This window comes from Primulina huaijiensis, chromosome 4, assembly GCF_012295235.1.
Source record: "Primulina huaijiensis isolate GDHJ02 chromosome 4, ASM1229523v2, whole genome shotgun sequence".
Lineage (NCBI taxonomy): Eukaryota > Viridiplantae > Streptophyta > Magnoliopsida > Lamiales > Gesneriaceae > Primulina > Primulina huaijiensis.
This window is the reverse complement of record NC_133309.1, coordinates 3,867,312-3,939,400: the sequence shown is the minus strand read 5'-3', so window position 1 is coordinate 3,939,400 and position 72,089 is coordinate 3,867,312. Positions and strand designations below refer to the sequence as shown.

Sequence of the window (72,089 nt, the reverse complement as noted above, 5' to 3'; positions counted from 1 at the left end):
ATAGCTCGGAGAGAAAACGTCCCCGGCGTTCAACTGCTAGGTCTCTGGTGACCCTTATCGTAGATTCTCCCCAACTAGAGCTATCCATCCAGTGTCCTGGGTCGTCCGTGACCCAGGCACAATCCATACCCCTGACCCGGGCTATCCCAGGGGTATCATACGGCTTTCCCTGTGACCTGCAGACAAGGAGATGAACTCGTGAATGGTCGCCGGAGGGGTGTCCGGCGTGGCACTCCGGTGCTTAAGTCAGTGAATGACTCAACAAAAAACCAAAGTAACCAAGTGATGGTTGTGATATAGGTGTAAGAGTGTAGGCAATAAAATGAATCTCAAATGCCAAGAGATAGTCTGGTATTTATAGTAGGAGAAATAATGATGACCTCGTTCTTCGTGCTACCTACTAATTATAGTAGGGCGGCTGATTGTACCCTATATTCTGACATGTCAAATCTCATACTAGTCACATCCAGCCTACCTGATTTTGTCAACCACTTGGATTGGTGTCAGAGATAGGTCGGCCGCCTACACCATACCCTACTGGCGTACTTGAGTGTGGTGCTCATATCGAGGTGGCCCAGGTAGAAAGCTTTCCGAGAGCTTGCATGAGATCTCGGACGCCCAATAGCCCGGAGAGAAAACGTCCTGGGCGTTCAACTGCTCGGCCTCTGGTGACCCTTCTCGTAGATTCTCCCCAACTTGAGCTATCCATCCAGTGTCCCGGGTCGTCCGTGACCCAGGCACAATCCATACCCCTGACCCGGGCACAACCCATGACCCGGTCTATCCCAGGGGTATCATCACTCCCTCCTTAAATAGTCGGGCTAGAGTCATACTAGCTGTCCCGATTAGTCTTGTGTGCACGGTCAGGGAAAATACTTTGATAGAAAGATAATCAATTCCAGATTATAAAAGCATCGGGGGCTTCAAATATCCCAGAGATGGGATGAAGTGTCGGGAACTCATATCTTTCGACCTCGATATAATGTTTGAGGTGCGGAGCCCCGAGCAAGGGTACGGATCCTTGGACTTAATGAGCAACCAGGGTACGGATCCCTTGGTCTTGGAATGGTCGAAGTGCGGAGCCCCGAGCCAAGGTGCGGAGCCCTGGACTTAATGAGCAACCAGGGTACGGAGCCCTGGGTCTTGAAGTGGTCGAGGTGTGGAGCCCCGAGCCAGGGTACGGAGCCCTGGACTTAATAGATGACCGAGGTACGGATCCCCGGGCCAGGGTACGGGTCCCGGGACTTAATAGCAACCAGGGTACGGAGCCCTGGGTCTTGAAATAGTCGAGGTGCGGAGCCCCGAGCCAGGGTGCGGAGCCTTGGACTTAATGAGTAATCAGGGTACGGAGCCCTGGGTCTTGAAATGGTCGAGGTGCGGAGCCTCGAGCCAGGGTGCGGAGCCTTGGACTTAATGAGAAACCAGGGTACGGAGCCCTGGGTCTTGAAATGGTCGAGGTGCGGAGTCCCGAGCCAGGGTGCGGAGCCCTGGACTTAATGAGCAACCAGGGTACGGAGTCCTGGGTCTTGAAATGGTCGAGGTGCGGAGCCCCGAGCCAGGGTACGGAGCTCTGGACTTAATAGATGACCGGGGTACGGGTCCGCGGGCCAGGGTACGGGTCCCTGGACTTAATGAGCAACCAGGGTACGGAGCCCTGAGTCTCGTATCTCCCGAACTTAAGATAATGTGCCGGGCCTCGTATCTCCCGGATTTAAGATAATGTGCCGGGGCCTCGTATCTCCCGGACTTAAGATAATGTGCCGAGGCCTCATGTCACCCGGACTTTAGATAAGGTGTCGGGGCCTCATGTCTCCCGGACTTAAGAGATTTTTGTTACTCCTGCTATATTAGTTTTATTAAAAACCAAATCACTAACCTGGAAATACCGAATCTGAATTCATTTTCGGTAGAGAGAAACTTCTCTGTTTGAACTAAATTAGGTGATGAATATAGTTGTATGCTACTGAGTGCATAGCAAATGCTCTTCCACGCCAATCCGGGATAGCTGCTGAGCTTTGAGCCCGTATAAAATCCACATATAAGATTTGAGTGGCGAGCTGGTCGGACTTGTATATTTGAATGGAAACCATATCTACGCCTTAAGCTCAATTTCCCACAGACGGCGCCAATGATGCGATCCGGGTGAAATAAATGAGCCGGGTTGGGTGCTCCACCGGATCTGCTATCAAGATAATGAAGGGAATAAGAGCAGTGTGAGATACGGCTTTTCCTGTGACCTGCAGACAAGGAGATGAACTCGTGAATGGGCGTCGGAGGGGTGTCCGGCGTGGCCACTCCGATGCTTAAGTCAGTGAATGACTCAACAAAAAACCAATGTAACTAAGTGATGGTTGTGATATAGGTGTAAGAGTGTATGCAATAAAATGAATCTCAAATGCCAAGAGATAACCTGGTATTTATAGTAGGAGAAATAATGATGACCTCGTTCTTCGTGCTACCTACTAATTATAGTAGGGCGGCTGATTGTACCCTATATTCTGACATGTCAAATCTCATACTAGTCACATCCAGCCTACCTGATTTTGTCAACCACTTGGATTGGTGTCAGAGATAGGTCGGCCGCCTACACCATACCCTACTGGCGTACTTGAGTGTGGTGCTCATATCGAGGTGGCCCAGGTAGAAAGCTTTCCGAGAGCTTGCATGAGATCTCGTACGCCCAATAGCCCGGAGAGAAAACGTCCAGGGCGTGCAACTGCTCGGCCTCTGGTGACCCTTCTCGTAGAATCTCCCCAACTTGAGCTATCCATCCCCTGTCCCGGGTCGTCCGTGACCCAGGCACAAGCCCTACCCCTGACCCGGGCACAACCCATGACCCGGGCTATCCCGGGGGTATCAGCAGGTGATACTAGTTCGAGCGCAGACCTCAAATTTAATCTAAATCTGAAATCACAAAGAAGACCGTTAGAAAGGGACCAGTAGGGTATCTCGGCGTAGCCTCTCCAATGCTCAAGTCAGAGACTGAGTATATAAATGAGAGAGCAGCTAAGGTTGCTGCTAAAAATCAATATAGTGAATGATCTCTGAATTGGTCGCTCAAACCTGGTATTTATAGGAGAGTACATGGGCTTGTTATGGGTAATCCACCTGGGTTAGGGATGGACCTGGGGTCCAAAGTCTTGATGGGCCAAAGTCTTGATGGGCCAAAGTCTTGATGGGCCTATTCATGGGGTATCACCGGTCTCCCCCTCCCAAGTCGAACTGAATCGCAGGTTCGAAGTTCGTTTACTTGCATTGTCCTCGAGCTACAACAGGTGGGTCGTGTATTCTCCTCCTGCCGCTCGTTAGTCTCCAAAATTTTGGAAGCAAATTAAACTTCCTCCCCGCTCTGAAGGGCCAGATCTGATCTGGGCCTTCCCTGTAAATAAATGTCCCCTCCTCACTTCATTCTCGCTTATCACACACAGAATTTTCTCTACCCTTCGTTCGTCAGCTCTCCCCCGCCTACGTCTCACTCGTCGCTAGCCCTAGTGCAGCTTCACCCTCGCCCTCATCAACCTCCCCTCGCCCGATCACCTCCCCAACAGTCGCGCCCACACTCACTTACCTCGATTGCAAGCGTCGTGCCAGCCTTCGCCCTTGCCCCTATAGCCTCTCGCTTGCGCCTTGCCACAACGTCTCCTCTGCTCGCTCGCTCTCTCCCACTAGCCCGCTGCGCCCTCACCGTCCTCCCTTGCTCGCCCGCACCTCCTCGCCCACCAGCCTGCACCGTCCTCGCCAACGTGCTCCTCCCCTCGCCCCAGCAGCCACGGGCTCACCCTCGCCCCTCACGTCTCGCCAGCACCTTCGCCCCTACCCCATGTTCTCGTCTGGCCCCTATCCCAGTTCTCGCCTCGCCCTTCCATCTTCCTCGCCCGCACTAGCCAGGCATCGCCCTGGCCCCATCTAGTATGCTCACCCCTCGTCCCGTCGCCAGCCTCTACTCATCCTCGCCCTTCCTCTCCTATCTCAGCCTCGCCCCCCAGCGCGCACCTCCCCTCGCCCCACAGCCACAGCCTCACCCTCTGACTCCTCTGCTAGGCGATATCTTAGCAGGGCAGTAAAACTTTTTCCTCTCCCCAACTCTTCTCATCTACTAGGCGCAGCCTAAGTAAGTAAAATTTAGTTTTTCTCCTCCTCAACTCTTCTCTTCTACTTGGACTTGCATAAGTAGGTAAAATTTAATTTGTCTCCTCCTCAAGTCTTCTCCTCTACTAGGCGCAGCCTAAGTAAGTAAAATTTAGTTTTTCTCCTCCTCAACTCTTCTCCTCTACTTGGCCTTGCATAACTAGGTAAAATTTAATTTTTTTTTTTTCATACTCTTCTTCTCTACTAGAAGCAGCCTAAGTAGGTAAAAATTTACTTTTCAATCTCCCCACCTCTTCTCATCTACTAGGTGCAGCCTAAGTAAGTAAAATTTAGTTTTTCTCCTCCTCAACTCTTCTCCTCTACTTGGCCTTGCATAAGTAGGTAAAATTTATTTTTTCTCCTCCTCAACTCTTCTCCTCTACTTGGCCTTGCATAACTAGGTAAAATTTAATTTTTTTTTTTTCATACTCTTCTTCTCTACTAGGAGCAGCCTAAGTAGGTAACATTTAATTTTTCTCCTCCTCAACTCTTCTCTTCTACTTGGACTTGCATAAGTAGGTAACATTTAATTTTTCTCCTCCTCAACTCTTCTCCTCTACTAGGTATAGCCCAAGTAGGTAAAATTTAATATTTCTCCTCCCAAACTCTTCTTCTCTACTAGAAGCAGCCTAAGTAGGTAAAAATTTACTTTTCAATCTCCCCACCTCTTCTCATCTACTAGGCGCAGCCTAAGTAGATAAAATTTAATTTTTCTCCTCCTCATCTCTTCTCCTCTACTAGGTATAGCCCAAGTAGGTAAAATTTAATATTTCTCCTCCCAAACTCTTCTTCTCTACTAGGAGCAGCCTAAGTAGGTAACATTTAATTTTTCTCCTCCCAAGCTCTTCTGCTCTACTAGGAGCAGCCTAAGTAGGTAACATTTAATTTTTCTCCTCCTCAACTCTTCTCTTCTACTTGGTATAGCCTAAGTAGGTAAAATTTTAATTTGCAATCTCCTCACCTATTCTCCTTTATTAGGCATAGCCCAAGTAGGAATATTTAATTTTCAATCTCCCTTCCTCTTCTCTTCTACTAGGTATAGCCCAAGTAGGTAAAATTTAATTTTCAGTCTCCTCGCCTCTTCTCCTCTACTAGGCATAGTCCAAGTAGGAAAATTTAATTTTTAATCTCCCCACCTCTTCTCATCTACTAGGTATAGCCCAAGTAGGAAAATTTAATTTTTAATCTTATCACATCTTCTCCTCTACTAGGTATAGCCCAAGTAGGTAAAATTTAATATTTCTCCTCCCAAACTCTTCTTCTCTACTAGCAGCAGCCTAAGTACTTAAAAATTTAATTTGCAATCTCCTCACCTATTCTCCTTTATTAGGCATAGCCCAAGTAGTAAAATTTAATTTTTGGCCGCCTCATCTCTTCTCGTCTACGTGGCCTTGCTTAAGTAGGTAAAATTTACTTTTTCTCCTCCTCAACTCTTCTCTTCTACTTGGCGTTGCATAAGTAGGTAGAATTTAATTTTTCTCCTCCTCAACTCTTCTCTTCTACTTGGACTTGCATAAGTAGGTAAAATTTAATTTGTCTCCTCCTCAAGTCTTCTCCTCTACTAGGTATAGCCCAAGTAGGAAAATTTAATTTTCAATCTCCCTTCCTCTTCTCTTCTACTAGGTATAGCCCAAGTAGGAAAATTTAATTTTTAATCTTATCACATCTTCTCCTCTACTAGGCGCAGCCTAAGTAGGTAAAATTTAATTTTTCTCCTCCCAAACTCTTCTTCTCTACTAGGAGCAGCCTAAGTAGGTAAAAATTTAATTTGCAATCTCCTCACCTATTCTCCTTTACTAGGCATAGCCCAAGTAGGAAAATTTAATTTTCAATCTCCCCACCTCTTCTCATCTACTAGGTATAGCCCAAGTAGGTAAAATTTAATTTTCAGTCTCCTCGCCTCTTCTCCTCTACTAGGCATAGTCCAAGTAGGAAAATTTTAATTTTCATTCAACTCACCTCTTCTCCTCTACTAGGTATAGCCCAAGTAGGAAAATTTAATTTTCAATCTTTTCACCGCTTCTCCTCTAATAGGCATAGCTCAAGTAGAAAAATTCAATTTTCAATCTCCCAAACTCTTCTCCTATACTAGGCATCGCCCAAGTAAGAAAATTCAATATTTAATATCTCAAACTCTTCTCTCCTACTTGGCATAGTCCAAGTAGGAAAATTTAATTTTTAATCTTATCACATCTTCTCCTCTACTAGGCATAGCCCAAGTACGAAAATTCAATTTTCAATCTCCCAAACTCCTCCTCCTCTACTAAGCATAGCCTAAGTAGGTAAATTTTAGCTCATGTCATCCTCATAATAGAATAACATCCATGAACTTAATACAAGAACTTGGCTTTATTAATTTTCAACCGATTATGCAGGACAAATTCAGAAACTAAATACATTAACAATAAAGTCAAGAGTAATATTTTTTAAGATGGTGAGCATTCCAAGACCTCGTTAAAGCATTGCCCTGCACATTCTCCAACTTTGCTTTCTGCTCTTCTTTTCTCTTGTCTATCAAGCGGAGGCAATCTAGCATCACTCTCAACCCTATGCAATTTCTCTCACTTCCCTTCTGATTCCCTTACCTCCATCACCTTGTCTCGAATCATATTCAGAGGAACATGGGATGAGAATTGTCATTTACCTCTAACTTTATCCTCTTCTATCTCACCCATACCTCTCTTCCTACCCCCTCTCTCCACCCCCTCGACCCTACTTCCTCCAGGTCGCTGCTCCATCCTCTTGTGCCATTGTGCATCTTCTAGGTCCACGTATCTTTCTGCCCGAGCTAAAAGATCATCATAGCTCAACGGAGGTTTCTTGACTAGTGATTTGAAGAATTCTCCTCCTCTAAGTCCTTGGGTGAAGGCACTTATCATAATGTCAGGGGTCGCCGCTGGTATCTCCAGTGCTGCATTGTTGAAACGCTGGATAAATTCTCGCAAAATTTTCGCTTCTTGTTGCTTCATCACGAACATGCTTAGATATTTTTTCAGTACCTCTTGCTGCTAGAAAATCGGTGTAAGAAAGCTGTAGAAAAATCTTCGAAAGACCGTATGAATTTGGGCTGCAGCGTATTAAACCATTGCTGGGCTGATCTCACCAACGTGCCAAGGAACAAACTGCACCTAACTCCATCTGAGTACTGATGCAACAGAGCAGCATTCTCAAATCTTCCCAAATGTTCTTCTGGGTCAATACGTCCATCGTAATCTCCGACGCTTGATTGTCGAAAACTTGGGGGAAGCCTTTCTTCCAAAATGGCGGGGGAAAAAAGACTCTCTCTTTTGGGCACGAGGGCTTTTTTCCCGATTGCTGCTCAACATTCTTATCTCCTTCCACATCTCCTTCATCTCAGGATTCTCCCCACTTGGGAGGGGCAGCGTCTCTTCAACCTTGCTCTGATGGCCATCAGCATTATCCTCTGGTTCCTTGCGAGTGGTCTGTTCTTCGGCAAACATAGACTCTTGATTCCTCTTCATGGCTTCGTCTATTGTCTTGTTAATGAATTGGCCTAATTGTTCCAGGGTTAGGTTCTCCACATTCACATTAGGACGAGGTTGTTCAGCTCTCATCTCAGGACCTCGTTCGGCTCTCGTCTCAGGACGAGGTTGTTCGGCTCTCGTCTCAGGACGAGGTTGCTCTTTTCTCATCTCAGGATGAGATTGTTCGGGTCTCGTCTGAGGATGTGATGATGCTGAGTTGGTTCTTCTGCTTCCTCTTCGGGCTACCATCTCTACGTCTCAGCTCAAGCTTCCCATAGACAGCGCCAAGTGATACTCACTGAAAATTTAGGGTTCGATTCCAGCAGGTGATACTAGTTCGAGTGCAGACCTCGAATTTAATATAAACCTGAAATCACAAAGGATACCGTTAGAAAGAGGCCGGGAGAGTGTCCCGACGTAGCTCGTTTGACGCTCAAGTCAGAGACTGAGTATATAAAGGAGAGAAATGCTAAAGGTGTTGCTAAAAATCAATATAGTGAATGATCCATGAATTGGACGCTCAAACCTGATACGTATAGGAGAGTACCTGGGCTTGTTATGGGTCATCTACCTGGGTTAGGGATGTGCCTGAGGTCCAAAGTCTTGATGGGCCCATTCATGAGTATCATACAACTATTCGATTTTTAAGAAATCTAATATCGCAACAAAACCACGATCGCAACGATATATAGATTATACGAAAATATGGAAAAATAAAATTTATTTTTTTCAAAAGTTTTCGGCCGAGAAGAATCTCAATTATTTATCCATTCTCCATACACTGCCATTCATCTATATATAATATTATTTTATTAATTAGATTTTGTTTTAAATTGAAATAATTGATTTAATTTAAAAATTCAAATCTTTTATTTTTTAATCATAAGATAAGAAACAAAATCATTTCCTTTTATTTGAAATGATATAGTTATTTTTTGATCTTTTTATTTTTAATTAAAAGCTATCAAATAATTTTAATTTAAATGCTTAAAAAATATATTCTCATAAATAAATAATAACTCTTATATCATAATCTGGAAAATTAAATCAAATTCATTTTCATGATGAGCACGATTAGCTCGTTATTAAGATCATCATATCAACATTTCTAATTCCGTACTTCAAAAAATAAAAATTTTACTCAATTTTCGTGTCAACTTATAATCAATATTATATGCTTATAATTTAATCATATTAAATTTTCAACTATTAAATTCAACTCATAAAATTTAATTATCTTGTCCAGGTAGTCACAATTAGTATTTGTGTGACTATCAATGGTCTGGGTGTATGCTAGCCGTGAGATTCCAACTCTTTATGATTTTAGGTCAAACTCTTTTAATCTTTTGTGAACATAACTTAATCGTCTTCAGTTATTCATTAAACTCTTTTAATTATTAATATCCAAACTCATTTCGATTTAACCCACTGAATCGTGATTAGCGCCTAGCAACGTAACGTCACGATCCTAATATAAATCTAATAATTATGTGTACGTTCCAAAGTTTCATATCCCATTGTATGTAACTAGAGAAACTCTTTTCTCTAAAACACAAATTGTACTATGCTCAAATATTCCTAAGAATATTCACTTGACAGAATGTATAGGACATCCACTAATATAATAATCAGTTCAATTCTCAACTACAATGCACAAACTCCTATACAATTTACAATACACCAAACTGGCCACCTAGTGACCCTCATAGAGTCGAAAAACAAGTCAGTGCAGTGTTCGTTGAATAGAGCTACAATGGTCTATTGGGTCGTGAATATTAATGGTGCAAAACTGTAACTATAAATGCTTTACTCGACTAGTACTGGAAACCGATCGATTAGAGAATTTAGGGCGAGTTCTGTTCAGTGTACTTATCTCATAAGTATATATTCGAGTATGTGGAGTTCCTTACATCCACGCTAATGAAACGTAGCCATGCCACATCCTGAATAATAGTCTCGAGTGAGCTTATCAGTATCATACTTCTTGAGAGCTCATCAACTAAGAACTAATTTAGAGATTACAGATGAGGATAAATATAAAAAAAAATCATGTAATAATCATTTTTTAAATAAAGAATGTTTCACAAAATAGTTTAATTAAAACCACAACTACAAATATTATTTTTTATTTTTAAAAAAGTAAAAAGAATCTTTTGAATCTGAGACAGACTACAAACTACCACGGATTGCATTCAGTCCCGGATTCACTTTTCGTGTGTGCTATAAATAGCGGAGCTTAATTCGTTGTGTTCAAATAATTTACGTTGCACTTTTGAAGAAGCAACGTTGGGGAGCTTAATTCGTTGCATTGAAGAAGCAGTGTTGGTTCTTTTTAGTTCTAATTTACGTGTATACGGGTAATTATATATTTTTCTTATTATTAAAATAATTTTATTTTAAAATATTTGTTTTTTTTAATATTGTGATATATAATTCAGAACTACATGAAATTTTTTTAGCATTTCTTCCAGCAACAAGCATCTTTTAAATTCTCACAGTTTCAACATTTATTTTTCCTTCGTAGTTTGTTTTTTTCTAATTTACATGTAAGATACTTATTATATTTTTTTGAATATTGAAATTATTTTTTTGGTAATATTTTTGGTAATAATTTTCATTTATTTCAAGTTTTAATATTATTCGATGATTTTATCACAAATTTCATATGACCACTTTTGAAAAGGTAAATTCAGTAATTATTATTTTTTAATTGTATTATTTGTAATTATGGTATTACAATAATAATAGTTATATAAATAATAGTTGTATTAATATAATTATAATGTTATTGGCTTGCATTATACTAACAATTATAATTTTGTTAAATATTATATTTTTAATAATAATCATGATATAACAATAATAATAGTAATAATAATAAGAAAACTAATAATACACAAAAGTTTGTGATTTTTAAAATGTTTTTCATTGTTATTATTTAAATATAATTATATTTTTTTAATATACAAAATTGTATTTAATATGTCAGATGAGTTATCATTAGCGTAATTAATACATATGAAATATTAAAATATTTAATCACTTTATAAAAAAAATTATAAGTGTTTAGTAAGAAATAGTGTATGATTACGCTATAAATTTGGTCAATTTAATATAACATATAATATTTTAAATTATGTTTATGTTCATGCAAAATAATATAAGAAAAGTAAAAATGCTAATTAACATATTTTTATGCAAGGATATGTTTCGAATTTAACATACCTAGAAAGCTAATTTAATTAATTAACTTATTTTTAAGGTCAAATTTGATTATGGGGTTCTATAAAAAGGCTATTTTAAAAAATATCTCTTTATATTGTAAATGAAAATGTTTGGCCATTAATTTTGTTTTATTTGTTTAGTAAATTTATTAATACTCTTAATTCTTAAAATAATTAATAGAAAAATATGAATATATGTAGAAATTATAATTACACAAGTTAAAAATATTAATTTTATACTGTAAGTCATAATGTATATTTATTATTATAAATACAAATATAGTTTTTATTTAAAATATAATAAGTTGTTAAAATTATTTGAAATTACTTATTGTAATAAAATAATAATAACCCCTTATTGAAAAACAAACTATAAAGTTATGAATATAGTGTAAGTCATAATGTATATTTATTATTATAAATATAATATTTTTTTAAGTAAAGCAGTTCGAAGCACAAATATCACAATACTGACAAAAACTTGTGTGAGACGGTCTCACGGGTAGTATGTTGTGAGACGAATCTCTTTATTTGGGTCATCAATGAAAAATTATTACTTTCCTTGCTAAGAGTATTATTTTTTACTGTGAATATCAATAGGATTGACCCGTCTCATAGATAAAGATTCGTGAGACCGTCTCACAAGAGACCTACTCCACAATACTCTAAGTCGTAAATTTTTAGGCAAAAGTAATTGAAATTTTTTTTTTAATTAAGTAGTCAAAACTGGAAATTTATATTGAATAAAATACCCATTTTCTAGAAGATCTTACTTAGTAAACACAGAATAATCACGGCTTATTGAAAAACAAACAATAAAGTTATATTGTTTTCGCGATAATAATATATTTTATATGAAACATCTTCACCAAATCGCTTTGGCGATAAAAATATATTTATTTAGAACGTTATAATAATAATTTTACTTAGCCCACCAATTTTGATCTTGCAACCCAATTTGATGAATTGATACAAATTCATTTTAATAATGACTATGGAATGTTACTTCTCGGTGCACACTAAGTAAACCTGTAACGATCTCATACTTAAAATAATATTACTTTAATACTTGCGAAAAAATAATTTTTTTTCTTATTATATAAGTTATTATAAGCATAACTCTTAAAATAAAATATTAGTCACCACGCATTTAAAAAAAAGATAAAGTTAATATATTCTTTTCATATTACATGAAACTAATCATTCTCCCACTTTATTATATACTAATAGTAACTATTATTAATTAAAAAATATTAGTTTATAATATCATTGTAGTATATGATACTATATCATACTGATATTAACTAAAAATAATAAAAGTGGGTCTCTTGTGAGACGGTTTCACGAATTTTTATATGTGAGACGTGTCAATCATACCTATATTTACAATAAAAAGTAATACTCTTAGCATGAAAAGTAATATTTTTTCATGGATGACCCGAATAAGAGATCTGTTTCACAAAATATGACTCGCGAGACCGTCTCATACAAGTTTTTGTCAAATAATAAATATAATATTAAAGAGATATTTACTATTGTTATTATAATTATCCTATGCACAAATTAATTGAGATCTCCTCCAAAATAGAGATGGGTCGGAGATGTTGTAAGGAATATATTTATCATATAATAAGCAACCATCCATTCTTACACTTTAAAACATTCATGTAATGCTTCCTGAATATTATAAATTTAAAAAGTGTATCAGATAAAAATATATTCAAAAATATTATAAATATTAAAATTATTTTTATTTATCGGATAATCTATATATTTACGTTTATTTCTAATTATGATTAATAAATATAATAAAATTTGTTTTTTAAAAAAATTTTAATTATTATTGCTCATCTAAATAGGTTATTTTTAAAAATAGCATTTTGCTAAATATTTCATAATACAACCTTGTATAATTTAATAATCTTTTTTTAACATTATAATTTAATAATCTTAAACTATATTTTTTTAATACTAAAACTTATTGGATTAGTTTTTACCAAAAAATATTTGAACTAAATTATTTCCTAAATTCCTCCAATAATAACTGAAATAAATATATTATATTAATTAGTTTTTAGTTTACCGCTCAATAATCATAAAAAAAATGTTAGTTTATTATAATTATTATATTCATAAATTTTTTTAATGCAATTTTTTACATTTGATTTTACAATTCGAGTACAATATTTTAATTAAATTATTTTAACAATTTATAATTTTTCCTTTCACATTTGATACAGCACAATAAATAATAAGTTTGATGAAAAATAATTTTAATATTATCAACAAAAATAATAAAATTAAATTAAATAATTAATAAAATTATCTTTTAAGACCCACTAAAAAAAATTTTAATTATAAATATTGAAAATTCAATTATAAATATTTTTCCAAATGCTATCATTTTCCACACCACAAAATGGAGACCCAATTTTTCTACGTTCCGGTACTGCTGCTTGCCCTTTACATCTTCACCAAGCATTTCCTCGGCAAAATCAGAAACTTTCCGCCAAGCCCCGCCGCCAATTTCCCGATCCTCGGCCATCTCCACCTCCTGAAGCAGCCACTCCACCGTTCTCTTGCCAGAGTTTCCGAAAACTACGGCCCGGTACTTCTCCTGCAGTTTGGCTCCCGCCGTGTACTCCTCGTGTCCTCACCCTCCGCTGCAGAAGAATGTCTCAGCAAAAACGACATCATCTTCGCGAATCGCCCCCGTCTACTCGCGGCAAAATATCTGGGCTACAACTACAGATCCTTGGTCTGGAGTTCATACGGGGACCACTGGAGGAACCTCCGCAAAATCTCTTCCATCGAGGTTCTGTCCACGCAGAGGCTACAGACGCTTCGCGGGATCCGATCCGACGAGGTGAGATCCATGGTCTGGCGTCTGAGTCGTCTCTCCGGCGAGGGGAAGTCGGCGGTGGATATGAAGAACATTTTCTTCGAGACGGTGCTGAACGTGATGATGAGGATGATCGCTGGGAAGAGGTACTACGGCGAAAAGGTCGAGGAGATAGAGCAGGCGAAGCGTTTCAGGGACATCGTTTACGACACTTTCCGGCACGGTGGCGCGTCGAGTGTGGGCGACTTCTTGCCGGTTCTGAGGTGGTTGGGGGTGGGCGGCGTGGAGAAAAGATTGGCGGAGCTGCAGAAAAGGAGGGATTCGTTTATGCAAGAACTGGTGGAAGAATGTAAGGAAAGAATGAGGAATATCGGCGGAGGAGAAGGGAAGAAGGAGACGATGATCGAAATGCTGTTAGCATTACAGGAGAAGGAAGCAGAGTATTACACTGACGAGATTATCAGAAGCCTAATGCTGGTAAGAATTTTTTTTTTATTTTTATGTTAAATGATTATGATTATGATAGTTCAATCACATAAAATATATTCTGAAGGTAATATTTTGAAAAGTCAAATAAAATATGATTTTCAAATTTCTCAAAGATAATTTGTCTGTAAATTCTTAATCTAAAAATAAATGTGTGTTTGATTCGGAGTACGTCTCACGAATCTTTATTTGTGAGGGGTCAACCCTAACGATATTCACAATAAAAAGTAATATTTTTAGCATAAAAAGTAATATTTTTTTATTGATGACACAAATAAGAGATCTGTCTGACAAAATACTACTCGTGAAATCGTCTCACACAAGTTTTTACTTGATTCTTGTCAATGAAAAAAGTTTTTGCATTTTCAGATTCAAATAAAATAATTTATTCACTCTTTATACCCAAAGAAAATCGATACTAATATATGATATTTGTGTATCAAATTTTTAAAATATGATACAATATTAAGATTTTGAGTGTAAAATTGAAATAATTATATTAATATCAAATATCATATATTAGTATCACATTTTCAATATTTTGTATTGTCGTGTCTTTTCTCGGATGAAAATCGATACAAAACATTGAAAATATAGTACTAGTATATGATATATGATTTTTGAGTACCAAAATATATATAATACATATTGATATTAGTATCACATTTTCAATGTTATGTATTGATTTTCATCTTAGGAAAGATACGAGTCACTAATATCAATATGTGTTATATATGTTTTTGTACTTAAAATCATATATAATATACTAGTATTATATTTTCAATGTTTTATATCGATTTTCATCCGAGAAAAAAATAGGAGTCATTAATATTAATATATGTTAAGTATTCAAATATCATATATTAATATCATATTCGAAATATTTTATACTCAAATATTATATATTTAATATTATACTTTCAATTTTTATTTCAATTTTCATCCACCGAGAACAAAATGTGAGCCTATGGTTTATTTTTTCGGCTGACAACAAATAAAAGTACTTTATTGGGAAGTTATTGATCATTTCTCGATCTATGAAACAAAATATTAATTTTTTTTTTTAAAAAAATAATAGGCTTAAGAATATAGTCACTAGAAGCCTAATTATTTAATTCTTATAATAATATTCTAATAGATGTTAGAATATGAAAATGAAGCTTGCCTAGAATTTAATTATGCGAATATAGCTTATTTGGATGCTTTTTATGTAAGTTCTACATAATAACATATGCTATTGATGATAATTGATTAATGTTTGTAAAAATTAAAGAAGAAAAAAAGAAACTATTAATATTATTACCGACCTCGTGTTTTTAAAAATCAACCATAAAATCATATCACTTGGAGTAAATGTTGCAATAATACTAACAAAAATTGCTAACACAATACTGGTTTGACAAAAATTTGTGTAAGACGGTCTCACGGGTTGTATTTTGTGAGATGTATATTTTATTTGGGTTATCCATGAAAAAGTATTACTTTTTATGCTAATAGTATTATTTTTTATTGTGAATATCGGTAGAGTTGATCGGTCTCGCAGATAAAGATAGATCGTCTCATAAAAGATCTACTCTATTGGTTTTCATATCTTAAAATGCAAATCTCTATTCAATATTATCATGGGTTTTTGGAGCTTAAAGAAAATTATTTATTTTTTATCTTAATATCTTAGTTTGTTCAAACCCCAAGCATGGCTTATTTCTATGGACTTATGTACCCTTTTTTGGCTGTAACAGACTTTATTGGCAGCTGGGACAGATACTACAGTTGGAACAATGGAATGGGCGTTATCCCTTCTGCTCAACCATCCACAAGTCTTGAAAAAGGCTCAGATCGAAATCGAAGACCACGTAGGACGAGATCGTTTGGTTGAAGAATCAGACATATATAACCTCCCTTATCTGCGTTGCATAATAAATGAAACGTTGCGAATGTACCCTGCTGGCCCTCTACTCGTGCCCCACGAATCGTCTGAGAAATGCACGATCGGAGGCTATCACGTTCCGGCGAAGACTATGCTATTAGTGAATCTGTGGGCTATACAGAACGATCCCAAGAATTGGGAGAATCCAAGTAAATTCGAGCCTGAGAGATTCGAAGGGGTCGAGGAAAGTAGGGATGGGTTTAAGTGGATGCCGTTTGGCTCAGGAAGGAGAGGTTGCCCAGGGGAAGGATTGGCGTTGCGTATGTTAGGATTGGGATTGGGATCTGTCATTCAGTGTTTCGAATGGAAAAGAATTGGAGAGAATCAAGTGGACATGATTGAAGGTCCTGGATTGACTATGCCCAAAGCGCAACCATTAGTAGCCTATTGCAAGGCTCGTCCCTTTGTAGAAAAGCTTTTGTCTTGAGTGGACAAGCTTGCTTTGATCGTCAAGTTTAGTGTTATGCTTCTGTTTATTAAAAGAACATAAAAAAAAAATGGTCTTCTTATTTTTAAACTTAAGGATATAGCCTAAGTTGTGAGGTCATTGTTTAAGTTTCGATTTGTGTTACTCAAATATATGGAATTATAAGTGAATTATTATATGATGTGGATTGGTGGTTAAAGTGGAACTCAAAACTTAAATTGATCTGGTAATGTTTTGGTTGATGATCTTTAATATATCTGATAGGTTGTGGGTCGTTAATATGTAGAGACAAAAGTATAATTTATGTTTTTATGAAGAACTAAAATAGAAATATATGCAGGTAATTAGACATTATTTATGTAACAGTCATGGTCTACGGATCGTATGTTAACACGTTTTTTATTCTCTATCCTATGATGGAAAATAGTTTTGAAAAGAAAAGTAAAAGATTTTCTTAAGAAGGATGCGTAGATTTGGAAGATTAAGACTCGTTATAAAAATTAAATATTATGACTTCAAGTATGCTTCCGCTTAATTTTTTTAGTCAAATTCTAAATGATTTAGCATGATTGATTATGTGATTACATGGATTTTCCCAACAAGAGGTATCAAAGTCATTCATATTGAATCATTACATTTGTTTAAAGTTTAATGATATTATTTGGATTCAGATCCAGAAAAGAAAATTTTGTTTGAAATTTTTTTTATATGGATTCGGATTTTTAAAAAAATTATTTTATTTTTTTTAAGGATTTGATTTCGGTAAAGAGATTTTGGTTAAAAATTTTAAGAATTCTGTAAAAGACTTCGATTTTCGCCTAAATAGAGTTAGGGTGCACTCAGGTACAGGGAGAGACATGCAAGCGCGCTGTTTCAACTTGCGCCTCTGCGCATTTGGGCTCCTTGCTAGAGCTGGGTGCGTCCCCCATGCTCCTTCACACACCTACCTTCCCCACTAAAGTGCAACACACACCCACGTGCGACAGTACGAAATTTTGAATTTTTTTACAGTTCAGGTTTATTCGGTTAAGTTTAAATTTAAATTTAAAATTTTCAAATAATGATAAAGTTATATATATTTTTAAGTGGATTAAAAATAAAGTATCGTCAAAGTGACATATTTTATGGAGATCAATTTTATTTTAAAATATAAAAGGATTTTTTGGTGTATATAATCTGTATGGATATTTTTCGGCCCAAATGAAGTTAAATATTTAATATAATTACATATGTACTTGTGATGGTAAACTTGTGATAGTTGTTCGATTTTTCATGTGAATAATAAATCGGCTCATAAGAAAGTTGTCAGTTGAAATAGCAAACTTGCATCTCCTGTCATATGTCGTGAACAGCCACTGTCTAGATACCATGTGGATTCCTTGCTTGTACCTGTTACCTGCCATCACAAACAAGATATAATCTTGGTACCTATATCTATTTAGGTCCTAAACAGATTAGTCCTTTAGGAACCCAGACTTGGATCAGTCTAACGGACTTTCCAGTTACTGTGTTTCAGATAGTCTTTCTTGACTTTTGGTTGTTGGGTGTGTGATGTGAAGAAGAGACAATATGATTTGTATCCTTTTTCAACTGACTATTTTTTCGATATCGTTTCTGAACCGGTTTACAGTTGTAATAATTTTAATAGCTACTCCTTGAGTGCTGATTTTTATAACTGAATCGTTTTGGCGGCAAGTTTCTGGAATCAGTTGAACTCTCTGAGCTATATCCAATACCATACCGTTTACCTTTGTTCTTACTTTCAGTCGATTGAACAGTTGGTTTACTTGGTTCTAAGAATTCATTTACCACAATTGATTTTACAAAGGTAATATATTTTCCTTTTTCTTTACTCAACTTTGGCGGTGTATCACTTGCAGTAATTTGAACATGATTGTTGTACCCCAAACCAGTTTTGTCATCAACTGATTTTTGTGAGTTCTGCAGTTCAGTCAGTGCAACTAAATACTTGTTCCAAGCCTGAATCAGTTCAGTTTGTTTTGAAATTTCAGTTTTTAACTGATGTATCGAGGCTTGGCTCTCAATAATTTCAGATTTTTTCTTAGCAATTTCCCTTTTTAGACTCAACAATTCAACTGATTCATCAGTTTTAGTATTATTGTCGTTGGGATCATTTTGCTCAGCTCTATTCTTCTCAAAAGATCGAGCAAGTTTGTGATATTCATTCACCATATCATGCAAAGTAATAATGAGTTCTTCACGAGTGAAATCACTGGAGTTGAAATCGAATACCTGCTCACTTGCTGATTCCAGTACTTCATTGTTAGCCATCAAGCATTTGATTTCTTCCTCATCATCACTCGAACTGCATGAGGTTTCAGGCTCTGACTTCTCACTATCATTCTTAACCCACTTTGATTTGTTTTCTTCAGCCAAGAGTACCTCATGCTTCTTCTTGAATGTATTTTTGTCATCTTTGGTCCTTCTTCTGTGCTCATAGGGCTTCTTTTCTTTTTCAGTTGATCCTCGACTGTTCTTCTTTGGCTTAGGGCAGTCTGCTATGAAATGACCAGATTTTCCACAGTTGTAGCAAGCATAAGATTCTTCTTTGGGCTGATTTCTCTGGTATTGCCTCTGGAAGTTTCCTTGATTCTTCCTCATAAACCTTCCAAATTTCTTGACAAACAGTGACATTGCATCATTGCTCAGCTGATCGGCAGATTTGTCAACTGAACCAGTTGGTTCCAGTCGTACAGCAGTTAAGACAGTTGTAGCTGCTGATGTTGAAGGTTCTCCTTCTCTAGTCTGTAGCTCGAACTCATAAGCCTTTAGATCAGCAAAAAGATCTTGGAGCTCAACCTTGTTTAGGTCCTTTGACTCTCTCATTGCCATGGTGTTGACATCCCACTCCTTGGGAAGACCTCTGACAACCTTCAGTGCAACTTCTTTGTTGGAATACACTTTTCCAAGTGCATTTAATTCATTGATGATGCAGCTGACTCTTTCGTCGTATTCATGCATTGACTCTCCAGTTTTCATCTTGATGTTATCAAATTTTTGAACAACAACTGATAACTTATTCTCTTTAGTCTGCTCATTTCCTTCACACAGCTGTATCATTTTCTCCCATATTTCTTTAGCTGTTTTGCACATTTTGATCTTGCTGAAAGTGACTTTATCCAGCGTCTTATATAGGATATCTTTTGCCACATTGTCCAAGTTGGCTTTCCTTTTATCTTCCGTTGTCCATTCTTCTCTGGGCTTTTCTATTCGACGAGGTGCCCCATCAGTTATGGCAACAGCTGTATTGGCTTTCAATATCTTCATTGGTCCGTCGGTGATGACGTACCACATATCGGCATCTTGCGCAGCTAAGTGAGCCTGCATTCTGATTTTCCAGTCATCGAAGTCTTCTCTGGAAAACATAGAAATCTTGTTGAATGAAGTCATGATGATAAGTTTAGTGTATAAGAATATTCAAGGACAAGATCAGACTGCTCTGATACCACTTGATAGGATCAATTGAAGTAATGTGAGTGTTTAGAAGGGAGGGGGTTGAATAAACACTCACGGTTTTTTGACTCTTTTTCAAAGGTTTGAATCAGTTTGGTGAGAAACTAAATCACAAGATCTTGTCAGTCGATCACAATCAGTTAACAATAAAGAGCGGAATAAAACTGACTGTAAGATAGAATATAATAACTGAAAAGTGTAATGAATGCACATGGTTTGTTTCTGGATGTTCGGAGAATTCAATTACTCCTACGTCACCCCTTCTATCACGAAGATATGATTTCCACTAAAAGACTTTGATCAATACAAGACTTGTAAAGACCCACTTCAGTTTGGACTTAACAATGCCAAGACTGAAACTCTTAGTATGCAACTCAGTTTACTTTGAATGAAAAACTTAGCACAAATGATCTCTAGGAACAAGTCTTACAGTAATCACAATTTGCTAAAGTGCTCAAAAGATTGCTTGAAAGCTATGAATGTATATAATAAGTGTGAGCTTGAATTTCAGCAGAGTAACAGTAAGAAAGATTGTAAGTTCACTCTTCGCAACTGATTATGAAGTATCGTTGTTCTTCAGTTACTTCTCTCTGCCATTTATAGGCTTCCTTTCAACGGTAATATTAAATGCGGTTTAAACTTTCTATCCGTTGATATATCACGTCGAAATTCTTCTGCCAATAGTACAATACACCTTTATCTGAATTGCGGCGTTGCCACTCACAGTTGCAGACTGTCGTACTATTTGTCGGTTGTCGTTTTCAATTGATGACGTGTCCAGCTGAAGGGTCAGCTGAAAGGTAGAAGCTGATATGGCTCGCAGCTGCAGTCAGTTGACTGCGCTTCCAGTTGCGTAGATCAGTTGGCTTGTTAATCCAGTTTGAAGCGGCCATTATAAATGATCAGTTGGTTCGATCTTTTGGCCCTTTAGTTTGTCAAACATCCGAAATTAGTTTCTAACAGTAGAAAAACGTAAGCTTAAGAATTTAGTAACACCACACATTTTAGTTTTATTGATAATAGACTTTGACAATCAATCATTCAACTGGTGATCGAATTTTTTTGTTAATTCACGGAATCATCTTATATTTAATTATGCATTCGATTACATAAATGATAATTTTATTTTATGATACATCTATTTGATTCATCATGTTAGAATTTTATTTCATAAGAAAGTAATAGTCATTAATATTAATCTACAAGAAATTCATTCTAATATAAAATTAACTATCTATAATATCTATATATAAATAAAAGCAGAGTTGTCTGCTATATTTAGTAAGTTCCCGCCAAATTTTTTACTAAATAAGGAAATAAAAAAAATAATTTTTTTCCTAATATATTTAATGATATTACAATTTTCAATTGAAAATAACAATAAAACGGGTTGTCTTTTCAAAGTTTCTTTTTGAAGTTCTCATGTTTTGGATAATACAATTTGAAATATTTGATAATTGATATGTAATTAATTAAAGTATGAAAATTAATAAAATTGTCGTAAAACATATCAAATTCTTTTTCAAATTTCAGTTTTAAAATTGAATTTCTTGAAAATATAAATTTCACTTTTAATTTCAAATTTAAATCTAAATATCTTGAAAAAATAAATAACATTCAAAGATTTGATATCGCTTCCATCACACGATTTAATATCTTGGTTCCATCACACGATTCATATCAACGAGGTTGTGCTGATTATAATTTGAATTCAAAAAAATATATAAGGTAAGTTTTTGCCTAAAATACTAAGTTCCCTCCAAAATAAAAATTTTAAAAAAAGAAAGATATATCACTGATATCAAAATTAAGTGAAATGCAATAAATGATTGAAAACAATTAATTTTATGCTATTTTTATTGATATTTTTGTAATAAAGAATTATATATTTTCTTTTTTAAATAATTCAAATGTGAATTGAAGAAATTTGAAAATATAAACTTTAATTATTGCTTGAATTGCTTATATCAATTCCTTTATTAGTTTAAATTTGAATTTTATTCATTTTTATATCAATTTAAATGTAATCTATAAATCATAAGTTTTTTTTATTCAAATTGAAACTGAACTCAATTAAATACATAAACCACTTTTAAAATTCAAATTTAAATTTGATGTTTTTTGAAATTGTAAACTACATTTAAGTATCTATATTGATTAAATCATTCTGTTTAATTTAGTTATGGTTTTAAGTTGTGTCTTACTTTTATAGAATTTATGTTTACTACTATCTATCATACTAAATAAAATATAAAACTTTTTATATAATATTATGTTTTTCAATTTTTTTTAATGTGTGTCTGTAAATTGTTGTTATTATTGTTATGTATCTTAATAAAACTTTAAAATATGTATTTTAATAGAAATTTAATATAAATATTTTTAACATGTCCAAAAAATAATTACTTTTTTAATCAAAATTTATTCATATTATAAATGACAAAAATTTTAATTTTTAAAAAATGTTTACTTATTTTTAAAATTTTGATAAATAAAATAATATAATATTTTTTAAATATTTTTCTATTCTTTTTATTTATAGCGGTTCCACTTAACCAAGATAATAAGTCAATTTAACGACAAAATATTGTTATCATCATTTGAGCGTTATATCAAATTACATTAATATTTTGATATAATAATTTTTGATAATAATATTTAAATTTTAAAATATATTAATTATATTATATCAATAATTTTAAATAATTATTCAAACACTAATACTTACTAATTTTAATAATTAATTACATAAAATTACACTCCGTGCATCGCATAAGTGAAATACTAATAGAATTCTAAAGGCGAGAGGTAAAAAAAATTAAAGAAGGTTAAAAAATTTAGCAAAATACAATATTATATATATATTTAAATTAAATAATAATTTATTGGCTGTTTCAGGGGGTGTGTGCAAATTATTATATTTTTTTAAGAAGTTAAAACAAGTTAATATTACATCCGAAAATTTTAATTTGTATTATATGTGACTGATATTTTTGTGCATCGCACGTATTTTATGCTATAACTGTCAAAAGAAGAGAAAAAAAAATGAATATCATGTCATAATGTTATCAAGAAAGTGGAGTTGAGTCTTTCTGCATCACTGTTTTGTACATGGGGCTATTGGTTAAAGATAGAAGGATGGTTTTTTTCTTCAGGTGCATTTGTTCTCTCAAATACCGCATTTTCGCATCAACTCTAGCGGTGTACCCGGTTTGAGCAAGCTGTTTGGATTTCTCTTGTTCTCTTAGCCACATTCGAGTATCCGATACATCATGACCGGAGCTTTTCATTTCCTGGATTACGTGGTCGTCCCTAGGAAAGAACGAGCGCTGGATCACCATGTACGTGTAGTATGGAAGAAGAGAAGCAACCACTACAAACAATGTTACTATCCAGTACATAAGTGCTGGCCCGATTTCGTCAACGAAGAGGTGAAACACGTCTCGAGAGTACCTCGGAGAGAGCATGCCATACAAGTATAGAAAGAGATACCAGCACAGAATGCTTCCCCAGATGAGAAAGTAGCTGATCCAGGTGAAGTGGGAAATTATAAGAGCAATCTGACAGTTGACTGTCCAAATTATACATGTGTATGTGACCGTACCGATGTGTTGGATATCGGCTAAATTTCCCTCTCTGTCAAATGCTGCTGAGGACATTATTGAGATGCTCAATGCAAAAACAGTTAGAGAGGCCAAGATTCCATTCGAAATCCAGCCAACAATGCGCTTCCAACTGAAACAGATATTTCTTTGACCTTCTTGATAGAGGGCAGGAAACTGTAGGAGAGAAAAATCTAGTTAGAATCTCTGTCCATGAACTTGTGGATGATTCCGAATGCAAATTAAGGCAATCCCATGTCACAGCTTGGTTTTACCTGTAAACAAACATCTACTGATACGTCCTGTTCGAGGACACCTAGGGACAGAACTGGCAAGGATGTCAAGAGTACATTGAACATCACCATATACCAGTCGTCGAACAAATTCTGGCCCGAGAAGCCGGTGAATGCGTTGTAGTAGAACAGCGTGAGGCCGAAGACGATGTTCTTATACACGAAATAGAGGATCTGCAGCAAAATAAGAGAGAACTCTGAGGGGGAACACTTAGATAATGGATTAACAACAATTTTGTCCAAAACACAAGAGAGAGATTTCACCATATTGGAGATTCTCTTGTAACACCAGTGCCCATGAACTATCAGTAACCTCTCCAAGTAACGAAATTGAGGCAATGAGAAGTCGCTCGCCATGACAGCCTGAGATAAAATCACATGCTTTTTCACTTCAGAATTTTTCGTTCACGATATCAGTGATGAAACAGGATGAGCTCCTACCTGCATTCCTTCCATGCCACTTATTCCGATCCCAATATCCGCTTCCTGAATCATGCCTACGTCATTAGCTCCATCACCAATTGCCAGGATTGTTTTGCCAGAATGCTTTTTCACCATCCGTGCCATCTAAAGTTTCCAAAAAAACGAGGTTCTTGGTTTAAGAGGCTAGGATAAGCCTTCATGAACAAAGAAACAGCTTAACCAGAAGAAGAAACTACTCTATTCCAAATGCAAATGGACAAATTTGGTCCTACCAAGGCTTTTTGTTTCGGAGATACGCGGCAGCATATGACCACATCACATTTCATAGCGGTCGTGAAGAAGTGGTCTCTCACATCATTACTCAAGCTTACTTCAAGAGCTTTTCCATCCAATGCTAAAGCACTAGGAATGCCATTCTTTTTATTTTGAGTTGTCATTTCTTCGTAAGTGCTTAGTTGGAGTAAAACTTCTTTCTTGGCATCCTGCAAAACTAAATAACAGAGAATACTTGACACTAATTCCATAAATTTCTTTTCAACACATTCTCAAAATTCTTTTGATGCGTAAGGTAAGCAGATCTTGAAATTTAAAACTGCTCTTCACCTTGGCTTGATGATTCTTTTGAGATTCTTCACTCAAACACAAATGCAGTTGTTTAATATCTTGTCGGAGTAAACTGCAAGAAAATCTGTCGCAAGGATAAAGAAAGGGTAGATTAGCAGCTGTAAAGACTAAAAATAACACAAAATAAAACAGGAGTTTACTAGCAACAAGAGTTAAATGTGAGGAAAGAATCTCGCGTCAATAAAATACCAAGGAAAAACTTGTCAGAATTTATTCAGTGTTAACTCAAGACGCTGGACTCAACATATACATCCGTCTCCCTTTTGTATAGCACCACGCAAGTTTCCATATCGGTTACAATTGATAAAAAAACTAGACATAGCCAATATCTCACCCTATATTTATTGCTGTTTCTTTCTTATCACCAGTTAGCAGCCAGATCTTGAGACCTGCTTGCGCAAGCTTGTCGATACATTCAGGAACCTGAAATCGAGGAAGAGATGATATACTCATATATTCTGATTTCGGATATAGTGAACATGACAGTGCAAATTTACTGTTTTACGAACAACGCGACATTCACTGAAATTTTACTCTCCTGATTTATGGATTTTAGTGTTTATCATCTTCAGCTGCATACAAAACGAAATGATAGCGTACCCCTTTTTGCAACCTATCTTCCACTGCAACAGCACCTAGTAAAAACAAGTCTTTTTCAATCATTTCGGAGACATTCTCAAGCAATGCTTCTCTTTCTGGACCTATACTTGCTTTAGCTTCTGCGAATACAGTGCTCCAGTGTTCATAATCGGACATACCAACTTTTTTATATGCAAAAACCATCGTACGCAAACCATCTTCTGCATAATTTGAAAGGTGAATAGCTGTTGCTTGCTGATATGTTCTACCATTATCCGCCAGCCTATCAAAGATGACACTGAAAATTTAAAGAAACAGAATTGTGAGAACACAGAGCTTCAGCAAACAAGGGAAACTAAATGTTTCGCATAAATTCTCATGCAGTGGTATCGAACCGAAGGAGGAAACCTCACTCGTCTGCTCCTTTACACAAAAGAATGATCTCCCCATCTTCATTTCTTACTATAACTGACATTCTCTTCCTGGAGCTAGTGAATTCCAATAGATTCAAAAGTGCATATTCCCTGTATACAATGCAGATGAACTGGTTAAAAAACATGGATTCTCATAGGAACACAAAAAGAAAACAAAGAGTTAGCACCCATGTTGAGTTCCTGTGAAGGTTTCACCTTTTCACCTCGAGTCCAGACGAAGGATCAAGCTCTTGAAGAACCATGGTAGATTGTGTTCTTTGGTAAAATCTGAATCCAAATTCCTGTGCTGCAGTCAGAAATGAAACTTCTTCAGGAGATTCTGCCTCATACTTCAATTTACCATTTTCGTTTTCTTCAACCGGGATCCCTGTGTGGCACAGGGCCATGACTTTGAAGAACATCACCGTGTCGGACACATTGGACCTATAGATCCACATTTTGTCCATGAGCCGGTCGTCCCTGAAGTTAAAACCCTTGATAACATATTCTTTAATTGGGTTAGAAATTCTTGGAGTTCCAGTCTTTGCATCTTCTGTGCCCTGATGGAAAGCTAATACTTCTTTCTCGGTGTCAGCCTCAGCTGTGGAAAGATCAAGCATCTCAATGCTACGCCCAGTTGAATCAGATCCGTCCAAGCTGTACCTATATCTCTCCACGTCAACGTTCATTCTTCGAGATGCTGCAAGGTCAACCTGTGTCCCTTCACCGCCATAAGAAATCCCCTCGATGGAACATTTCCTGAATTCCATCTGATTGCAAGTTAAGGTACCTGTTTTGTCTGATAGAATGATTTCTACCTGCCCAAGTTCCTCATTCAAGTTGGAAGTTCGAGTTTCAACCGCCTTGCCTGTTTCTTCATCATACATATGAAGATCCTTGTTCATTAGCATAGCTTGTAATACTTTGACAATTTCAATAGAAACATAAAGTGATATTGGGATCAAGTAGCCATACAACACAAGGCTCCTAACAAACTGCACAAAACCAGAGGATATGGATTCTTTAGGATTGAAAAGAATATCAACATTATCATGCAACCGAAGGTACCACCTCTTATAACTTTCATATCCCGTAAATGATGCACTCCCAATTGCAGAGATTAAAGAAATCAAAATCATCATGGCAAAAAGCAGATATATGACACGGTCCATCTTTCTTTCTACTCTACTCCGTTTTGATGGACATATCGTGGAATTTCGGACTGCTTTGGTATCTGGACCGCTAAAGATCACAACTCCATATACATAATCTGTATTTTGAAGTTTAGAGTCTCTTAGGAGAACTTGGCATGGGCTCAGGGGATAGCATTCAGTTTGTCGCTCAAAATTGCCCACAAAAGTGTAAAGACTTGGATTTGGATCCTCACAACGTATCGTTGCTCTGAATTCGCCAAATTTTGCATCCTCGTCTAGATCCAGTGTGACTTCCAAGCTTTTCTTAGCTTTGAGATTGGTTTCTCCATCTAGATTCATGGTCTCAACGTAGCAAATACCATCCTCATAGCTAGAAGATAACAGAAGAAGATCACTTGGAAAATACTCATTCTTGGTAACTTTGACTACATCTCCCACCAATAGTGATTCCCAACTTTTCTGCACAAACAGGCCATTCCTTACATGAACCTTCACTTTTCGCGTGTTCAAGTTTCTGTCCTGCAGCATAATATGATATTCAGCACGATATACAATCGCAAGTTCACCACTGATACCGAAAACTAAAAGAAAAGAGTTTTCTCACTGTGCCTGTAAAAACCTCCGCCAATCTTCGACGGCTTCTTTGAGCATGCTAATCCCAACGACAAACACAAGAGGAACAATCACAGTCACAGGATTAAAAGGCGCAAATCGAGTAACTGACAGAGCTGCCGCCAGGAGAAAATACAAATTAGCAACCCTGCGGAACTGCTCGAAAAGTGCTCTAGGCAGAAAGGTAAGAACGTTGTATTTTGTTGTGGAGACATAGTTATTAGGATACTTGTGAGGTTTTCTCTTGTGAACATGAGGCTCATTACAGAAAACTAATCGCGAAAATCCCGGGTGACCAAGAACACCCTGACCAGGCTCCGAATCAGCAGCGTGGGGACGCAAGCACACAAAAGTATACAGCTTGCTCCATTTCAGTTTCTGCTTTCTTCTCCCTGATGAACCTGACATCTTTTTTTGTCAACTAAGAGTTTCTCAGTTCCCCAATCATTAACAAATGCTATGCACTGATTATTATAGACATCAGTGAACCTTCCTATGATTCTACCATTAGCTGTCACTTAACAAACTCTAGTATTTCTAAGATAACTAGAAGCGAAGAAAACCAAAACGCCAAAAACAAATATGGTTCCAACCGGCATAAATTTGTCACTTGTGCTTGTATTTCATTCCTGTTCTATTTGGCATAATCATTTTTTAAAGTCTTTAACTTACAAACAAGAGATTTCTTGGATAGAAGAGCAGGCCTTGGAGTAAATAATGAAAATGGCACTAAAAACCAAGTGCCATTGACCTCTACAAAGCATTATATTGACTGACATATTCGATATTAACTTAACTTTCATCGAAGTAGGCATTTAAAAACTCATCCCTACAGCTCAACTTTTGGTTAATTAACCATTTAAAATTCGAACTTCGTGTAGCATAGAAATGGAAAGAAAACTACGATAATTAATTCCGTATTCGTGCTCTTATTAGACTTGATAATTTAGGCTTTCCCTACTTTGGTTCTTGCATTTTATGATGTCATTCTATAGACTAGGCATGGGCCTTACTCGAGAAAATTGTAATTTTAGTATTATAAATTGAGTTATTTTAGATTTTAGTTACGTAAATTGTCAATATTTGATTTCAATATAGTTTAAATCCGAGGAGAATAATATTTTACAACTAGCAATTCATTTATTTCCAAACCGACCCATTTACTATCTATTATTTGATTGACTAATACTCTATATTGAAAATGATGAAGGGTCAAATGATTTGGTAATTAATCGTGAGGGAATGGGTCGAAAGAGTATCGAATCAGAGTTCTAGATTTTTGTTCATCTTTTAACTTGGATTTTTTTTGGCCAAATGTTAATAAATCCATCAAATATTATTTATTTGATACCGATTTCTTACATGACTCATGATGCAAGAATAAACATGTATTACATACTTTAAAATCTATCAAAGTAAAAATAAAGATAAACAACAAACTTTTTTCTCTCATTTTGAAACATCGCATGACGTTTTGTTTTAGTTTTTCCTCTTTTTTTTTAATTCTGTAGATAGATTTTAATTATAACATAAACTTTAATACCACGACATGAGCCACGTACAAGAACACCATTAATAAATAAGCAATATTCGATAGGTTTCATTGCTTATGGTCAAAAAAAGACCAAATTAAAATCAAGTTATTAGATGAAAATCAAGTTTTGACAAGTTATATAACTAAGATCAAAATATATCAACTTATATGACTAAAATTAAAATTTCCCCTCCTCAATATTTGAAATTATTTTCGAGAAAGATATTGAATAATGAAAAATTACTAGAAAATTGTAATGAAGCACTTAATCTCTAGATTTGCGAAATGGATCCATTCATAGGGATTCTTTAAGTTAAATCAACTAAATCTTCCTTGAATGCATCGACAATCCACAGTTGGATTTATATATAATAGCCAATTATCTTGTGGTATTAATTACTTCTTTAAAATGTCAATCAAAATAATCCAAGAAATTAATAATCGGTCTGCCGGCGAGGATCCATGAAAAAAAGCAATTTTCCGACATGTTATTGCCAATTTCCTCTTCTTTTCGTTCTAGAAGGCTATAATTTTTGGAGTATGGTGATACTCCGAGAAATATCCTATATTCTTCTCTTGTATCATCATTAGGGGTGTTCATCGGTCGGTTCGGTTCGGTTTTCGGTTTTTTATTTCGGTTTTTCGGTTTTCGGTTTTAGAAATATATAATCCGATATCCGAACTATTTTTCTTCGGTTCGGTTCGGTTTTCTACCAAAACGATTCGGTTATTTCGGTCGGTTAATACGATTTTGATATAATTATTTAAATTAATAATATAAATATATTGTAAAATATAATATGTTAACTTTCCACATGTTTTCTTAGTAAAATATTTAAATATAAGGTCTAAATTAATTAAATAAACTACAATCAACTAAAAATTGTTTAAAATAGTTTTTCATTCACTAAATATCATATCAAAATATATAATATAAATAAAAATATAAAAAATTTATTAATTTAATGAAATTTCGATTTTTTCGGTTTTTTCGATTTTGACATATATAGTCCGAAACTGAACTAAATAAACTTCGGTTTTAACATTTATATCCGAATTATAAAATTCGGCTTTCGGTTCGGTTCGGTGTTCGGTTTTTTCGGTTTGGATTTTCGATTTTTTCGGTTTTATCCGAAGTTTGAACACTCCTAATCATCATCGGTTTTGAGCCCAGATAGCTGTGAGCTCCCGGGATATTACCAGCAAATTACCCGAGTAGCTAGGAAGCTTGAGTAGCAAGGGTATTTCCGTTTGGGAGCCCGTGAGGATGGAACTCGGGCATTCCAGTACAGGGGACATAATTTAAGTCATAAGTATGGGGCATCATGGATTGGTCATCATTAGACGATCCTTTAGCGTGTAAAAAGTGACCGAACTCAATCAAAATAAGCATGGGTTGTCAGACCCAGCAGTGTCTATGAAAGCAGAAAGCATGGGCAGCCATAACCTCATGAGTAGTGGTTGGACACTGAAAAAAAGTTCATAATTGACTTTCTTACTATAAATATTAGGTTTGTTTAGCATTAAAGGTCTGATTCACTTGCATATTGCCTACAACATTTATTACAAAATTCTCCATATAAGCATTTACTGACTCGAGCGTCGGAATGATCACGCAGGATAATCTTCCGGTGCCCATTAACGTTCTTTCTCCGTTAAAATGCAAGTCCAGGTGCCCGGGCAACCATCTCCAGCTCAACAACTCGACCCGATGCAATCGTCTACCAAGCTCTTACCCGATTCACCCGGTCTTCATCATTGGCGTCGTCTGTGGGAAATCTCGATCTAAGACGTTGATCATGATTTCTACAAGAAAATCCACAAGAAGGGATAATGCCGGGAACGAGTCAACTGACTCGGAAGTCCCTCAGGAAGGTCAGCTTCAACCGACCTTTGTATTAAATCAAAAGCAACTCACTAAAATCATAGCAGCAGCCGTTCAGAAGGTTGTAGCGGAAAAGTTACCCCCTGGTGACAATCGGGCACAGCACAAAGAAAGGGTAGGAGACAAGTCTCCCTCTCCAAGAAAAAATGAAGAGGCAGAGAGCTCGCAAGAATGCTCTAGGGCCCCTACTATGGCCGAGGAGCTAGAAGACTTAAGAACAAAGGTTAAGAAGCTGGATCTTCATGTGTTCCCTGAGTCCAGCCGAGAAGATATCCTTCATCTTCCCACATTATCAATGAGCCCTTGCCCTCTCATTTCAAGTCGGCGAGAATCAAGGAATATGATGGTAGTTCTGATCTAGAGGAACACTTGACTCGATTCGAGAATAAGGACATGTTGCACTGTTATGGCGATGATATTAAGTGTAAGACATTCTTAACCATGTTGGTAGATTGTGCCCAACGATGGTTCGACAGATTGGAGCCCTGGAGTATACGGAGTTTTGAAGATTTCAAGAAGATATTTTTGCATCATTTCAGTTGCAGTAAGAGATACAAGAAGACTGATTTCAGCCTGTTTGAAGTCAAGCAGGGCCGAGATGAGTCACTGCGGGCCTACATTCGCAAATTTAACAGGGCGGCACTAGAGGTACCATCCTGTGCTCTCGAGACAAAAACTACTGCCTTCACATAAGGGTTGCAAGGAGGAGATTTCTTCATGTCATTAGTAATGAGATTACCCCGGGACTTTGAGGATTTGTTGTTACGGGCGGAGAAAATACATCAACATGGAGGAGGCTCAGAAACAAAAGAGAGGCTAGGAGAAGAGAAAGAGGCGAGAAATCGGGGAGGCTAGAGGAACGGGTCCCTAAAAGAAGTTCTCTGGGGCGTTTTTCTCATTACGCCCCCATGAAGAATTCAAAGATCCAGGATGTTCATCTTTGTGATGAGAAGGAGGCTAATATTCCAACGCATCTGCCTCCCCCTGTTCAGGGAGCTGGTAAGAAATTTTGTTCATTCCATAAAGAGTGTCATCATGACACTAGCGAGTGCAGGCAACTAAAGAGGAAATACCCTCGGACGAATCCTGAAGAAACCAAACCAGCACCTAAAAAAGTTAAGGGGGAGGCACTTAACTTATATGTTAATACATTTGAATGATGTTAGTTTCGAACAGAATTACGCTTGGTATTCATTGTTTTTGTGTCGTGCAGGAGGTAAACGACTATTGGTTGAGTGATGACAATTAGGGGCCAACCCCTGTGGTCATGACAGTAATGATTACTAAACATTAGGTATCTCATAGTGATGCACTTGAGTGAGGTGCTAGTTTCGAGGTAGCCCGGGTAGAAAGCCTCCTGGAAACATGTATGAAAGCCCGGGCTTTTGGTAGCCAGGGGAAAAGATGTCACTGACATTTCACCTGCCCGGCCACTGACAAGATCCTCCTGTAGCTTTACCCTGATTTGGGTATCTCTATAATATCCAGGGTCATCCATGACCCGGGCTCTCACGGCCCACGGGGTATCACCAGCTATGTTAATACTCCACTGAAAAATTACCAAAATTGAAAACAAGCGTAAATTAGTGAACTAAGATTATGAATTGATCGATAACAAGACGAAATATAGGAAAAATACAAATAATCGGGCTAAAAATGTAATTTCTACAAAACTAAAATTTGACGACCAAAATCGAAAAAAATAAATTTAAAGAACAAAATTTGCAATTTTCCCACAATGATAACATTCAAATATAATTTTTTAGAATATGCCCCTCGAGTTGTAAGCAATAATTTTAAACAAATTTATGTATTTTCAAAAGTTTTGTGAATCAATCCAAAAATATATTAAATTAAAATATGAGCATACAATAAAGATGTAATCGAATCAGAACTCGTATTTAAAATTATCGAATTCGAATATTTTCGAACCTTTTGGAACTGAATTTTAGCATAAATTGTTTTCTCCAATACTCAGTAGATTGTTTGTAAACATTTACAACAAGAACTATCTCTGTTAATCCCGAAATAGTTGATGTCAAGTGATTGATTCACTAAAAGTAACATACAATAACCCTCTATTGTTGCATTAATACCATACGAGTGTCTCAGTACGATTTTGCATATCAAAATAAAATTTTAAGATTTTCATTGCGTCTTGGGTACAGGAAATCGAGACACCAACAATTGATACATATTTTTAAATCATACACTGCATTGCATATTTATTTAGTAGATATTTCTATCTTTTAATGTCTTCTTTTATTGTTGTTCTTCATATTCGGTTTATATACTCGCCGATTTCGGTTCGTTGTCTCTCTTTTCTTTGTTTTTTTTTAATCTATGGGACGACAATAGATGGTACACGATTAAGGTTACTAGAAGTGTTAGAGTTTTACATCTAGATGCTATATTTTTGATGATGTAATTATCTTTTAATTTATTGATTAGAGACATGGCTAAGATTTATTGTCTAATTTAGTGTGACTTAGGGGAGGCATTTTAATTATGTTTCTTATGTTATAAATTGTACTTATTAACTTTTATGTTTCTGCTGTAGTTTTATCTGGTAGTATATGATTTATTATTTTTATATTTAGACGAAATGCCTCTGGTTTTAAAAATGATTTATTATTTTTATATTTAGACGAAATGCCTCTGGTTTTTTTTTAAAAAAATTGTGTGAAAGTTAATTATAATCGGAAGGTAAATTTTAAATTTTCTTGTATTTATATTTATATTAATGTCAGATCCGTGACCTCACAATTATTTACTAGGGGGCTTCTTATTTACGAAGTTTATTTAGTAAACAATGCCGATTTCACTGCTTTCGGTCCACTAACTTGCTTTTTTTTAGTCTTTTTTCAACGGAGTGATGACGTGACACCACGAAATGTTGATGTGATGATCAACATGTCTGATGTTTCTAATGCTATATATGTTAATACTCCAGTGAAAAATTACCAAAATTGAAAACAAACGTAAGTTAGTGAACTAACATTGTGAATCGACCGATAACATGACAAAATATAGAAAAAAATATAAATAATCGGGCTAAAATTGTAATTTCTCCAAAACTAAAATTTGACGACCAAAATGGAAAAAAATAAATTTAAAGAACAAAATTTGCAATTTTCCCACAATAATAACATTCAAATATAATTTTTTAGAATTTGCCCCTCGAGTTGTAAGCAATAATTTTAAACAAATTTATGTATTTTCAAAAGTTTTGTGAATCAATCCAAAAATATATTAAATTAAAATATGAGTCTACAATAAAGATGTAATCGAATCAGAACTCGTATTTAAAATTATCGAATTCGAATATTTTCGAACCTTTTGGAACTGAATTTTAACATAAGACCATCTCCAACGCAGCACCATTTTGGTGTTTTGCACCAAAATGGTGCAGCTTTTCTTCCCCAGCGCAGCCCCACTCCTCTGGGCCAATTTGGCTCCTCTGCGCCAAATTTGGCGCAGAGGAGTGTTTATTTTTCTTTTTTTATTTTTTATTTTTTTTATTTGTATTTATTATAAATATTCGTATTAAAATTATAAATATTATTTAAATAATAGTATAATATTTATTTTATTATTTTAATAATTAAAAATTTAATTATATAATAATTATAAAATCTTAATCATAATTAAAAATTTATTAAATGAAATATAATAATTAATATATGTAAAATAAAAAGAATATTTCGAGAATATTCTTTTTGGGGTAAGATTTGAAGTAAATGGGTTAGAGATGAATGTTGTATTTGGTGCAGAAATCGCATTATTTTAGCGTAAAAGTTGCACCAAAATAGATTTTGTGGTTGGAGATGGCCTAAATTGTTTTCTTCAATATGTCGTGATACTGATACATCAGCAAAATTTGATATTTTATTAATAAAATATTATAATAGTACAAGATTTACATAATAAATAATATATTCCGAGCCTTTATTTATACAAATAACTTATAAATAAATTCAAACATTTCAAGTCGATCTCAAACTCCATTTCCTTACGAAGAATTCGAACAAAAATGTATTAAATTATTCCATATTTAAATCCAAGTTGGATATGAAAATTAGAAAGCAGACATCAAATTCTGTGGTATTTTAAACACACTGTTTTAGTTCTTTCTTTTTGTTTTGTCTTTTAGCAAATATAAGATCTTTTCGTAATGACAAAAACTTGTGTGAGACGGTCTCCCGGGTCGTAATTTGTGAGACAGATCTCTTATTTGAGTCTTCCATAAAAAAATATTAATTTTTATGCTAAGAATATTACTTTTTATTGTGAATATCAATAAGGTTGACTCGTCTCACAGACAAAATTCGTAAGATCATCTCACAAAAAACCTACTTTTTCTTAATTAATTGTTCTTTTTGTTTGTGGTATTAATATTTGTTAAAGTCCAATGAATGAATCAATCTCTACAAACCTTCGTCTTCCCCGAAATGAATACTCAGTTTTCCTTAATTCTGTACATTCCACTGATTCTTGCCGTCTACGTCTTCACCATACATTTCCTCAACAAAATTAGAAACTTCCCACCCTCTCCCGCCGTCAATCTACCCATTCTCGGTCATCTCCACCTCCTGAAGAAGCCCCTCCACCGATCTCTTGCCAAGATTTCCGATAAATTTGGCCCAATAATTTTCCTGCAGTTTGGTTCCCGCCGTGTACTTCTTGTGTCCTCACCTTCAGCCGCCGAGGAATGTTTCACCAAAAACGACATCATCTTCGCCAACCGCCCCCGTTTACTCGCCGGGAAATATACGGGCTACGACTACACTTCTTTGGCCTGGAGTTCATACGGAGACCACTGGAGGAACGTCCGCAAAATTTCAACCATCGAGCTACTGTCAACGAACAAGCTTCAGACGCTTCAAGGGATCCGAGCCGACGAGGTGAGATCCATGATCTGTCGGCTGCTTCATCTCTCCGGAGACGGAAAACATGCAGTAGACATGAAGAGCGTCTTCTTGGAGACGACGATGAACGTGATGATGAGGATGATTGCTGGGAAGAGGTACTACGGCGAAAAGGTCGAGGAGGCGGAGCAGGCGAAGCGTTTCAGGGATATCGTGTCCGAAACTTTCCGGAACGGTGGCGCATCGAATATGGGGGATTTCCTGCCGTTCTTTAGATGGGTCGGGGCCGTCGGGGGGGAGAAGAAGTTGGTGGAACTGCATAAGATGAGGGATTCGTTTATGCAAGAACTGGTGGAAGAATGTAAGGAAAGAATGAAGAATAATGGCGGAGACGAAGGGAAGAAGAAGACGATGATTGAAATGCTAGTGGGACTTGCGGAGGAGCAACCAGAGTATTATTCTGATCAGATTATTAAAAGCCTAATGCTGGTAAGTTTTGTTCTTTGGATATAATTATTTCCAGCTATGGTTTTTTTAAACAAAATTTAAATCTTAATTTTAAATTTATATTTTTGAATACTTTTAAACATAGTTTGGTACGCTGGATAAATGAGAGATGGATAAATAATCTTCATTATTCTAAGTTTGGTATCTTTTTAGAAAGCCATGGACCCGTGATAAATAATTTTATACAAGGATAAAATCTCTCTTCTATTAACTGTGATAATTTTAATTCAATGATAAAATACACTATAACAACTTAATTGTCCTCGATTTATAAAAATCTTAAACCCTGTCTTCTCTCATTTCACTATTAAGCTTGCATCGATCCTTCACAGTTGGCGGCCGGAGAAAACCCATCTGCGATTAAAATTAAAATATTATTAATAATAATAATAGTAATAATAATAATAATAATAATAATAATAATAATAATAAACCCATTGCAATTTAATTAATTTCACAGAAGAAAAAACAACCAAACTTAGTTGTTTCATTTGTATTAACACTCGGCATATTCTCGTCAAGAATTTTCAGGTCAGCTTTATAATTCTTTCATTATTTTACGTATTTTTTGTGGGGTTATTTAATTTTAATGATAAGGTTAATTTTGTTATTATAATCTAATATATAAATTTAGTTACTCTTATTAAAATCATACCAAACATTAAATATAATATCCTATATTTTATTTATCATTAACTTATCTTTATATTATTTATCACATGTTTATCATATCATGTGTACCAAACTATGGCTTATATCATTATTATCTATACTATTTATACTATAATATTAAGTTTGAGATCCTTACAGTAACTAATTTTTTGTTTGTTTTAATAATTATATATATTAATCAAGTATTAAATTTTAATTTAATTCACATGTAGCTTAGTGAATAGATTTTTTGATTCCTAAACACCAAGTTGTAGGTTCGATTCCTACTTTTGTCTTTATTCCTTTCTTTTTCTATTTAGTTTTCAATTCATATATTAAAATTACAGTATAGTCCATCACTACTTTTTAAATTGCATTTTGATTCTCATTTAAATATAAACTATGAATTATAAAAAATATTGTACAAGCACGCAACGCGTACATTCAGCGCACAAGTTGGAACATTGTTTCCAAAAAAATTCACTTGTTTGTAGATTCGTAGATAGATAGATAGTAGATAGATTCATGCAACTAGGGTTTTTCTTGATTTCTCTAAGTTCTTGAATTTCACAACAAAAAACTCTCGAGTCCTTGCAGTTTTTGCTCCGTAGAAAAACAACATATCAAAATCGAACGGCAACAGATTTAAAGGGTTCTTGTATTGTAATAAATCCTGAAAGTAATATGAACTTTGAATTTCTATACGGAATTTAACGATTTTACGTTATACAAGTATCGATTATCTGCTTGCATCTAGTTAAATCAACAGAAACATTCATCATAGAATCAGATTAAAGGTTCTTCTCTTATGATCTATGGACCGAATGCGAGAACCGCGGCAGTCTGCGATTAAAACCATAAGTTTATAAACAGAAACATTAATCATCTGGCAACTCTCCTTTGAGGTCAAAATGAAATACATGATCAATAACCCTTTGAATTAACTTATTTCCAATTAAGAGTAATTAACCCTATAAATGATTCGCTTATACCCAAACCATTTTCTTGGATTACTCATTTTTTGTTAAATTTACACTAATTTTTTTTGTAGTGTAGCTATATAGAATATAACACCTTACTAGAGGAATGGAATATGCTTTTAGAGCTGTCCTTACATTTTATAGCTTTTCCAATTTTTTTCTTTTTTATTTATCTGAAGCCTCTTAATTTCAATGATACTAGCTTCCACTTTCTCTCGTCCATGAATTTTATTGGCATAAATTTGGCCTTTTTGGAGATGGAATATAATTCCTAGCACTTTTAGATGAATACATTAATGTTTGATATATATATAGTCTTGATGTGTTGTTCATCTACCGTGCTCACCAAGGTAGAACTCCCCTATTAAAAGAAATGAATCATAACAAAAATGTGCATCCAATAAGTGAGTGTCAACTCAATAATACACACATAAGTGAGCGCGGTGGGTAAACAATATATCAAAATTGTGTGTGTATATATACCACCAATATTCTCTCTTATACCAAATCTTCGATATATATATATATATTGAATTTTGTTCGCGTACTAATGTTTTTTCCTGCAAATTTTGGTTTTTTGTTTGGGTACGTAAATCTCAGTGTTTCTTGTTTTGTGTATTCTTTTATACTTTCATATATCTTATTGCATCATTTTCATATGTTAGTTTTTGTTATAATGTTTGAGAAGCAGTGAAATTCCCTTTATTTTGATTTATGGATATCTGAGAGTTTGGACCAACTAGGTTTTGTGTGTCTTTAGAAAAAAGTTTTTGCAAGAGTTTCATAATCGATTTTCTATACCAGAATTTGTTGGCTGCCGGGACAGATACTTCAGCTGCAACAAGTGAATGGGCTCTATCACTTCTGCTAAACCATCCACAAGTCTTGAAAAAAGCACAGATTGAAATCGAAAAACACGTCGGACACGAACGCTTGATTGACGAGTCGGACATATCTAACCTCCCTTACCTACATTGCATCATAAATGAAACCATGCGACTGTACCCTGTTGCCCCGTTGCTCGTCCCTCACGAATCATCTGACCAATGCACGGTCGGAGGCTATCACATCCCGAAAAAGACGATGCTTCTAGTGAACGTATGGGCAATACATAATGATACTAAAAATTGGGAGGAACCAAGGAAATTCAAGCCTGAGAGATTTGAAGGGGTGGAGGGAAGCAGGGAAGGGTTCAAATTAATGACGTTTGGATCCGGAAGGAGAGCGTGTCCGGGGGAAGGATTGGCGTTGCGTATGGTGGGATTGGGATTGGGATCTATGATCCAGTGTTTTGAATGGGAAAGGATTGGAGAGACTCTAGTTGACATGAGTGAAGGAACTGGAGGGACTATGCCTAAAGCACAACCTTTGTTAGCCTACTGTAAGGCTCGTTCCTTTGTGCCAAAGCTTTTGTCTTGAATGGGCAATCTTTTCATTTGCCCGATGTTACGTTTTTTTACTGAACAAAAATAAACAAAACAGAAATAAATGGTGTTCTTATTGCTAGCTCCTACAAGATGATCGAATTTTTTAATATGTTCTTGAATTTGCTGACAACCCGGATTAGTTGAGCACCCGGATAGGCTATCCACCCAGATTTGCTAGCGACCCTGATGGGATTGCCAACCCACTTGGATTTATTGGTTGATCACTCGGATCAGCTGTTCACCTAGATTGGTCGATCGGTCACGGGAATCGGCTGTCCATCTAGAATGGTTGATCTCATTCATCAGCTGGATCATTTCATTTGGTGTAATATTACTTTTTGGTTACGTCAGCTTGGCGCACTTTGTGGAAAATGTTACCTCGTCACTGAGAAAGCAAACTCACTCACACATGAATCACAACGTTAACGGCGAACACCGATGTCGGCTTCCCAGTCCTCGATAAAAACCCAGATTTATATGCCAACACCTGATAAAAGAATCATCATCTCCCCATTTGAGTAGGGAAATAATGCACCAGTTGGAGTAAATGGTGCACCCACCTGTCAATCCCAGAAAAGGGACCAAATACGAAAGAGGATGAGTTTTAACATGAGCTACGCACCACATTCTTGGTCTCGGTCTCGGTCTCGCACTTGGGTATGAGAAGAGTTTTGGCAACTCGATATCGGCCCCAACTAGTCATAGCAATCGATGTTTTCAAAATCGGACCAATTGGTTCCGATAATTTGACCGAAAACCGATCATGGATGTGATATGGATATCGTCCAAAAAAACGTTTTACTGGTCGGACCGTTGTTGAACGGATCAAACCGGTCAAAATCGGTCAAAAACCGGTTGGACCAGTTCACGAAATTTTTTTAAAAAATTAATCTAACTTTTTAAATTTTATTTTTTGTATATAAATGATTACTTGGATTTTGAACTTTGTTAAAAATATTATTTTTGTAGTATTAGAGCTTATTTAATTTTTTAAACATTGAAAAATATTTTTTTATTATTATACATACATTTAATATGTTTAGACTTCAAAATATATTATTTATTATATTATATATTTTCATTTTATATGATATAAAAGTATTTCGATCCGATTGTCTAGTCGAACCAGTCGTTATTTTAAGGTGGATCGGTTCGATCATTGGTCTGATTATAAAAACAATGATAGTGACTATACCTAAAAGTAATAACAACAATAAAAAAAAAATTCTACAAGTCATAACGACTATAAAAAATCAACAAATTATTACGACTATAAAAAAAATACAGCAAGTTATAAAGATTATAAAAAAATTCAACAAGTCCGACTATAAAAAAATAATATTTCAAATCATAACAACTATAAAAAGATTTCTACTTTCAACCACCTCCGGCTAGCGGCAATTACCGCTCGAAGAATCGGAGCATATGATGGGACGTAGCCTAAATGAAATATTTCGACCACTAAAATTGAGTTTGATTTCTAGTAAATTAGGATGGTTAAACATTAAAATCATAAAATAAATCAAGTACTGCAATAAGATTGAAGCCAATAAGAATACCCACAATATTCTTAATCAGCCTATAAATAGAGCATTTCCTCTCATTTGGAGGGTACATTGTCTTTTTATATTCTAAAAGCTCTCTAATTTTCTGAGTACATATCTTGAGGTGATCACTGATTTGAACGTCGGGAGACTTTCTTCGAGTATATCTCTACGCTTGGCTTTTTTATTATTAATTTAACAATAAAAAATTATTTCAAAAATAATTCATTTTTTATTTTTGCACAAATACTTTAATTCGTGCTCAAGTTTGAATAATTGTCCACGTGAGCATTATCCGTGCTTCGTAAACACGGATGTTCCACGTGGACGAGCATCCGTACGTGGTCAAAACATCTCCACCCACCTCCCACCTTATCTCTTTCACTCGTCTCTTTCTTCTTCCTTCCTTACTCTTTCACTCTTTATTTCTCTCTCGCGTTCGAAAATTCTCCTTTCTTCACCGGATAATCGTGAACTATTTTGAGCTCTTTTCTTGCCTTATAACAAAGTTTAAAGACTTTTGTTAAAGTAAATTATTTGTAACTTGAATATAAATATTATTTCTTAATTTAATTGATATAATCTTCTAACTTAAATGATTTTCCTAAAATTATCTTTTCCTTGTTAATTTGATTTTGTACAATATCTTATTAGATTTTGCCTTTCTAGATAATGAGATAATTATGCAAATATTTTTATGATATGTTATCAATGTTTAAAAAGAGTTTGTTTCTAATTAAACTCTTATTTTCCTTGTACAATAGGTTTCCTTGTTGAGATAAACTCTAGGAGAGATAAAGACTATAAATAAGATAAACATTGGCATTGTTATGGAACTCTCCCCTCTCGATCAATAATACACGCACTTGTGCACATCGTGGACTTTAGAGAGAAAAACATTCGCCAAGGATGTGCTGTTTTGAAAAGTGTTGTTGTACATGTTTCCTTGAGTGTTGGAGACATCTGCAGACAACATCCGTACATCCGTGACGAAGTTGGCTGAATATCATTTTTGTTGATCCAAGTTTTTGGCATCACGTTTTTTATTTCTTATTTACATTTTAGTTTCCTTGGTTGTTTTAGAAAGCTATTTATTTTTTCAACGTGTTGAGGAAATTTATTTTCGTTCACATCACTAGTGATTGGTTTTTGTGTAAACGTTTTGGTTTTCTAGTGATTAATTTTTTCCCTGAGGAATACTTGTGCAAATTTAATCTTGTCCATTCTATTTATTTATAGTCAATTTGTGTTACAAAATTTAACATTCCACTGCATGTTGTCTTAAATGTTGTAACATTTGACGCAACACTTAATTCTGATATAACACAAATTCATAATCTTACACTACTGTTATCATATAAACTCACATCTGTCAAGCAATATTCCTTACAAGTGGTATCAAAGCCTACTCTTGATATACTAAGTGCTGATTCTGTTTTTTTTTTTTTTGTTTCACAGAAATATTTAAATGGACACATCACTTGCAAACTCCGCACTTCGACCACCAGTGTTAGATGGTTCTAACTATAGCCTATGGAAAGTAAAAATCAAGTTTTATATAAAATCCATAGATGAGAGAGCATGACAACGAGTAATCAGTGGCTGGACTCCACCGAGGAGGTTAGACGAAGATGGCGACAGCCTGATAAAACCAAAAAGTTATTGGACTGCTAATGAAGTTCAGGTTTCGAATTTCAACTCAAAGTCGTTGAATGTCATCTTCTCTTCAGTTGATCCGAATATGTTCAGTTTAATTACAAACTGTACATCTGCAAAGGATACTTGGGAAATCATTCAAAAGCATTGTGAAGGTTCTAAAAGCATGAGGAGAACAAAGTTGAGGATGCTCACATAAAAATTTGAGAACCTGAGAACGAAAGAAATTGAATCTATCACTAACTATGACGGACGGCTCAGAGAGATTGTCAATGAAGCTTTTAGCCTAGGAGATCCAATCTCAAATGAAATGTTAGTCAGCAAGGTTCTCATATCACTGCCTGAGTGTTTCAACATCAAAATCTGTGTAATTGATGAATCAAAGGATACAACTTTAATTGCACTTGAGGATTTGATATGCTCCCTCCGCACCTTCAAGATGAACATGGAAATGCAGAAAAAGGACAAGGGGAAAACTATTGCATTCCAAGTTTCGAATGACTCATTTAATGATCTTCTTCAACTATCCCAAGAGGTAAATGGTTCAGATCTTTGTGAAGATTCTATCTCATATATTATTGAAAAGTTTGGAGACTATTTGAAAAGGATCAGAGACAAAAAGAAGACTGAACAACCATCAAGGTTTCCAAGTCTGCCAGCACTTGAAAGGCCACAAAATTTTCCTGCCCGACAATAATTTCGACCAAGGAATGAAGGCAAGAGACAATTTAATTCAAAGAAGTATGACTCGGTGCAGTGTAGAGAATGCAATGGCTTTGATCACTATGCCAACGAATGTGCTAACAAATTACGAAAGAAGAAAGGCTATAATGTTTCTCTAAGCGATGAAGAATCTGATGAGGAGGAGAAATCTAATGATGAAGATAATCACACCTCCTTGACTGCACTGTTGATAGAAAAACGTTGGCTACAAGTGAACCTGTTAGGTGTTTCTTTAGGTGTTGGCACTCCTGGACGTAACACGTGCGCAAAATCAGTATGTTTAATATCTACATCTTATGGAAATTCAGTGTAGATGATAAGTTGGAAGCTGATGATGAAGAAATCAATATTGAGAGTGTGCAAAATCTTTATGAGGAGTTGTATGCCGACTGGACCAAAAGAAACAAGCTTAACTCAACTCTCATGAAGGAGAACACTGAACTGAAGTCTTTGGTTGCAAAACTTGAAGTTATTATGAGCAAAAAAGACTTGGAACTGTGCAACATCAAAGATGAGCTTCAAAAGGCAACTAAGACGTTATTCAAGTTCAATTCGAGCACATCTAAGCTTGACTACATACTTTTGATGGGAAGAGATGACAAGAAAGGCTTAGGTTTCAGAGACAGTGTGTTTAAAATTGGTGAATCTTCAAAATCAACTATCTTTGTGAAAGAAAAAGCTGATACATCCACACAATCCACGTCCTCAATTAAAAGTTCTCCACCAAAAAGACAACATGTTGCACCCGTTCCTAAGAAAAAAAATGCAGTTATGTATGTCATTACTGTTTTAAGCCTGTACATATCAAGCCCTACTGTTTTAAACTCAGGGATGACCGCATGAATCAAAAGACAAGTCAGATGTTGCCCAACATTTCCCGCAACACCTCCAACCGTCGACCTACAGTAAGACAAATTTGGGTACCAAAGGTAAAAACTCACTGTAATGTTGTCTATACATCATTAAAAACTAACACTTCAGGTCACTGGTACTTTGATAGTGGAAGCTCACGCCATATGACATAATCATTAGAACATCTCACTGATTATGTTGTTCAAAAAAGTGGTAGAGTAACCTATGGAGGGGGAGCTAAAGGAAAGATTGTTGGAAAAGGAACATTGAATGTGGAAGGACTACCAAAGCTCCACAATGTGCTTCATGTTGAAGGATTAAATTCGAATTTGATAAGCATAAGCCAATTGTGTGATGATAATTTGCATGTCAAGTTTTATAAACATACATGTGAAGTCTTTGATGAAACTAACATGTGCATTATGACAGGTACAAGATCTTCGGATAACTGCTACCAAATAGGTGAAGAACTTTCATGCAAACTAGCTCTAGTTAGTGAACTCGACCTATGGCCTCAAAAACTTGGTCGTGTAAATTTCAAAACCTTGAAAAACTTGTGTAAGTACGATGCAAGACGAGGTATGCCTAATCTTTCATCTGGTATACCATATGTGTGCGAATATTGTCAAAAGGGTAAGCAAACTCGCGTGTCACACCTAGTGTTGCCATCATCTGGGACAACACTTTGTCTCGAATTTCTACACATTGATCTTATTGGTCCTATGGAAGTCGAAAGCTTTGAAGGTAAGAAGTATTCTTTTGTGTGTGTCGATTATTTCTCACGGTTTTCATGGGTAAGTTTCATTAGGGAGAAATCGGACACGTTCGATGTGTTTAAACAATTAGTCACGAGAATCACAAACTTTCATAATTTGAAGGTGAGAAAGATCAGGACTGATCATGGTAAAGAATTTGAAAACTCTTCATTCTCATCTTTTTGTGACAGGAAAGGAATCTCACATGAATTCTCAGCACCAAAAACTCCACAGCAAAATGACATAGCAGAACGCAAGAACAGGACATTACAAGAAATGGCTAGGGTGATGCTAGACTCGAAGAATATCTCAAAGCGTTTTTGGACAGAAGCCCTTAATACAGCTTGCCATATTTCAAATAGGGTATATTTAAGAAGTGGTTCAACCATGAATTCTTATGAAATAATCATGGGAAAGAAGCCTAATCTGAAATACTTTCATGTTTCTGGTTGTGTTTGTTATACTTTGAATGACAGGGATCAACTTGCAAAGTTTGATTCAAAGAATGATAAGTGTTTGTTTTTGGAATATGCCACTAATAGTCGAGCCCATCACATGTTTAATTTAAGAACTAGGACTATTATGGAATCTATTAATGTTGTTATTGATGACTGTGCAGATCTTAAAAAGAAAACAACTGAAGATGATGTGGAAGAGCTTCTGGAAATTGCTCTATCACTGGAAAATGCATTTGTTGCCCCAGATGTTACAACACCTATCACAACGCGTGACACTGAAGTCATGGAATCTGAGGAAGAAACACACAGTGATGATGAAGCAGTAGATGTGGACAGAATATTTCAAATAAAATTCAGAAAAACCATCCATCATCTCAAATAATTGGAAATATGCGTGGAGATGTTCAAACTCGAAAGAAAGAAAAAGTGGATTACCGTAAGATGGCGGGACTTATATGCATGAGCTCTACGTACTCACATGTTAGATTTTCATATTTTATATCCAATTTCGAACCCAAAAATGTTGACGAGGCTTTGAAATATGAATTTTGGATTAATGCAATGCATGATGAGCTTGATTAATTTGTTCGAATTGATGTATGGAACTTGGTTCCACCTCCTGACCATGGTAATATAATTGGTACAAAATGGATTTTAAAAATAAAACTGATGAGTCGGGAAACATCATTCGAAACAAAGCAAAGTTGGTTGCTCAAGGGTATACACAGGTTGAGGGGTTGACTTCGATGAGACATTTGCTCATGTAACCCGTATTGAGTCAGTTCGACTATTGCTAGCCATTGAATGCTATATGAAAATCAAACTCTTTCAAATGGATGTCAAAAGTGCTTTTTTAAATGGAATTTTGAGTGAGGAAGTATATGTTAGACAAGCTAAGGGATTTGAGGATACACATCATTTGGATCATGATTACAAACTGAAGAAGGCACTTTATGGTTTGAAGCAAGCACCACGTACGTGGTATGGAAGATTGACAGAATACCTACTTGAAATTGGCTTCAAACGAGGTGTGGTAGACAAAAATCTTTTTATTCAGAAATCCAAAGGCGAGATTCTTATTTGTCAAGTTTATGTTGATGATATAATCTTTGGTTCTTCATCCAAAAGGCATGATGATGATTTTGTTGAGTGCAAGTCATCTACCTTTGAAATGAGCATGGTTGGTGAGTTGAGTTTCTTTCTTGGTTTGCAAACTAAACAAGTGCATGATGACATCTTTCTGTGTCAAAGTAAGTATGCTAAAAATATGATTAAGAAATTTGCAAATGAAAACACCAAATACATGAAAACTCCTATAGGCTCGAGTGAAAAATTGTACAAATATGATGTTACCGAAAATTTTGACAACACTTTATACCGCAACATCATAGGTCGCCTCCTGTATTTGATAGTCAGTCGCCCTGACTTCATGTTTAGTGTAAGCTTATGTGTCAAGTCAATCCTAAAATCTCTCATTTAAAAGCTGTGAAGCGTATCCTACGTTACATAGCAGAAACTATTGATCTAGGACTATGGTACACTCAAGAAATCAATTCGAACCTAGTACGATTTTCTGATGCTGATTGGGCTGGAGACTTAGATGATAGAAAAAGTACATCTGGAGGTTGTTTTTATCTTGGCAATAATTTGATCTCTTGGCACAGTAGGAAACAAAATTGTGTGTCACTTTCAACTGCTGAATCTGAATATCTGGCAGCTGGAAGTTGTTGTTCTCAAATTTTATGGATGAATCAAATGATAGAAGACTATGGAACTAAACACATTGACAATAGACACCACTTTATTCGAGATTTAGTAGAAAAGAGATTGATTCAAATTGAATTTGTTGGTGCAAATAACCAACTGGCTGACATATTCACAAAAGCATTAGATTTCGAGAGATTTTCCAACCTTAAGAAATCTTTCAGCATGTGTTTTGCCTAATCATTCATAGATGTTGTCCCAGATGTTACAACATCTCGAACAACACCTAACATGCATGTGCATTCTTAGGACTTAGACACTCTGCATTACATTCATATTGTGATATGTTGTGTTGAAACTGTGTTGCATAGTTTTTTGATACACTTATGATTCCTTATTATATTTTAAATCTTCACACATATACTTGTGAACTCAGTCACAAAAGATTTAAAGAATGGTCACTTGACTCTAACCAATGTGACAATTAATGCAAGAAAAATTGAAAAATAATAATAAAAATTTTGGGTATGTGTTAGAAGGAAATATGGAAAAAACTACCTAAAAGAGCCCAATGAAGGCTGTACTTTCAGTGTGGGAACTGCCCCTTCTAAAATTAACACAAAAAGAAAAGAAAATGAAAAAGCTACCTAGAAGAGTCCAATAAAGACTGTTCTTCTAGTGTGGAAGCTACCACTTCTATGTTCAGAAAGTTGTTAAGTCACTGAGTGTGAAGAAAAATTAAAATTATTTTTCTGGAATTGTGCGTGTTGTCAGAAGATGTTGCCAACATTTTTTACAACATTGCATTTGTAAACATATCTCATATTTGTTTTCATTTCTGTTACATTCAGTTATTAAGCATAATTAGGTCATGCATAAACATAACATTGTGAATATTGATGTGTCATGAGGACATGAGTATTTCAACAAGGAAAATTCGATGAAAATCCCGTTTTTACAAAAAATTGAATTCGTGTGATTTTTTATGTTTAGTGGAGTTAAAATCGATGTGGGTTTTATTTCTGAAAATAACCTTTAAAAATTATTGGCCTAAATTATCTCAGTAATTTTTGAAAAGCTGTTACAAATAAAACATTGCCGTTATTTTTTTTCCGTTAGAGGCGAATCAATGAACTGAAAATTCTGATTTTGTTACCGTTGTGATGATTGTGCATGTTTATATTTTATTACACACTCCTTCACCGCCTAATTCACATTATCGTCATTTTTACCCCTATGCAAATCCTCGAAAATTAATCCTACGTGATTTCATTTTTTTTGAAATTTATCACTGTTTTCCCTCACTCGATATTCAATTTAATGGCAAGCAAGGGTTTCAATCCCCATGACATCCGAAGCGACATGGGACACAGAGAAAATTTTTACCCTGCTTCAACAACATCTCCTGCAATATCTCCATTAGAGCCATCTCTGGAATTGGTTCCTGTTACTGTACAGCCCGAGCCATTGGAGACAATTCTCCTCGGGGAACCAGGAAATACATGGGATGTTGAGAATCCTCTGTGGGATTGGGATGCCTACAGACGTGTGGTTCCACCCTCTCCTCCAAAACGACGATTCAAAATAATGAGATGATACAACCCGGACCTCACCACAAACAAGAGATTTCGTCATAAAGGGGAACCCTCAAATGTTCCCTCTCTTGCCGACCCAGAAAACTCTTCGGGTGATGACTCTGATGACGCTGATTATGAATTCGTGGCTCGGAAGAAAGTTGAACCTGAAAAGAAAAGCATGTCTGAGTCTGATGAAACTACAGAATCCGATGACAACACCGCCACTTTGTCTCCACCGGAGCCTGAGCAGCCTGATGAAGATGAAATTTCGTTGGCCCAATTCATGGCCACTCTAAAGAAGGATAAGGCTTCTGTCCGTCCTAGTTCTTCCCCCATACAGAAATCTCCCGCTGATGAGCCTTATGATGAATCAACGCAAGAATCTAAGGACAGTCACCCTGAGAGCTCAGACTCAATCTCATCATCCCAAAGCACTGATGAAGCCCTTGACGCGGCTGCCACTATGATGGATGAAAGCAGGGAGAATCCCCTGTTGATGCAAATGCTGCCAAAAATGTTGCCGACATTGACGACAACACTTATTTCGGTGAGTATGATCTGACTACGACTTTCAGTACCAAGTTCTACAAAGAAGAATCCGTTGCACAATGGTACTTGTATGCGAATCGAGACTTCCTCGAAGAAAAGAATGTAGATGGTGATGCTTTTGCAAGACATAATCTGATCACATTTCTCAAGCACTGCCATCTTTATTCAACAGTCTCTGCCGTCACACCATACAGTCGCAAACCGCTACTGGAATTTTATGCCAATCTATCACCTGGAGTAGGTGATGAAAGATTGGCTAAGTCTGGAAAGGTTTTTGTCTAAGGCAAGATCTATGAGTTCCATGTTGCTGCCATCAACGAGCACTACCAGAAACCCACCGAAAATGAAGATGGTCTTGCCCCTGACATTCATGTGGTCACTTCCACATTCACCGGGGGCCTCATTACTTAATTTCCAGCTCATCCCCAGCGGCTATTGGCTGCCAATCTGACATCGTTTTAACTTCGTGCTTCATAAGTTGGCCATACGCAACTGGACACCGTCCACAAATACCACCATTGTAACCAGACACCAAGCACTGGTGTTGTACTCCATTGGAACAAATGGAGTCTTCAACTTTGGGAAGCTTGTGTTCAACACAGTGCTTCAATATGCTAATGGAGGCCTCAAGGCGTCGAAGCTCCCATTCCCCAATCTTATCTATGGGCTGTTGGTCTCACAAGGTTTTATTCGGGATGTAGATGAGCAACTGTCTAACATCGGTGAACCATTCAAGATTGCTCCTGCATTCTTCAAAGGCAACAGGAAAGTTGATCTTCCTTGGTCTGAGCATACTGCAGCGCCCCTATCTCTGGCACTCCACCAAGATCTTCTGTCACTCCTACGCCCGCGGGGCTTTGTACTACTCACGACAGCTAAAGTCCAAAATCAAATCCAGCATGCCTTGACCAAGATTATACAAGCCAAGACTGATATAACCTACTATGAAAACTTGGTTGCTGATTACTGGATGCTTCTCGAAGTAGGTGTCCATTCTGGACAAAAAAGAGGAGAGGATGATCAAACACCTGCTGGAGCTGGAGAAGCTGGTCCATCTGGGACTAAGGAAACTAAATAGGAAGAAGATACTGATGGAGGGGATGGGAACTGAGTGTGTTGCTTGATTGATTCATATTTACTGTTTCCTTTCTATTTTTGCTCTACCAGTTTTTTTTACTCCATACCTGATGTAATTGCTTAATGAACTGTTAATGAAATGGTGCAGGTGTTGTTCCAAGTGTTGCCAACAACTTTAACAACACCCGTGCTAACTTTATTTTATTCAGAGGGAGAAAAATTCTCGAAATCAGGTGGAGATGACTTGAACTAACAAGGATAAATGAGTTTGATCTCATTTTGTCTAGAAAGGCAAAAAAGGGGAGACTGAAGGGAAATATTATTTCTTAATTTAATTGATATAATTTTTTAACTTAAATGATTTCCCTAAAATTATCTTTTCCTTGTTAATTTGATTTTGTACAATATCTTATGAGATTTTGCCTTTCTAGATAATTATGCAAATATTTTTATGATATGGTATCAATGTTTAAAAAGAGTTTGTTTTCTAATTAAACTCTTATTTTTCTTGTACAATAGGTTTCTTTGTGGAGATAAACTCTAGGAGAGAGAAATACTATAAATAAGAGAAACAAGGGCATTGTTATGGAACTCTCCCTTCTCGACCAATAATGCACGCACTTGTGCACATTGTGGACTTCAGAGAGAAAAACATTCGCCAAGGACGTGCTGTTTTGAAGAGTGCTGTTGTACGTGTTGCTTTGAGTGTTAGAGACATCTGCAGACAACATCCGTGACGAAGTTGACTGAAAATCGTTTTTGTTGATCCAAGTTTTTGGCATCACATTTTTGCTTTCTTATTTACGTTTTATTGTCCTTGGTTGTTTTAGAAAGCTATTTATTTTCTCAACGCGTTGAAGAAATTGATTTTCGTTAAGATCACTAGTGATTGGTTTTTGTGTAAATGTTTTGGTTTTCTAGTGATTAATTGTTGCCCTGAGGCACCGCACAAGTATTTATACTTGTGCAAATTTAATCTTGTCCATTCTATTTATTTATAGTCAATTTGTGTTACAGACTTTAACATTCCGCTGCATGTTGTCTTAAATGTTGTAACATTTGACGCAACACTTACTTCTGATAAAACACAAATTCATAGTCTTACACTACTGTTATGATATAAATTTACATCTGTCAAGCAATATTCCTTTCATAACTAATTTGGCAACTCATTTCAGAATGACAGATAATCGAGGTCCAGAAGATCCCAGTGTCCTCTATTTACAAGCGACACATATGTCATCTACAGTTTCTTCCGTAACCGTTGATGATATTGTTAAAGTCAAGAGGTCAGACAATTTGATTTGGAAGTTATACACTGATAATTACATATACAATCGTGTACTTGCATACTTGAATCATATGTGTTTTTTTGGAGTTTTAGAATGTGGCTCACAAGTTTTCGATAATCATTTGATTACTGCTCTTGTTGAACGTTGGTGACGCGATACACACATGTTTCATTTTACATGTGGTGAAGCAACTGTCATGTTACAATATGTTTCAATCATTTGGGGTCTAACAATTAATGGTAAAGCAGTCAGTGGAACAGATGTGCCACATACAATTGAGGAATGGCAACACATATGTTTGGATTTGTTGGGATTTGTGCCATCGTCAAAATATTTGAAAGGTGGTCATTTGTTTATGACTGCACTACACGACCATTGCATGTCTAACTTTGTTAATGATAATAGTTCAGAAGTAGATGTTGGGAAATATACTTGTTGTGTAGCGTTAATGATTATTGAAGGAATAATGTTCCCTGACTATCAAGGAGGGTGTGCTATACTCATGTTTTTGCAACTGCTACGGAATATTGATAATGTAAAGTCTTATAGTTGGGGTAGTGCAGTTTTAGCATTTTTATACCGTGAGCTATGTTACGTAACACGTATAGAAAAGACTATAATGGCTGGACCTCTAAATATCCTGCAGGTATAAATAATGTAATGTGATTATTTAACACAATTTTTTTTGTTACTTTTGTTTAACTATTTTCATTATTATAAGTAGATATTGGCATGGAGTAGGATTAAATGTGTTAACCCCGACCGAGATGGGTTAACATTAGTTGTACCTCCCATTGATCCAGATGTTATTATTCCAGTTTATCCATATGGTGCACGGTAATATTTAAAATTTATTGTGGTAATATCATGTATATCTCTTATAATTTTTTGATATTTATTGTATTTGTTAAATTGTAAGTAGAAAATTTGATTTAGTTACACATATTCGCCCACAAATGCTGTAAGAATTATAAGGGATTCTTTAGATCGTATAACTAATAATGAGATATTCTTGAATGTTTAGTATTTTATTCTGATTAAATGAATTTTAAAATTTTTTTATGATTAAATGAATTTAAAATTTTAACCTTCATATTTTTTACATTTTAATTAGATCGTTTACAAGAAGAATGATATAGATGTAAAGACGATTATTGATTCATACAACAACAAAATATGGCGATGTGTTTGTCCCCTTATTTGCTTTGACATCGTGGAGATGCATCGTCCTAACCGGGTGATGCGACAATTCAAAAGACGAAAATCAATTCCAGGGTCTGCTCTCAACAATGATGATCTTCATAATATCACAAGAACAGGCCATCGAAATACAAATTGGAAAGAATATCATAAAAATTCAATTGAGTTGTGGAATAGAAGGTTGAGATATGTTGCTAAAGGGGGACGACACGGGAGATCGATGCAAACTGACGAAGATTACTTTCAATGGTATAATCGAATAACTGTACGCACAATATCACATACTGTTAATGTTGTTGGTTTTCAACCATATCCATACAATACTTTTGCCGGGCAATTTAATGTCCAACAAAATTTCAATACGTATTCTCTTTTTTCACATCAGTCATCATTCAGGTGGGGAAGTGACATGGTTAGGCAACCAAGTGAGTTTGCCACTACTGTTCCATCAACTGAGTTGAATATTGCAGGACCCTCTACTACTCAACTTGGTTTTTTCAATGATTCGAGTATTGCTGACTTACATACGGTTGGTCACCAGGATTATCAAACTTCATTTTGGTCAAACATACAAAGTTTCACAAATCTGCTTAATGTTGGTCCTCAGTATCTTGTCCATGATATGCGACCACATAGGAATGTTATTTCACCTATCAATTTTCCAGGTTACTCAAATGAGGAAAATCCTGAAGATGTTGGATCGCGTAGAGGGACGAGAAGATGCAATCCACCCGATTGTGGAACCGAGAGTCGTTTGTATCATTGTAATTTTGATGATGATTCTTCTACTTGATTGGAACTATATCATTTGTATTGTTGTACCATTTGCATTGTTGCATCGTTTAAATTGTATTATTTCTACACGTTTTTTTAATAGATTAAGATAATGTACAATATGTTTTGTCAGACAACAAACAATTTATGGCTATTATATTGCAGTCAAATAAAAACAAAGAAACACATGTACCATATATTTTGGAAGTAATTGAACGGAGCTCTCCCATGTACCATAAACAATTTCCATAGCATGTTTCAAACTTCGCCATGCCTTCATATACGAGATTTGATATCCATATTTATCTTTCACATTTTCAATGATATACTTAATCGCGCACGAAGGATCACAACAAACAACTCCCAATAGCGTATGTGCCACCATATGACTGTTCAAGTTCTGATGGTTTATACCAACGTTGGTAGATATACATGTGTGAGGCCCGCCATATTTTGTTATTTTCTAATAACCAGTTTTGGCCTTCAAAGAAGCGAGTAGTCCCCATCGACAAATGATCGTAGAAGAATGATTTCTGCAACGTAATTTTCACAAATTGCGTGCGCTATCCACGACACGGTACTCACGCCTAACAACTCTAACGAAATAATCCTTCACAGATGCAATGAGATTATTCTTATCTTTAAATAACATATTAATGCATAATTCACCTCTCCCTGGATTATAATAGCTTGTTTGCATTCCAAAAAGTACACCAACAGAATCAGGAGGCTCTTCCCCATAAAATTTATTGAAAAATGATGGCATTTCAGAAGTATTAGAAAGAAATGGTACGGTTTACCTCTGTAATGTCTCACGAGGTGGTTGCCGAGATGATGTCCCCTCATCAGGATTTGAATATGTATTCACATTTTCATCATCATTCACTTCTTCTTCTTCAGACTCGCTATATGACATATCGGGTTCAGTATCACTCCTAGAAATATCACCATTAGTGGCCGGATCCGGACAACAAGCACTCGTATCTAATGTTGTATTCAGCCAATATGGAGCATGATTTTGTTCCGACGAGACATTGATATATTGATCCCAAGACCCACTTACATTATCAAAATTTATATTTCTGAGTCCTTCAGTAACCTGTGGAATATAAGATTCTAGATCCTGGAAACTACCATATGAAGAAGTATCGGGTTGGTTATTGAACCCTGAATCGGATGTATGTGGAACGTAGGATTCAGGATCATCAAATCCAACATGATGCTCAATTGAATTTGCTTCCACGTATAAATGCAACGTATGCATATTGTCACATTGCATTATAAACTCTAAAGCATCATCACCGAGATTGACTTGAATTTCATGCCAAGATGATCTCTCCATAAATGAATATTTGGTTGACAACTTCAGAGTAAAATTCATTGGATCGATTCCTAACATTTTATGCACAACTTCAACCAAGTCCAACAAATTAATAGATCGTAATACTCGTTTCGATCTAATAAATGGAATACTATATTCAACCGATCCATTATCGATAACTACATGACCACCAAAATATAAGAGTACATCGATATTAGACATTTTGCTGAGAAAATTTGAGAGAAAATTTAAGCAGAATGCTCGAACAAGATATCTCTCAGGAGATTGAAAATTTTAAGCAGAATGCAAGAGAAATTTACAACTCATTGAAATATCATCGAAGTTCACAATATTATATAGATTACAATATGCTCTATAAAATTTAAAAAAATTGTATAATTTTCATTGATTGATCTGACATATTTCAGAAATCACGTGAAAAATTTGCAAAAGATTCAATTATTGAAGGAAAAATACAAGATGAAGGTATGAATCTGGTATAATTAAAACAAAAAATATTGAGTATCTGTGCTTACGAAGCACGTATATGATGAGGTGGACGAGTATCCATGCTTCGTAAGCACGAATTTGATGTGTTGGCATATGAGGTGGATGATCCGTGCTTACGAAGCACAGATGCTAGTGATGAGGTGGAGCACCCGTGCTTCGTAAGCACGGATGATAGTGTGTGAGGTGGAGCATCCGTGCTTCCACCTTACCCTCACCATCCGTGCTTACAAAGCACAAATTAAAGTATTTGTGCAAAAAAAAAAATTTTGAATTATTTTTGAAATATTTTTTTATTTTTAAGTTAATAGTAAAAAAAACCACTCTGCGCTTCTAATATTGTTTGTGACTCAGGTGACAACCCACAAAGTTTATCTGTTGTAGCACTGAAGTATCATCCGACCACCTAGAGACTAGAGTGGTTGTCCACCTGGATTTGCTGACCAACTGGATCGGCTGTCCACCCGGAGTGGCTGAACACCATGATGAATTGATCACATGGATCGACTATCCAACCAAATTTGGTCGTTTACCTAGATTTGCTGACCAAGGGGATTGGTTGATCACCTGGATCGACTATCTACAAGCTTGTCATTTTCTTTTTTGAGTGTTTCTATCTCAAATAATAAGTTGTTATATCTTATGAGACAATTTTTGTATTTTATAAGCACCATAGGTGCGGTAAATTCGTCTTAAAGAGACATAGTTAAACTATAACCTTGGCTTATTACTTGTTCATGTTTTGTTCCATTGTTTGGTGACGACATTTCTCACAAATATTACTGACAGTTCCAAATTTGCACATCTAGACAGCTAAACAATTTTAAAGAAGATTTTATCATACATTTGAAATGACATCTTCTTCATCTGTCGTCGACCCATTGACACATGGTGAGAAATCCGAGACGTTTCCCATCACCGACTTCAAATTATGTGAGAAATTCATTGTTGAAAAATTTTTAGACCCCAGATGTGTTATTTTTCAAGTCCAGATTAGATTTATTGAATATTAAAATTAATAATAATAAATAAATAATAATAAATAAATAAAATATATGATAAGTTTAGGACGGTCAGTGTAGATTACCAGTCCCACCCATCTCTATTTAATGCCCACTAACATGACTCAAATTCGAGAGCGGCAGACACACCACCGAGAATTCTGCGATGGCGGGCTCAACGAATCTCAAATCCGACGCTATTATGGAGCAGATGAAGCTCCACATGTCCACCGATGCCGGGAAACAACTCAAGGAGAAGATTGGACTCGTTTATCAGATCAATATAGCTCCCAAGGTTGATCATTTTGTTTTTTCAAATTTCTGCTTGGGTCTATTGTTGAATCGACTTATTTAATTTTGTTGATTTTGATTTTTTAATTGGCAGAAAATTGGATTCAATGAGAAGTCGTTTGTGGTCGATTTGAAGAAAGGGGAGGTTAAAGATGGTTAGGGTTCTTGTGCTCTGCTCGATTCCCTGTTTATCATGATACTTCTGTTGACTTAAAAACAAATTCAGATTCCCTGTTTATCATGATTCTTCTGTTGACTTAAAAACAAGAATTTGGTATTTTCAGGGAAAATGAATTTTGAAATGATTCTGAGGATTCGAGATAGTTGTTTTGGTTTAGAAATAATTCAATTCGATCTGGAAGATTTGTGATTATCTGAATTATTGTATAGGCTATATATGGATTTGGATAAAGTTGATTGTGATGGATATTAAATTATTGACCTAAGCTACTTTTTAGGTTACCATTGTGGATTTCAAATTGATCAGTCTCATATTAAATGCTTTTTTCCTAATACCTTTTTCTGGAATCCAAATATTTCGATCCAAATTTCATACACCAAATCCTTAATATAAATGAATAGTGAGATCTTTGAGCGACTGTCCAATGGGTGATGGTTGGCTGCCGAATCCAGTTGGGGCCATTGGATTCATTTAATTGTTTTGATGAGATCTAGGAGAATTCATAAGTTGATCTTGAACAGAAGCATGGTTCGCCATGGTTCCCGACTTCCCGTTGTTCCGGTTTTATGGCTACATCGTTGAATGATGGCGGCGTTTCTATGTTTTTTTACTTGCAGTAGCCCAACAATGTTTTGAGTTTTAGCTATATTCGAAATATCTCTGAAATTTTGTAATCTAGACAACATAACCATAAAAGGTAGCTACAAATAATTGAATACCTTGATTTTTATAAGAACTGAAGGAAAGATAGGCATTGAATCAGTAATTTATGGACATTTCTCTATCTAATTTGGTAGCTTTTCCATAGACACTAATTAGTTATCCATCAGAAGTTTTGAGCCTCCATATTAGAATTTGGCAACTTTACCATAGACCTAAGTAGTTATCCATCAGAAGTTTTGAACTCCATATTAGAATTTGGTAACTTTTCCATAGACCTAAGTAGTTATCCATCAGAAGTTATGAGCCTCCATATTAGAATTTTTTAGCCACCCTTGCAGAGAGATGAGAACCATTGGAATCAAAATTCTCGAGTCTTCCTTGGAGTTCCCAAGTCTTTCTTTCTGCAGAGCGTAACCGCAGCTAATTTGAATATTTTTCAACTATATCATGATACATCTTTTCGACCTTGCCATCAAAATATGATGCACAAAAATTTGAGTTTCGGGGAGCATGAGAATAGTCCCTTTTACTCAGCAGAGAGTTGAGTCCACATTGCTAACTAGACTGATGTGCTCATGTTGTTCATGTCACCTGAATTTTGACTAGAGAGATTTTCAAGAACTTTATTGAAACAGGTCGTCGGTATAATCTTTGTGATTTCAAATCTTTAACTCTACAGGGCCATACGAGGATGGGAAGCCAGATGCAACATTCTCCTTTAAAGATGACGATTTCGTCAAGATTGCGACTGGGAAGATGAATCCACAGATCGCTTTCATGAGGTGATCTTTTTTAACTTAATATGTAAATCGAGTTTTTGTTATACACATAAATGAATTCGAATATTGCGAAACCAAATGTAGGGGTGCAATGAAGATAAAGGGTAGTATCATCGCGGCGCAGAAATTTACCCCGGACATCTTCCCCAAGCCTTCAAAGATGTGAGCACAATAAGGTTACTAAGTAAACAAGGCAAACCTAGGGATTTTATTTCTGTATAATGTTATTTAGAAGTTATATTGTTGGTCAAATGTGTTGTAATGGGAGCTGTATGAATGTTTGCTCATTTAAATACCAATTAATTTATATAATAAGGAAAAACTTATTCTATTTGATATATAGATTTAATAGAACATTTAAATAATTTAATTTTTATTACTTAATTTTTTATTTGATTTATATTTATCTTAGTTTCTACACAACACAATGTAATGATTTAGTCCATTTAAATTTTCAATTAATTAATTAATTCAAAATAGATTAATTATAGTACGATTAGACAGTGTTTCAAGTCTCTGATAAATAAATAATTCCTTAATAATTTATTTATCGTATCTCATGTTTATTTTATTATATTATCAAATTATTAATTATTTATTTTATATCAATCAAATCATTGAATTCAAATTACAATATTAGGCTTAATAAATAATATTGTTAGTATTTTATTAATTATTAAAAGAACAAACTAGTAATTTATCAATTATATCAAACGTTATATTAACTATATTTTTTTATTTATATTTATAATATTAGATTAATAATCTATATATTATTATTTTATAATATATATTATTATTAATCTATATATTATTAATTTTATCTTTAACTTCAAATGGTGCTTAAATGTGAGTTGTCATATTTAAAGACCCGTATGGGATTATATGGCTCCTACGTTGTTTTGTAGGACACTTTTAAAATTACTCCAATCAAATTCAAATGCCTATTTACTGAAATTTTACTTCACAATTTGCAGACTAGAATCTAAGAACCCTGCATTTTTTGGCCATTTAAGCTCGAAATATATTCGTACTGTATATGCTTTCGAGTTTTGGCTCGATTTGATAATTTTTAATATGAATTAAATATCAATCATCTTTTGGTTAGGATGGATCGAATTAATAACGATTGATAAGATAAAAATAAAATTATATTTTAGTCGATCGAGATTATCAATAATTTTATTTGAAAATCAAATAAATCGAATCGATCTAAAGATCGGTTATTTTTTCAGTTCACTTAAATAACCTAGATCGGTTATTTTTTCAGTTCACTTAAATAACCGATAATTTTTTACAAGAATATATTAAAATTGGAACTAATAAAAAAAATAGTTTAAAAATAATCAGAGTCACGTAATGTTATAATAGCAACATAAAGAATCCTAATTTTTTTTAGGGCATCTGTCTTTAAATGTCGGTGGCCTAATTCAACCTAATTTGACCACACTTTTGATATTTAAATTAAAAATAAATTACGGAGCAAACCAAACCGAACCAAGTATGATCAAGTTCACATTTGATTCCACGCAATAAAAAAACATTTCTAAACCTAGGGGTGAACATTTAGTTGGTTTGATTATCGTCCAGAACGAATTTTCTGAGACCAAAAAATTGAAATTCTTATTATCAATTTGAAATCGAACATAATAAAAACCGGTTAATTAACAGATTTTTTTAAAAAACTTAAAAGTAAGAGAGAAATGACAACACCAATTTATATATGACCTTTGTTCATTTTTCAGTAGATAAATACCATGCAAGAGAACAAATTAAGCTGATGAGATTTATGTGTTGGTGGAGTAGGTGAGTGTTTGATTAATGCTAAATAATTTGATTTTTCGTACCAACACTTTCTTGTGTGAGCATGTCGCACAAGTTTTTTCTTTGCTATTTATCTTACTATCGTGGTTTTGCAGGCTATAATGTTATCCCGAAGATTTACCTAGTGCGCACCGAAAAAGAGCAAATCTTATGATACCAAAATTTTACCTTGGGTTCGGTCTGGAGAGAGGGTCTTCAAATCTTCACAGCTGAGTAGATCGGGTCGGGGCTCGGAGTTCTGAACAGACAAAAATAGAGTTAGAGGACGCCGAAGAGTTTTTAGACATGAACCTTTCGATGCTTAAGTTAGTTTGGAAAGCAAACTTAAGAGAGAGATATATATAGTAATGTTAAGTGAGCAAGAGAATGTTTGTACTAAAATCGTGACCAATGCCTGGTATTTATAGAAGCAGAAAATATGAGTTACCTTGTTAGAGTAGGATTCTTGCCGGGGTAGAATCCTACTTGAGATAGGAAACATCAAACAACACGACTCCTTAACCATGGCGACTAGGACTCTTGAAGGCGGGTATGACTCTTGTCTTATCTTGATGAAGTTTGATCGAATCCCGTATTTTCGGAGCTTCTCCTACTCCCTAACTGTGTTAGAGCTCGGACTTCCTAACTACACTGACGAGCTTGGGCTTCTGGGGAAGAATGCTGAGGAGATCGACCCGACTAAAGATCAAGGGCTTGGACTTTTAGCTCGGACTATTGAGCTCAGACGTCTGGCTCTTGACCCATAATGTTGGGCCTCAAAAGGCTAGAGCCAATTTTAAGATGGGCTTGAGTCCGTCCAAATATGTCAATATTTGGGGTCATCAACTTCTTTAATCAAATTTAAGTTTTGCCACGTCCTTCTATTATTTAAGTATAACCTTCGAACAGCTCGGACAGCCACTTTGTTCAGGTTTTATGTACATTACTTAGCCAAATTTTGGTTTCAAGTTAAAAAGGTTCGGACAACCATTATGTTCATGTTTTATGTTTATTACATCCAAATTTCAGTTTCAAGTTAAAAGGGCTCAGACAGGCATCTTGTTCGAGTTTAGTACTTGGACAAATTTCGGTTTCAAGTTAAAAGGGCTCGGACAGCCATCATGTTCGGGTTTAATGTTTATTACTTGGCCAAATTTTGGTTTCAAATCAAAAGGACTCGGATAGCCATCCGGTTGAGTTCTTATTTCATTACTTAGCCAAATAAGGTTTCAAGTTATATGGGCCTAGGTGTCAATCCTGCTGTGATACCCTGTCTTGAAACTAGACTTCAAGGAATGCCACATTCCCTAATAATACCTCATAAGAGAATTTTGTCTCTTTAGAAGTTTCACAGGCAGTAATATGAACTATTAAAGGATTTTATTAGCGGAAGCGAAACGAACAAGTACTAGTAAATTATGATAAAGTTTTACATGTCCAAACTAACATAGACGGTAAGAGTGACAATGACGTAAACATTTCAGACAAACTGACTTATAGACTAAATGACTCATTATGCCTTCCAGCAATTTATTCCAAACAACAACTGGCAGATCATACATCGACATTTATTTTTTATCCAAATCCTGGTTACCTGGCTCTGGAAATTACAATAGATAAAAAAAATAGAGAGGTTAAGTCTTCAAGGACTTAGTGAGAATTAATTAAAGGTAAATATGATACTCAAATTCGAAAGAATGATACAATAGACAAAAAGGATCAACATCTGGTTATATGAGTATACAAAAATAATAGTTAGTAAAGAATAACAAGCTAAGTGAACTAATATACTCGGACCAAAGTCACGTTGTTCAATGGACTCAATCTCCAGACCAAAGTCCGTTGTCCAGGGCTCTGTTTTGGTCAATCACCTTATCATTCAGTCATTCATTCATTTATTCGACGATTAACCAAAACTTCATTCAGTGTAAGCTTGATAAGAATCACATCTAGTATGATGATATTACAATTAGAATGTTACATTGAGGCATTCAATCATTTCGGAAAGGTAATACTGGCATGAATAAGGAGTCAGTAGGATAGAAAAGGACATTCAGGATGAGGCATATTTCATATGCATCAACGTGATTCAAAGATACAAAGTTTATGCACAGGCGCAAGAAATCAATAATTCACAGTGAATATCGTTAAAGAATATAATATATCATATCATAATTTTCAGGCCAAATGCCAAAAGCTATATAGGAAGAACGATAAAAAATTTCCTCACCTTGAGACTTACTATGGATGAGAGTGAGAGTTCAAAGTTCAAGTCAATCCTATTGATCAATGTGATTACCATTAATATAGTAAACACTTTTTTTGATATAGATTATCCCTAAATTTTTACCAAAATAAAGAATATAACTTTATAAACTTTATTTATTGGCTAAAAGTTCATAAAAAAATTATTTTATTTATTTTTAATATTTCTTTGTCAAAATTATTTTCTAATAGTCAAAACTATTTTTAAAATTTACAATAATTAATATTTGACTTAAAAAATTACAATATTTTCTATATCAACTCTTATTATAATATTAAGTGAAAAAAATTCAAAATAAGTAATATTTGAAATTATTTTATCATTAATCGATATATATAAAATTTAATATATAACTCTCAAAAATCATAATAAATAACTTGTGAGTCGAAAAATTATAAAACTTCATAACTACTTCCAATGATATATTTTTAAAGTATTGAAGGCTATGAACATTTATACAAAGGTTTATATGATCATATAGATAGTATATCATATCCGAAAATCATAGCATTTCTCTTTAAAAATTCACAGTAAATGCAATACTCATCCAAAATTTACGAAACTTGTACAGTAGCCTGGAATAATATAGAGCATGCTTCGAAAAATGAAACCTTCGATTTTCGCCGGTGCGTGTACCACATGCGCCGATGGAATCGGCGCGTGGCCGGCTTCCGGCCACCACGCGCGGCCAAGGGTTTTCTAGCAAACGTAAAATACGATTTCCTTCAACTCTTATGTTATAAGTTTTCTGAAATTCCCAGCCGAAACGTGCCAGAAAAGGCAAAACTAGTAAAACTTACACCCCAACTTCGACTGCGGGAAAACACTATTTCCGAGGTCGATTCCGAGAAATCAAAGACATGAATGAGAAGTATGACATACAATGAACAACTTTCGTGTTTATACTAAGGTGAAATACGGTCAGCAAAGTTACGGAAATTGGGAGTGAAAACAGTACCTGAAAAACGAGTTTTCTGGCACTATTCCTTTCCCGGACAGTAGCGATTTCTGAATTTTAACGAAAAATCGGCTGATGATTTTTCAACACCTCCTTTTGTGGTATATTTCTGGGTAAGTTGAGACTGTTGTGGAATTTTTATAGAATTTTTGGAAGGGTTTTTGGTATATAAAGATATTTTTGGCCCATTTTCTCTACTTTTTGAGCTATAAACTCTCACCACTCCACCCTATACTAGACCCACTCCTTAAACTCGAAAATACAGGCTGAGAACTCTTGAAATTACTTGGGTGAAGGGTGCATTTTATAGGCAATGATCAAGCCTTATCTCCAATCTATGATGAACAAATCTTGATCACCGGTTGGGCAAGAAAGAAGGTGGTGTGTTGGTTAAGCAACTATGATGATGGTATGTAGGTATGTATGCTTGTATGAATGTCTATATATAAATATAATATATTAGTTATTTCATTTTATTTTATTTTTAATAAATAAAAATTTATTAGTAATATATAATAATTAGATATATACCTAATTATGGGGTATTACACCTGCCCGGTCCAATCTGATATCTGATTTCAAGTTATGCAGGCTCTAATGGCAATCGTGCTAGGGTATTATGAATTTATTGACGAGCTACGGATATAAATTATGGCACAAAAATTGTCATAAATCCGAACCAGTCATTACAAAGTCAAAAAGTGTCGAGCGTGGCATACAAGAAAAAGAAAAATTAAATTAAGGGAGGCTGAGGGTCAACCGCATCTCCACCTTTGGCATGCTCTTCTGGTTCAGATACCTCCCCCTCCTCGGGCATATCATCCAGAGCCTTCTCCGAGTCCATAAATAAGGCTAGGTGCTCGGCCTCAGAATAGACATTAGCCCGGAATTGGACTAAGCAACCCTTGAACCCCTCCTCAAAATAGACCACTGTCCTCATGGCGCATAGTCTTTCAAAGTTCTAGGAGTGGATGAATTCTTCTTTCTTCCGAGCCCATGTGGCCTTGGCCTCTTCCTCATATATCATGGCCTCATCCACCAGAAGTTGAATCTGTTGCTCGGCCATCACGAGGATTTTCTGAGAACTCTCTAGCTCACACCGCATGGTATGAAGCTCGTCATCACAGACTTGAGGTACCGCATCCACTGGGTCAGATCTTTGTGCGTGGCCAAGATATCATCCATGCTCTTGACGTTGGCCTAGGCAACGGTTCATGCCTTTTGGGCTCGGAGTGTATACTCTCCCGCACAAGCAATGATCTGACCCAAAGAGAGACAAGTTAGTATCAGAAGACCACGAAGCAAACAACGTGAATAGTAATTAAAAATAGGCAACACGCATAAGTCCGAGGGCCATTGACTCTTCAACCAGGGAGTCCGATGCTAAGTGAAGGTTCCTCAAGCCCACGGAGGAAACTAAATTCTGGACAAGACCCAGAGCCCCAGACCCATCGGGTTTAGCCAAAAAGGACATGTTCGGACTACTAGGGCACTCGGACCCTTCCAGTATCACCAGCTCATGCGGAGAAGAAGCCTCACCCATTTTTCTCTTGTCCTTGGAAGGGGTAGACAGCTCGAGGCATGTTTGACTCATGAGATGGAGGCCCGACTCCGATCTCATCTTCTTCCTGGAGGACTTTTTCTCCGAAGGTTGGGGAGGGTGGCCTTGGTTGTAGCATCCCTAGAATAGGGCTCAGACCTCTTCCTCTTTAACTTGGCTATTTTCGACTTTCATCTCGGCCTACATTAGGCGGTCGTCTACAAACAGAACAAATAAGAGTAAGTAATCGGAAAAACAAGAAAAAATAATAAAAATACAGGGGTGGAGGACCCTACCTATGCCCCCCTTCAACCACATTTTTCCTTCAAAACTTGTATTTACAGAGCATGTCATCTTTCACGTACTCTCAATGTTAAAACACTTAACACTAATGGTCTCCAAAAATTTAGTGAAGTCATGGGTTGGCTCGACTAATTGTTTGGGGAAAGTGAAGTTCATGACACAGTCCATGCTACAATGTCATGGCTTAGGGGACTTGACGAAGAAGTATATATCATGCCACCTCTTATGGGATTCTGGCTTCCCTCTAAATTTTTTTTCTCGGAGTGGATGGACAAACAGAAACGATCCGAAGAAATTTTCTTTATTAAAAATAAACATCAATATATTTCCGATCCCAATGGGAACCTGGAAGAACTTAAATAAAACACCTAAGGTTAGGAGTGAGCTAATGGAGTTAGGGCTTAGCTGGCTCTGACATATTTGGAAATAATTACATGTGGTTTAGATGAGTTTGGGCACGGAAAACCAAAGGCTCATATCTATATGATTAATATAAAAGGTATGGTATCTATTTGTCTGTCCGACTAGGGATGTGTATCTTTTATCTATGGGACATGCCCGACTCTTCTCTAATAGAGGGCCCTAAGTCAGGATCTAAGTGGGAAGCCAGGACCTTATACCATGGTCAGCCTTCTTCCCTCAATCGAAATTCATCGGCTTTTAATGGCCTCGGTCTTTTTGAATTATCAGCCCGGGTCTCAGAAGGACAGGGTTCGGCACTCTCATCCTCACTTTCCTCTCTATGGACTTCTAAGGGCTCGGAGGGGCCTTGCTCAGTTCTAGAGGGTCCGGGCACGTCTGCTTGAGTCAGGGTCTCGTCTAAGTAATCCAGTAATTCTTGCACAGCAGACTCGTCAGGAGAAGATATCCTAAAATTAAACCTAATAAAAGTGAATGAACTTACTGAGGGGGGTCGAAGGTTGAGCGATCAGGAGTGAGTCATGTTGGTCAGGAAAGCTCTCGAAATATCGACAGAGTAACGACTCGAATAGAATAAACGTGAAAATGAGGTGAAGATGTTCTTATATTTATATTTCGTAGAGGCTCATGAAATCTGTCCGATCAACATCACATCAAGGGTCCGGATTTTCTTGGACAAACGTACGATCTCCTCGGGAGCCGAGCTGTCAGAAGATCTATGTCGTCCATTTATTTTCACTCGGATCAAGATATGAACCGTTCAGGATGCCATGTAGGACTGAACTAATATACAATAGACACAAAGGGTCAGTTACAAAGGGCTCGGGATCCGACCAGTTTTTGTAGTCTAAACTTCATATTTCTTTCGAACTAAAAGAGAGGATGTACTATTGATGCCCTAAAATTTACATATTTGGACTGTCCCCAACCCATCTCAAAATTTGCCATAGCCTCTTAAGGCCCAAGCCTTATTATGGGTCAGGAGCACTGACGTCCGATCTCAATAGTATGAGCCTAAAAGTACTAGCCCATGATTCTTTTGTCCGGCTGATCTCCTCGGCATTCTTCCCTAGAAGCCCGAGCCTATCAGTGTAGTCGGGAAGTCTGAGCTCTGGCACAGTTAGGGAATAGAAGAAGCTCCGATTAATACGAGATTCGTTCAAATATCATCGAGATGAGGCAAAATTCTTAGCCACCTTCAAGAGTCCTAGCCGCCATGGATAAAGAGTCCTGTTGTCTAATGTTTTCTATCTCAAGTAGGATTCTACCCCAAAAAAACCCTACTCCAACAAGGTAAATAGTATCTCATTCTTCTATAAATAGTAGATATTGGTCATGATTTTAACGCACACTTTCTCTTACTCACTTAGAATTACTGTAAATATCTCTCTTAAATTTGTTCTCCGAACTGACTTAAGCATCGGAGCGGTCATGCTGTAAAGCTCTCCGACGCCCCCTAACCCTATTTCATCGGTGCAAAACTCCGAGCTCCGACCGGATCCACTCAGCTGCGAAAATTTGAAGATCCACTCTCCAGACCAAACCCAATATAAAATTTTGATATCATCATAATCCAAATTTCATCGTCATCAAAAAAATAGCGTTTAAGCCCACGACTCGTGGATCACTAGCCAATAAGATCAATATTTACAAGGCTTATAAAAACAATCAATAATTTTTTAATTGGTCGAACAGATATACCAAAATTTCAAATAAAAAATTGAGATTGAACCAATTTAATAGGCTTTTTGAAAAATTAAATCCGAATTTACAAATTAACTAAACCAAATTTCCGAATTCGATTCGCTAGGTTATTAAGGTTTAACCGAATTTTTGTTCATATGACAAAATTGAATGTTACTTTTAGGTTACTGTTGGTTTTGCATGATGAATTGGAATCCCATCAAATATTTGATTATAAATTTATGGAATGATTATTTATTAAACATCAATCCAACCATTGAATATAAAAAAAAAATAAAATTGTAGTTTAGGGTCTTATTTCAAATTGAATCAATTAAATTAAATATATTATTATTTATAAATTATTATTCCACATCCACTCAAATATCTTTTAAAATATATAATACAAGAACACTCTATACTAACTATATGAAATCATAATGAATTTTAGATTTGTCTAAAACATCTTTAATTTTATCAAACTAACCATATAGTTTTACTATATTATCTTTTACTATATATTTTATTTTATCTTCTACCATTTCAATCTAAAAAATTTATAATTTTTATTTTAAAAATAAAAAAATTAGTTCATTATTTATGAGACAAACTCATCGTCTGTGTCACGATCTACTATTTTTAATGTTAAACTGACCCTTAATAGTTTGAGTAGATCTCTTGCGAGACGGTCTCACGAATCTTTATTTGTGAGACGGGTCAACTTTACCGATATTAACAATAAAAAGTAATACTCTTAGCATAAAAAATAATTCTTTTTCATGGATGACCAAAAAAAGATATATGTCTTACAAAATACGACCCGTGAAACCGTCCCACACACGTTTTTGCCTAATAGTTTCATATATGATCATATATCTCTTTTATCACAAACATAAAATTTGTGAGAATGTTCATTGGTTAACTTTGAAGACGAATATCCAATTCGATCTAAATTATGAAAAAAATATAATATTTATGTCAAAAATATTAAAATTTTTGTAAAACTATTTTATTGATAAATTTTTAAAAGATATTTAATTTATCTAAATTATGAAAAAAAATATTTTTATGATAATTATAGATTGAATAAACCAAAAGAAACGTGTCACATGATATCTTAGTCATCCCAAACTACAAATATCTGATACATCAAATATATTTTGCCCAAGAAATGCCACATGTCAATACATTATTGGAGATACCAAAAATGGAACTTTTCCTTTAAATACTCTATATATTCGTTAACAGCCGCATCCACCGTCATGCGACCACCTCTGTGAATTCTCGCCGCCACCTCAAAAATCTCCGCTTCCATAACTCCTGAAATCCCGATTATCCCATGAGTTCACCTCCGCCAAACGACCATGCACCCTCGAATCATCCCCTCCACCTCCCAGAATCATCGTCCAGCCAAGAAGAGTCGCGCCTTCTCCTATCCTCTCCGCCATCCCCCACCAGAAGAACCCAAGAAACCAACGCCGGAGATGATGATGCCGCATTTGAACCGAGCGAGAAGATCCTGATTGTCGATTTCGAATTGGAATCTTTGGATTCCACCAGCGTCCCGCCGTTTTCGTTCAAGAAACTATGGCTGTTCACGGGGCCCGGATTCTTGATGAGTATAGCCTTTTTAGATCCCGGGAATTTAGAGGGGGATTTGCAAGCTGGGGCGATTGCGGGATACTCTCTGCTGTGGCTTTTGATGTGGGCTACTGCGATGGGTCTGCTGATCCAGCTGTTGTCGGCCAGAATAGGCGTGGCCACGGGCCGACATTTGGCCGAGCTTTGCCGCGAGGAGTATCCGTATTGGGCGGTGGTTTTGTTGTGGTTCATGGCGGAAATAGCGTTGATTGGGGCAGATATTCAGGAGGTGATCGGGAGTGCGATTGCGATTCAGATACTTAGTCGTGGGGTTCTACCCCTTTGGGCTGGTGTCTTGATTACTGCTTCAGATAGGTAATCTTCTTTTCACATTTGCCAAGTTTTTTAATTCTATTTTAAATTGTGATAAATCGATTCTTAGTATGAACAAAGCTGTATTCTTGAAGGGATACTTTTCAAATTCAAGAAATTAGTTCCCTTTGTAGGTCACTATCTTTTTGCTTATTTTCTCCCTTAGTGATTAGAGGTTGTGAATATGGATGAATGAATGATGTACTGTTTTTGAGGTATGGTATTAATTTGAGCATTCATTATCCCAATCTCGGAGCTTAAAATTATGTCTGTTGATTGCATTAATTTGTTTGGAGTTTCCTGATTATTGCTGGAGGAAATTAAATATTTCTTGGTGATAATGGTTTGCTGCATCTGCATTTTGCCTTATTAGTTGATCGTGACATCTTTGTGGAGCCAACATTATTTTGGTGGATAAAGTAACTATTTGTGGAAGCCCACTTTATCTTTTAGCTTTTAGCTTTTATGTAACGGGACACGCCCGGGTGCGTTCTTTCTCAGATTGCACTTGGAAGTACTTTGCTTTACGAACGTTAGTGATCGTGTGTACGATTTGATCAAGTAGCCTTGGTATTTTAAATTGGTCAGTGGTATTAATTGGGTTGGGTCTAAGAATGTACTTCTCTTTGACTTTTTATGTGATGAGACTTCATCTGGTTGCTGAGATAGTTTTTTTTTTTTTTTTTTAAATTGTGCAGCTTTTTATTTTTACTTCTTGAAAACTATGGGGTGAGGAAATTGGAAGCTGTGTTCGGTGTTCTTATTTCAACTATGGCCCTATCATTTGCGTGGATGTTTGCTGATGCTAAGCCAAGCACAAAAGAGCTAATAATTGGTTAGATTCTTGATCATTGTTTTAATGAACTTGACAATAGAAAGGGGAAATCAAACAATTAAAATGAAAAAAAAAATGAAGTGTTAATATGGAATAGAGCTTAATGAGAAACTGAATGCTCATGTACTTATCAGGTCTTTTGATCCCAAAACTGAGTTCGAGAACAGTCCGGCAAGCTGTGGGAGTTGTGGGCTGTGTGATAATGCCTCACAATGTCTTTTTGCACTCTGCTTTGGTGCAGTCGAGGGAGATTGACCCTGACAAGAAGGGTCAGGTCCAAGAGGCGATAAACTACTACACCATCGAGTCAACAGCTGCTCTTCTCGTCTCCTTCATGATCAATTTATTTGTTACTACTGTCTTTGCCAAAGGGTTCTATGGAAGTAAACAAGCAGATAGTATTGGCCTAGTTAATGCCGGACAGTATCTTGAGGAAAAGTACGGCGGGGGCCTATTTCCGATTCTGTATATATGGGGTATTGGGTTATTGGCTGCTGGGCAGAGCAGCACAATAACTGGTACGTATGCTGGACAGTTTATAATGGGAGGTTTTCTTAACCTTAGGTTGAAGAAATCGTTGAGGGCGTTGATTACTCGGAGTTGTGCGATTGTACCAACTATAATTGTAGCCCTGGTTTTCAACAAATCAGAATCATCTTTAGATGTACTGAATGAATGGCTGAATGTATTACAGTCGATACAGATTCCTTTTGCGCTTATACCGCTTCTCACTTTGGTGTCGAAGGAGCAGGTGATGGGAGTTTTCAAAATTGGGCTAACCCTCGAGGTAAATCTCAAGCAATATCTTGACTAACATAATGTCCAGTAAAATTGTTACAACCAATACGAATGCTCAGTCTATCTGATAGTGGGAGTGAGATCTCCACCAAGCAAGTTTTACTGCAGCCTGGTTAATAATTGTTTTATGCACTCGCGTGTATTTTATGTTCATATTCATGTTTGCTCCTTTGCAATAACATAGTAAGAACAGAAGTGTGCATCAGGTATTTTATGTAGTTTATGAATGTTGTGAAACCCACGTTTGTTATATATTTTCCTCTCTTGTGAGGAAGAGATGGGATGGGGTATTTGATTAATTGTTCTTTGACTTGTTTCACTGCAGAGGATTGCATGGACGGTGGCTGCCCTAGTGATTTTCATTAACGGGTATCTTTTGCTCAACTTTTTTCTCTCAGAAGTTGATGGACTGCTGGTTGGGTTTTTCGTTTGTGCTGGAACGGTAGCGTATGTTGTCTTTATATTATATCTTATATCGCATAGAGGCGGCGAACTTCCCAATCGGCTAAACCAGTTACTCTCCAAGGGTTATTCTTGTACTGAAAATTAAACCGATGATTTGCATTTTCTGGTTGAGAAATTCCGGATGATGCCTTATCAACTGAAGAATACTTTTGCCATTAAGACCCTTCACGCTGGTGGCATTCATGAGATTTTGAGATCTCTATAGCCGAAAGAAAGCACGTCGTATACCTCTACGGGATCAAGGTTCTCTCCTAGTACATAACCGTTGTTCAAGATTTCATTGAACTCTACTTTTTTAGGTGTTATAACTAACCACGAGCACTATAGTTACGTCGAATACGAACACATGATGACTATAGGGAAATAATGTAACTATTGTTGTACACTATTGGTGAGACATGCTTCATCTAGCTACTAATCTTGTGTAGATACTAGCTATGTATTTAAGGTAAATTTTGATCTGGTTATCGGATGGAATGTATTAAACCAAGAATTTCGATTTGGATTCTTGATTTTAAGTTTTAGTTTTCTTTTGATTATTTTTTTCTTAGGTAGATGATTAACGTTTTTTTGCTCGAATTCAGCTAAAATAACTTGAGATGAGCTAAGTGTTATG

General features: G+C 35.8%; 5 protein-coding genes across 5 annotated transcripts; 4 read left to right on the top strand and 1 right to left on the bottom strand.

Annotated features, from left to right (window-relative positions):
• Window positions 1-13,230: 13,230 nt before the first annotated feature.
• Window positions 13,231-16,697, top strand: LOC140975267 (cytochrome P450 81Q32-like). Its single transcript, XM_073438880.1, has 2 exons — window positions 13,231-14,156; window positions 15,905-16,697. Exons 1-2 carry the CDS (start codon window positions 13,257-13,259, stop codon window positions 16,517-16,519), a joined length of 1,515 nt encoding a protein of 504 aa, XP_073294981.1. The 5' UTR covers window positions 13,231-13,256; the 3' UTR covers window positions 16,520-16,697.
• Window positions 16,698-23,061: 6,364 nt separating this feature from the next.
• LOC140975889 (probable phospholipid-transporting ATPase 5) lies at window positions 23,062-28,410 on the bottom strand. The gene is made up of 12 exons (XM_073439816.1): window positions 28,287-28,410; window positions 27,691-28,101; window positions 26,144-27,600; window positions 25,928-26,038; window positions 25,536-25,812; window positions 25,270-25,358; window positions 24,915-24,999; window positions 24,584-24,793; window positions 24,330-24,455; window positions 24,153-24,251; window positions 23,871-24,062; window positions 23,062-23,772 (listed from the first exon to the last, which is right to left on the bottom strand). Exons 1-12 carry the CDS (start codon window positions 28,290-28,292, stop codon window positions 23,062-23,064), a joined length of 3,774 nt encoding a protein of 1,257 aa, XP_073295917.1. The 5' UTR covers window positions 28,293-28,410.
• Window positions 28,411-35,513: 7,103 nt separating this feature from the next.
• LOC140975266 (cytochrome P450 81Q32-like) lies at window positions 35,514-39,618 on the top strand. Its single transcript, XM_073438879.1, has 2 exons — window positions 35,514-36,469; window positions 38,923-39,618. Exons 1-2 carry the CDS (start codon window positions 35,528-35,530, stop codon window positions 39,535-39,537), a joined length of 1,557 nt encoding a protein of 518 aa, XP_073294980.1. The 5' UTR covers window positions 35,514-35,527; the 3' UTR covers window positions 39,538-39,618.
• Window positions 39,619-56,617: 16,999 nt separating this feature from the next.
• LOC140975265 (sterol carrier protein 2) lies at window positions 56,618-58,785 on the top strand. Its single transcript, XM_073438878.1, has 4 exons — window positions 56,618-56,830; window positions 56,921-56,981; window positions 58,350-58,452; window positions 58,534-58,785. The coding sequence occupies exons 1-4, from the start codon at window positions 56,702-56,704 to the stop codon at window positions 58,613-58,615; spliced, it is 375 nt and encodes a 124-aa protein (XP_073294979.1). The 5' UTR covers window positions 56,618-56,701; the 3' UTR covers window positions 58,616-58,785.
• Window positions 58,786-68,680: 9,895 nt separating this feature from the next.
• LOC140975263 (metal transporter Nramp3.1-like) lies at window positions 68,681-72,012 on the top strand. Its single transcript, XM_073438876.1, has 4 exons — window positions 68,681-69,378; window positions 70,074-70,210; window positions 70,345-70,997; window positions 71,334-72,012. Exons 1-4 carry the CDS (start codon window positions 68,762-68,764, stop codon window positions 71,556-71,558), a joined length of 1,632 nt encoding a protein of 543 aa, XP_073294977.1. The 5' UTR covers window positions 68,681-68,761; the 3' UTR covers window positions 71,559-72,012.
• Window positions 72,013-72,089: the final 77 nt, after the last annotated feature.

Bases quoted from the DNA above. Each gene is read 5' to 3' on its own strand.
- LOC140975267 (XM_073438880.1), top strand. From the start codon at position 13,257: ATGGAGACCCAATTTTTCTACGTTCCGGTACTGCTGCTTGCCCTTTAC. The intron at 14,157-15,904 runs GTAAGAATTTTT...TGGCTGTAACAG, and splicing joins TTATCAGAAGCCTAATGCTG to ACTTTATTGGCAGCTGGGAC.
- LOC140975889 (XM_073439816.1), bottom strand. The intron at 25,359-25,535 runs GTACGCTATCAT...CCTCGATTTCAG, and splicing joins AAGATAGGTTGCAAAAAGGG to GTTCCTGAATGTATCGACAA. The intron at 24,794-24,914 runs GTGAAGAGCAGT...TTAGTTTTGCAG, and splicing joins AAAAGAATCATCAAGCCAAG to GATGCCAAGAAAGAAGTTTT.
- LOC140975266 (XM_073438879.1), top strand. From the start codon at position 35,528: ATGAATCAATCTCTACAAACCTTCGTCTTCCCCGAAATGAATACTCAG. The intron at 36,470-38,922 runs GTAAGTTTTGTT...TTTCTATACCAG, and splicing joins TTATTAAAAGCCTAATGCTG to AATTTGTTGGCTGCCGGGAC.
- LOC140975265 (XM_073438878.1), top strand. From the start codon at position 56,702: ATGGCGGGCTCAACGAATCTCAAATCCGACGCTATTATGGAGCAGATG. The intron at 56,831-56,920 runs GTTGATCATTTT...TTTAATTGGCAG, and splicing joins AGATCAATATAGCTCCCAAG to AAAATTGGATTCAATGAGAA. The intron at 58,453-58,533 runs GTGATCTTTTTT...AACCAAATGTAG, and splicing joins CCACAGATCGCTTTCATGAG to GGGTGCAATGAAGATAAAGG.
- LOC140975263 (XM_073438876.1), top strand. From the start codon at position 68,762: ATGAGTTCACCTCCGCCAAACGACCATGCACCCTCGAATCATCCCCTC. The intron at 69,379-70,073 runs GTAATCTTCTTT...TAAATTGTGCAG, and splicing joins TTGATTACTGCTTCAGATAG to CTTTTTATTTTTACTTCTTG. The intron at 70,211-70,344 runs GTTAGATTCTTG...TGTACTTATCAG, and splicing joins CACAAAAGAGCTAATAATTG to GTCTTTTGATCCCAAAACTG.